The following is a 72,089-nucleotide window of genomic DNA, read 5'->3' as shown; positions in this document are numbered from 1 at the left end:
AAGAAATTTCACTGCACCCTCGGCTCTCAAAGCCTTCTCAACCATCTCTGCATACGTGGTTGCTTCAGTAGTAGTAATAACCAGATCATGCCGGATCTTTGCAGTCAAACCCGCTAAATATTTTTCTTTCTTACTGAAGTCAGTTGGCACAATTCCTGCTGCCAACTTGGCCAATCGATCAAACTTCGTCGTGTATTCAGTGACTGACATTCCCTCAGTCTGAACTAGATTATTGAACTCTTTCCGCTTTGCACTGTGGACTGCTTCGTTGTAATACTTGGAGTTAAATAACTCTTTAAATTCTTCCCAGGTCATCAGCGTGACGTCTCGAGTGAGGGTTATCAACTCCCACCACACGAGAGCATCCTCCTGAAACTGGAAAGTGGCGCAGGTCACCCGGTCATTTCCAACCACTCCCATAAAATTAAGGATGCGTTCAATCACTGAAAGCCACTGCTCGGCCTTCATCACATTAGGGCCTCCCAGAAACACTGGAGGTGCCTGTTTCCAGAATCTTTCATACAACGGCTCCATGCGGTTGCCAACAACAGGTTGTTCTGCTAGCACCGCAGGAACTGCAACGGCTTAAACCACTTGAAGAGGCACGGCAGGAGGACCCTGCTGCCTCAGCCTTTGAATCTCTTCATCTTGCTGGCGGATTCTATCTTGCATCTCAGCAAATCTTTGCTCCCAATCAGGAGGAGCTTGAGGTGGATTTACAGGGCGACCACCCTGAGCTCTGCCACGGCCACGACCCCGACCACGAGGATTTTGAGGATTTCCCTGACCGCCTCCGGTCTCAACCATGCCACCCTGACTTCTTGTATTTCGCGGGGCGTCCATTTAATAGGACTTAGCCTGCGAATCCATAAGCCAGCCAGGTTAGACAGCGATCAAAATTAACACCGCTCTTAATAACTTAAAGGAACACACTTTCTTTTCTTTTTTAAAGAAATATATTTAACTTAAAGTACTAAACAAGTACGGGCTTACTGAACCGTGAACCGAGCTTTCTCTGATGAAGATTGTACATGTCATAGTAAGCTTCGGTAGACAAACCTGGCGGCCCTGATACCAAAATTGTAACGCCCTAATGCTAAGGCACGCTACAGTGCTTTTTCAATCATTGTGCAATCTTTGCTAATCAAAGAAATTTCTTGAAAAACGTGTTAAATTAAAACTTTTGCTTTAAATATTAAACTTTGCAATATAATATAATATTTACAAATTCCGGGATCCCGATTTCAAACTTTGTAAAATTTACTGTTTAAGCTTTACATTTCAAAATACATAATTTTCAGGTCGCACAGCGACTTTCAAAATACATCTCCCAGATGTCCCGAGACCGAACACTCCAGGTCGCGCCGCTTGGCATGTACAATCTCACCCGAGCTCAGGTTCATTGTTGTTCAGCCTTCGCCTTTCCTTTACCTACACATGGAAGCAGAAACTGTGAGTCAACAGACTCAGTAAGAAATGCATATAACATACCATATAATTTCCGACCTGTAAATAGGTGCCCATACACCTATTTACAGAGCTTAACAGATGAGTATGAACATTCAATACCAGGGTACAACCACTATACCACATACACATCGTACCTCACTGTACGAGTGTTGGTAAGGTTTACCCCGATCATTGAGTAACACTGAGTGATGTACCACACACCTTAGCATTTTCCCATGCTTGTGTTGGTATCACTGTATCGTACTCACAATCACTATACCAATGCACTCTATAACTTATTCATACAAGTGTTGGTAGTGCTTAACATAATTCAAGCATGCATATGTAAACACATATACACACATTCAGATAATCACATCATACATTATACACAGTTCTTACATGTTTTCCGAATTCAAGTGTGCTGGCCGACCTGAACGAAATTCACGTGCTAGATGGATGCCCTAATCACAATAATTGCAACACAGATGAGTGACTCGATAAATCACTTTCCGGGACTTAAACTTGAAACTAAAAGTTTCCCTATCGATAAACCTCATGGCAATACCCTAAATATCTCAAAATTGGCCAAAACTAGGGTTCTGGAAATTCCCCCAACAAAGTGCACGGTTCCCAGCCGGCAATCCGGCTTACGGGTCACCAACCGGTCGGCCAGGTTGCCACGGGTCCCCGAACCGGCCGACGGCTCGTTCGGGAACACAAAAATCCATCCCCTTAACTCAATTTCATCCCAAACCTTACCAAACTCTCAAGTACACCTATACAATGCATAAACAATAATATCCAAGCAGTAATTCACAGAACAAAGCAATAAATCCAATTATGCCATTAAAGCTCAAAGCTTTGAACTTTAAACCTAAAATTGCATAAAACCATCAACACCCACTAAAACCAGCAGCTAGGACTTAGAATCAACTCAACTAAACCCTAAAATTCGAACCCTAGGCACTTCAAACCTTAACAGCCCCTAATTTACAATTTCACAAACTTAAATCAAAGAAAAAGCTTAAAAAACACAACAATCAAAGGTCTAGGGTTTTACCTCACTGTACTAGCTTTGAATCCTTGCTTAAATTCAAAGAAATGGAAGGAAAAATCTGGTTTTGGTCCTTGATTTGTCTCAGCCGAAGAGAAAGAGAGAGAGAGTTCAAGAGGAAAGGTATTTTTTCTAATTTCTTTTTTTTTTTCTTTGATTTTCTAAATTGGAAAAAGGATTGATTAACCCTTAGCTGAAAATTAAATTGCTAGGTGTCAACTACTTGGGCAGCCACCTCACTCATCCTTAAACAAAAGACTAAAATGCCCTTAGACTTAAAACTAGGGTATTTCTAAAGCTAGGGGTAAAATGGTCAAAATCCATAACCCCGCTCAATCCCGATAATTTATTTTCTCTAAAATATTTCCCACTATGAAATAGGGTTCTAAACTTACCCATGTGATCAATCTAGCCATCCATCTCATTTTCTGTTGTCACCGAGCAAAAATTACAAAATTAACATATTTCACATATAAGCTAAATAATACCCCTAGAGTTTAATAAAATCTCCGGAATTGAGAAATTATAACTCTAATATTTATTTCTAAATATTGGGGTCCACATTTAAAATTAATTCACAAATAAGAATAAAATAATAAAAATTTAGTGCTAATTGCCTTTACTAATCCACATTACTAGAGCGGTCATTACAGACCTTGACTCTCAACTCAAAACGAAGCAACATCAAATTCTCTTTTCGATCGAATAAAAGGTTGCTAGAATAGTTTCCATTTTAGATGAGTTGACTGCTCTATTAAATGAATGATATCTTTGACTATCGACTCAAAATAAAGCATTGTATCAGTTTGTTGGAAACCTTAGAAATTATTTAAGATGTGTTTATTTTGTATTTTCACATGTCTTTCTTACTTGCTAAATGTTTAATAAGTTCTGAATGTGTATGAATTTATATTGAACAATGTTGATTTTCGTTATTAATGTTGTAGTTTAATTTCAAATCTTCATTGTTGGTGTAACTTAGCTTGTTATTTTTAGTGGGACAAATCCAAAGGATTGTCATCCGTTAGACAAACATAATAGTGTTAGATCTCAATAGATAAATATTTGTAAAAGCAACATCTAGTTGTACATCCAAAGATGACAACTTAGATTAGTGTTTACAATATGAAACAATGAAGAGATTTATAAAATAAGAATGACTTTGACTCTCGCCTAAAAGGGCGATCGTTGGATTCTTATTTGAATCAAAATTATCCTTTAGTTTTTTCGTCTTAGCTTATTCATTTCGAATTTTCTTAGAAAGTATATCATGGATAGGAGGTTTATACATCATTTGCTTATGATGTCATCCTATTTTCTTTTATGAAATTGAATGGAGCAGATGACTATATTCCTGACATTCTATCCTGAAATGATATAATCCTCAATCTTTGAAATCTTCTACTTGTATATGTTTACTATAGGCAACTTAGAGTTAGATTAGTAGTGGTGGTCCAAGAGAGAATAATTACTCATTTATAATTATTAAATTTAAGTCTTTGACTTTAAATTTTATATTCTAAATAGAAATTTTTTTAATTTCTGTTTCCAAGATTACATAGAACATTACAGTACGACTTTCAATAGTTGTTAATATCCATTTTCTGTCAATGGATTCAAATTGTATGTTTATGTATGGATTATGGTTTTGTATTCTGTGACCAGGATCCACTTGAACTATTTTAAGAACTCTTTATTGTAACTAGACCTAAGTCATCAAAAGACCACAACTACATCCTTAAATATCTATGGCATTTGCATCTTGTTCATAGTGGTTTTGACAAGATCATTCTCTACAAAGAGAAAATATGCCTCTATCCACTTGAATGTAAGATCATTAATATTCAAATATGGATGTATATTCAGGGGTGGATATGAGTTATCGTTATATTCTTAATACGAACACTCTAGATTTTACCTTATGCAAAGAACTTTGAAATGTTTGAGAAATTCATGAATTTCTAGCAATGTTGAAATATATTAAGGTAAGTGGTTAAAGATCTTGCAAGGGTGGAGAAATATTTGGATATGCAGTTCAAAGATCCTTAAGCTGATTCTTTGAATTGTATTCAAACTTACCTCCCCAGAAATTCGATTTTCATATTGATGAGATTATAAGGTCTATGATTGGTTACTAGTAATTGCCTTAGTCCTTCTAGGGATATACCCTAGTGATAGAAAAAATTTAGAATGATGGAATGGTTGTGTACTTAGTGTAAACCATTACTAGATTCATGGATGTCCTGATCGTGACCTTAAGAAAGGTAGAACTGTTAACTAATATTTGCATGTTTCTTAGCTATTCTAAGTGATCAGGGGTGGACCATCCTACGGTCATTAAGATAAAAAAAAGTGTGTTTCAGCAGATACTACTTTTCTAAGAAAATGAGTAAGTCTGAAAACATAGTAGCAAAGTAAAGGAGATATTTTTTCTTGATTCCAAAGTGTTTTATCATCTTATTCTATATAAGATGGTCCCACTGCCTCTGATGTCCTGACACAACCGAACAGGATAATACCATTTAGATTCTTAGATAGAAAGTCACGGTACCTTGTCGTAGTGGGAGGTTTTCAAGGAACTCACCCTGTTATGACTTAGAAGACACTTGTGATTAAAATCTATTGTTAGTTTAACAAGTAATGGATTGTCAGAATAAGGAACTAAGAAGTAATGACAAGAGAATTATGGTTAAAATCATTCATATGGAGTAACCAAAAGTTTTCTATTACAGGGACAAAAAAGAAATTTTTGAAAATAAGTCTATTCAATGGACTTAACAAAACTTCATGTTCCTAATATAGTAGGTTTGAGATTATCTAAACCTATGGCTTGTGGTATGCCTGCTAATTTTACTTACTCTAGTGCAAACAACTTACTTTAGTAAGATGTTGATGCATTTTTTTTAGTAGCTAAATCTATAGAAGCTTTTTGACTTCTAGATATATAGATTTCATTTATCTAAGGAAAAATTTCAACTATTCCAGAAAAGATAAAGGCCAAGGAAAGAATTCCTTAGGATCAACAGTGAAAGGTCTCAGATATGCTTTAATATGAATTAGACCAGACACCAGCTGTTGAGTGAGAGTAATGAGAGATTAATCCAAGAAACATTGGAAGAAAATCAAGTAAATCTTAAGATCAAGAAGAGGAACTATATGCTAGTCGATAAGGGTGGTATTTTTTATACTCTTACGCTACACTAAATTGGGTTTCTAGACTTGCGATAAAGCTAGAAAGTCTACTGATGAGATGGTGATTACTCTAGGGGTGGAACAGTGATTTTGGAGAAGTGTAAAAATTGATTTGGAGTCTCTAACTCTACCAGTGAGACTGGATGTTAAGTTACATGAAATATACTTATTCAGTCTATGGAAAGTTCTATATAGTTTTTGGCATTGTACCAATAATTAATTAACTACTAGTGTTACTTCCTGACTAACACAGAATTTGTTGCCAAAAAATAAAGAATCAAGTATCCCTAGAGGAGTAGACATATAGAGATAAATGATTAAGGCCTCATTTCAGTAACTATATTAGTTTACTGATGTATCATTTATAGGTTGCTAAGTGTTTTAAGGATAAAATACATCGAAGGGTAGAATGGTAAATTTGTCCCTATTCAGTGTAGATCATCTATAGAGGATCTTTGACTATTAGGATTGTAACAATGGATAATCATAACGTATCTATATCGTGGTACATATAGATTGTTCTATATAACTGAGAGTGTATTCAATTCTAAATCTATAGTGGCGCAAGGCGAAATTAGTAAGTTGAGAATTTACTTGGTAAATTCTAGATCTACTTATTGAAAGCTCAGTTATATAGGCCCATGGTCCCCTCACTAGTTGAGATAATACTGCTTGCAGACTCAATTAATTAGTTTTAATTAATCTATTATAATTCTAAAATTAGACTATGTCTTATTTATGAATTTTCACTAAGCAAGTACTTAATTTGTAACGCCCTAATGCTAAGGCACGCTACAGTGCTTTTTTAATTCTAGTGAAAACTTTGCTAATCAAAGAATTTTCTTGAAAATCGTGTCAAATTAAAACTTTTATATTAAATATTAAACTTTATATTATATCAGAATATTAACAAAAGCCGAGATCCCGTTTTCAAACTTCTAAACATAATATACCAAAATACATATTATTCAGGTCGCACAGCGACTACAAAATACAATTCCCAGATGTCCCAAGACCGAACACTCCATGTCGCGCTGCTTTGACATGTACAACTCATCCGAGCTCAGGTTCACTCCTGTTCAGCTTTTGCCTTTTCTTTACCTACACATGGAAGCAGAACTGTGAGTCGACAAACTCAGTAAGAAAAGCATATAACATATCATATAATTTCTGACTTGTATCTAGGCGCCCATACACCTATTTACAAGGCTCAACAGATGAGTAAGAATTTTCCATACCAGGGTATAGCCATTATACCACATACACTACGTACCTCTTTGTACGAGTGTTGGTAGGGTTTGTTTCATACCCTGAGTACCTCTGAGTGATGTACCACACACACTCAGTACCTCTCCGTACTTATGCTGGTATCACGATACTCTCAGATAACAATCACTATACCAATACACTCTATACCTTAACCGTATAAGTGTTGGCAGTGCAACTAACATTTTAAGCATGCATATACACATAACATATACATACACTCAGTTATTGATATCACACATTATATTCAGTTCTTACCTTCTTTCCGAATTCAAGTGTGCTGGCCGACCTTAACGGAAAGTCTCGTGCTAGATGGATGCCCTAATCACATTATGAAACTGGGTAAGTTACATGCTCAAAAACCCTAATCCCAGGAAACCCCAACCCACAATCCTAGGTTCTATTATACTCTCTATAGGTTACACAAACTCTGGAATTAGGGAAACACCCAACCACGGCACTGAAATGGACGAAAATCGAGGAAATGAAGTGTTTGGGGGATCCTGAGGTCTGGCAAAATCGGCTAGCCGGTTTGCACCAGTTCACCCCAAACCCTTCACCTCTTGCTCAGTTTTCCACCAAACTTTCCAGAGTACCTAAACAATGCATAGACAATATTTTTCAACCAGTATTTCACAGAAAAACCCAATGAATCAAATTATGCCATTAAAGATTAAAGCTTTGAACTCAAAGCTTAAACTTGCACAAAACTAAATCCAAACATTAAAACCAGCTGCTCAATGCTATATTCAACTCAAATAAACCTAGAAAATCAAACCTTAAACAAACCTAACCCTAAAAGCCCCCATTTCACAAAATTCACACATTCAACCTAAAGAAAAAGCTTCAAAAACATGCTCAAGGGTTCTAGGGTTTTACCTTCGCTTGAATCCTCCTCCAACCTTGCTGAAATTACCAATTTCAACAACAAATTCCCCTGGTTTGCTGCAGTCGAAAGAGAGAAAGAGAGAAAGAGGTTGTTTCCTTGAATTTTGACTTTTTCCCCTTATTTCTCTATTTTCTTCAAATGAAAAGAGATAACCCCAATTAATTACTTGTTGAGTAAAATGGACAGGTGTCCACACCCTAGGCAGCCACCAAATCACCTATTAGCAAATTACAAAAATACCCTTAAGCCTACAACTTAGGCATTTCCAAAACTAGGGGTAAAATGGTCAAATTCCATAACCCCATCTAATCACGGTATTTTATTTTCTCTCAAATATTTCCCACTAAGAAATAAGGTTCTAAACTCACCCATGTGATCAAACTAGCCATCCATCGCATTTTCCGTTGTCGCCGAGCAAAAATTACAAAAATAACATATTTCACATATAAGATAAACAATACCCCTAGAGTTTAATAAAATCTCCGGAATTGAGAAATTATAACTCTAATATTCATTTCAAAATATTGGGTTCACAAATAATTAAGTTCATAAATAATTATAAAAATAACATAAATTTGTGCTAATTGCCTTTACTAATTCAAATTACTAAACCGGTCATTACATAATTGTGAACAAAAGAGCGTTCTATATAACTGAGAGTGTATTCAATTCTAAATCTATAGTGGCGCAATGCAGAATAAGTAAGTTGAGAATTTACTTGGTAAATTCTATATCTACTTATTGAAAGCTTAGTTATATAGGCCCATGGTCCCCTCACTAGTTGAGATAATACTACTTGCAGGCTCAGTTATTTAGTTTTAATTAATCAATTATAATTCTAAAATTAGACTATGTCTTATTTATGAATTTTCACTAAGTAAGGACTTAATTGTGAAGAAAAGAGGTTTTGGGGTCAATTTGTTAATTAAGAGACTTTGCATGGTCTAATTAATAAATTACATAAATGGCAATTTTATTTAGTAACTAATTATAATTATTAAATAAATAGTTTTAGAATTTATAGGATTGAATTAAATAATATGGTATTATTGAAAAGAAGAATAAGTGGTTGAAATAAAGTGGCAAAAATCTAACTAGATATTGGTCTTATTAGTGTACGACCATAAGTGGATTTTTGCCCAATATTTTATTATTTTTTAATCCATATAATTCAGCCATAAGCCCTAGTTGAAACACTATAAAAGAAATATGATGCTCTCGCTCATCCAACTATTATCAATTTAACTATTGCCTTCAACTTAGATGAGAGAGTTCCTTCCTTAGTGATTTCAAACCTCCTTCATTGTTCTTCCATATTTGAAACCTTGAGTGAATGAGTGCCATGCCCACACATACCAAGTCAAGTACTCAGTCATAGTGAGTAAGACGGTGGTAACCAAACCTAAAGGAGAGAAAGAGATCCAAGTTCAGATCTTGATAATGCTCAGCTACAAAAAGGAATCAAGGGCTAGAGATCTTGAACGGAAGGAGTCATTATATTTCGTTGCAATCAATGTAAGGTTTTCTTAAACCCTTATGTGTTTATTTCATTGTGTTAGAGAATTTATATTTAGAATGTTAATTCAACATACTTGTTAGTAAATCTAGATCTTGGTAAAATATTCCCAACAAGACTGTCTTCTCCAAGATCGATCTTCAATCTGGTTATCACTAGTTGAGGATTCGGGAAGAGGATATTCCCAAGATAGCTTTTTGGACCCAGTATGGACACTATGAATTTTTAGTAATGTCCTTTGGATTGACAAATGCGCCGAAAGCATTTATGGATTTGATGAACCGAGTGTTCAAGGTTTTTCTGGATGCTTTTGTTATTGTATTTATTGATGATATTCTAATTTATTCAGACACATGAAAGACATCTTCGGATGGTGTTGCAACGCCTCAGGGAGCATAAGTTGTATGTCAAGTTTTCAAAATGTGAATTCTGGTTGCCTCAGGTGAGTTTCTTGGGGCATGTGGTGAATAAAGTTAGCATTTTAGTGGATCCGGTGAAGATTGAGGCGGTATGGGACTGGCCTCGACCCAAGTCAGCAACTGAGGTTTAAAGTTTCCTGGGATTGGTAGGGTATTATAGAAGATTTGTTGAGGGATTTACTAAGATTTCTACGCCCTTAATAGAATTGACTCGGAAGAACTGCAAATTTGTGTGGACTGATAGGTGTGAGAGTAGTTTTCAGGAACTGAAGCAAAGATTAATTACCGCTCCTGTGTTAACTTTACCAGTCGATGATGAAAAGTTTGTAATTTATTGTGATGCATCCAAACAGGGGTTAGGTTGTGTTCTTATGCATTATGGGAAAGTTATTGCTTATGCATCCAGGCAACTGAAAGAGTATGAGCAGCGGTATCCTACTCATGATATTGAACTGGCAGCAGTTGTTTTTGCATTGAAAGTTTGGCGTCATTATCTATATGGAAAAAAGTTTGAGATCTACACTAATTACAAGAGCCTCAAGTACTTTTCACTCAAGAAGATTTAAATATGAGGCCACGACAATGTTTAGAACTAGTCAAAGATTATGACTGCGAGATTCTCTATCACCTTGGAAAAGAAAATGTGGTAGCAGATGCTCTAAGTCGAAAAGGTCCAGGGCAAGTTTATGAATTAAAGAAGATTCTAGCAGAATCGGCTAAAGATATGACTAGAGCGGGAATTGAGTTTGTGGTCGGAAAACTTGCTAACATCACCCTACAGTCTGATTTGTTAGAAAGAATTAGAACGACCAGCAAAATGATTCGGAGCTACAGGGGTACAAAGAGAAGTTAGAAACTAGATCAGCAAAAGATTTTTTGCTTTCATCTGATGGGTTATTACGATACACGAACAATATTTGTGTACCGGCCGACAAAAATATCAGACAGGAGATTCTTGATGAGTCTCATACTACACCTTACTCTTTACATCCAGGAACAACTAAAATGTATCATGATGTGAAGGCCCTATACTGGTGGCCGGGTATGAAAGGTGACATTGTTGAGTACGTGTCAAGATGCTTAACTTGTCAACAAATTAAAGCAGAGCATCAGAGACTACCGGGTTTGCTCCAACCTCTAAAGATTCTTGAGTGCAAGTGGGAAGACATCACCATGGATTTTGTGGTGGGTTTGCCAAAAACGATAGGGTACTATGTCTCTATTTGGGTGATTGTGGATCGATATACAAAGTCAGCACACTTTTTACTAGTGCGGATAACGTATACAGTGGATTAGTATGCTAATTTATACGTCAAGGAGATAGTTTAGCTTCATGGTGCCCCAAAGCCGATAGTTTCAGATCGAGATCCAAAGTTTATGTCCAAGTTCTGGGAAAGCTTACAATGGGCAATGGGTACTAAGGTGAAGTTCAATACAACTTTCCAGGTTTTGTCCCCTGTCTGCGTGCGCAGATCCTCCTTGTCTGGAGGGTCTGTGCGTGCGATTGAGCCTGTGCATCCAGAATTTTCAAAACTCCATAACTTTGTCAATTTTTATCAGAATTGAGTTCCGTAAAAACCAAAATTGCTTAATTTTTCACAAGAAATCTAAATAAAATATTTTCAGAACGAAAATAAAATTATTTTTATGGAAAAAATTCGTAATACACATTCAATCATCAAATAATCACATAAACCAACATGAACACATCCAAATCAACATGCAAACAATATTCATCGTTTTAAATCCATATTTCATGGAAGTAAATCATTACCATGACTCTGAGGCCAGTTCTTGGGTAAATTTTACCAGGATCTAGATTTACTAACAAGTATGTTGATTAACATTCTAAATATGAATTCTCTAAAACAATTAAATAAACACATAAGAGTTTAAGAAAACCTTACATTGGTTGCAGCAGAATAATATGACTCCTTCCGTTCAAGATCTCTAGCTCTTGATTCCTTTCTGTAGCAGAGTATTATCAAGATCTGAACTTGGATCTCTTTCTCTCCTTCGGGTTTGGTTACCACCGTCTTACTCACTATGATTGAGTACTTGACTTGCTATTTATGGGCATGGCACTCATCACTCAAGGTTTTGAATATGGTGAAGAACAATGAAGGAGGTGAAACTTCTATAGAAGGAACTCTCTCATCTAAGTTTGGTTTAATAGTCAAGATGACAAAAAGTGGATGAGTGAGAGTATCATGTTCCTTTTATAGTGTTTCAACTAGGGCTTAGGGATGAAATATATGGATTAAAAAAGAATAAAATATTGGGCAAAAAAACACTTGTGGGCGTACACAATAGGGGACCACTTTCTAGCTAGATTTTTGCCACTTTATTTCAACCACTTATTCTTCTTTTCAATAATACCATATTTTCCAATTCAACCTTATAAATGCCAAAACTATTTATTTAATAATTATAATTAATTACTAAATAAAATTATTATTTATGTAATTTATTAATTAGACCATACAAAGTCTCTTATTTAACAAATTGACCCCAAAACCTATTTTCTTCACAATTAAGCCCTTGCTTAGTGAAAATTCATAAATAAGACATAGTCTAATTTAAGAATTATAATTAATTAATTAAAATCAATTAACTGAGTCTGGAAGCAGTATTATCTCAACTAGTGAGGGGACCATGGGCCTATATAACCGATCTTTAATTCACCAAGTAAATTCTCAACTCATTAATTCCTCATTGAACCACTATAGAACTTGGAATTGCACTCTCAGTTATATAGAACGCTCTATATGTACCACGATATAGATCAGTTATGATTATCCATTGTTACAATCCTAATAGTCAAGGATCCTCTATAGATGATCTACACTGAATAGGGTTAAATTTACCGTCCTACCCTTCAATGTATCTTATCCTTAGAACACTTAGCTACCTATAAATGATATTTCAGTAAACTAACATAATTACTGAAATGAGATCTTAATCATTTATCTCTATTCAGCCAAGCTCGAAGGAAATCATCGTTTTACTTCTATGTCAAGATAGAAGCTATAGATTCCATATCTATGATTAGTACTCCCACTCAATTGTACTATCATATTCCCAAAATGTACATATCACCCAGACCAAAATGTAGGCTTAACTAACAAATCAAAGAACACAAATAAAACTCTTGAGATCGAACCTAACCATGTCAGGATTAAGTTCCATAGACCTAAGATCAACCATTGATATTGACTTAGAAAGATATAACGGTAAGTTTAGGATACCTTATCTAAGATCAATATCGATCCCTTCCATGTATACTCCATACATCCGATACTGGTAACTTTGCCAATGCCCTTGAAAGGACATAACACTTATCCAAGGTGTAAGTATACCTATCGCTGATTATCATGCCAGTCTAAATCCAGTGAACTGACAAATCATGGAAATTAAACTTTTGAACACGTAATCATGATTATATTCCATTGTGCTGACGACACTATAATCATGAATAAATAAATATGTTCTGGACTTAATAGATTTTATACATTAAACAATCATGAAATAAATCATTTGAACCATGCAACATAAAATATAATTTCTGATCTTTATTAATTAGTAAATCTGATTATATTGAAATGAATTTTATTTAGGGCACAAAACCCAACAATACCCACATATTTCAAATAAATTTTTGTAATTAATAAATTACGCTTATTTATCTACTTATGGCAAAATTCATAATTTACGCTAAATTTAGATTAGTAAGATCATAATCTTACTGATTATTAATTGATCAACCATAATATATAATAAATCCTAATTATTCATAATTAGGTTTTCCGAGATATTACAATCATTCCCTCCTTTTAGAAATTTCGTACTCAAAATTTACCTGAACAACTCGAGATACTACTCCCGCATCTGCGACTCTAACTCCCAAGTTGCTTCCTCAACCTTGTTGTTTCTCCATAATATTTTAACCAATGGAATGGTCTTATTTCGAAGTACATTTTTCTTCTGGTCCAAAACCTGTATAGGTGTTTCCTCATATGATAAGTTTGTTTGAAGCTCAATGTCATTATAGCACAAAATATGTATCGGATCTGACACGTACTTTCTCAGGATAGAGATATGAAACACATTATGCACTCTGGACAACGCAGGAGGTAAAGCTAGCTGATAGGCTACCTGACCTACTCGTTCCAGTATTTTAAAAGGATCAATGAATCTAGGGCTTAGTTTCTCTTTCTTCCAAAATTTACGTATCTCTTTCATAGGTGATACTCGAAGAAATACAGAATCTCTCACTTGGAACTCAATATCCCTACGCTTCGGATCAACGTAGCTTTTTTGTCTACTTTGTGAAGCAAAGCATACGAGATCAAATATGTTCAATGGCTTCACTAGTCCTTTGAACCGCTTCAAGTCCAAGGTGTCGTCTCTCACCAGTCTCATCCCAGTGAATACGTAATCGACATTTTCTACCATACAACATCTCGTAAGGTGTCATAGTTATGGTACTTTGGTAACTGTTATTGTACAAGAACTCGATCAAAAGTAGAAATTTATTCCTGAAACCCTCAAAATCTATCACACATGATCGCAATATGTCTTCTAGTATTTGAATAGTCCTCTCAGACTGACCATCCGTCTGAAATGAAAGGATGTACTGAACTTCAACTTGGTTCCCATGGCTTTCTGTAAACTTTTCCAAAATTAGAAATAAATTTAGGAGCACGTCTATATTTTAGTAATTTTATTTTATAAGTTTTAGGTATTTATGAATTATCCCTTAAAATTATTTTGTATAAAAAAAAATACACTACGCATTTCTAAGTAAGCATATACATATACTAGCAAAAAGTTACGTGCGAGGCATGTATACTAAAATTTATGCTAAGTATTTTTTACTTTATTTAAAAATAATATAATTAAAAATTAAAGAAAAAAATATTATTAGTTATTAGGTGAGATTATTATTATGTATATCTAAATAATATAATTTATAATTTTAACAATTAAAAAAAAATACCAGATGCAATATATTAGTATTTTTGAAAACTTGATAATTTAAATACGTTCTTAAGTTAATCCAAAAATAAACTAAAAATTGATGTACTATAATACTTAAGGAAACACAACTTAATTGTTGTGTGTGAGATAAAAAAGAAAATTAAAAATCAATCTCTAAATTTTTGATAATTGAAGATAACATCTGTCTAAAAATTATAGATAAGAAAAATAATGATACTCACGGGTAGATTTTAATCTTCCTTTGCTTCGACTGAGACAATAGTGTAATTTTTATATTTTACACTTTTCATTCTAGTCAAGTCCGCATACAATTGAGTTGTCCATTTTTTCGTTGATAAATTGAATATGGTAGTGTCGAGTCACGTAAATATTAGTTTTATTTAAGTTTCAGTGAATTTTTCATTTTAGGCTAATTTTGAATTATTATTTGAACGACTTGATAAGTATACCATGTGTATATAAACCTATGATATGCACATTGTTATTAATAATAAATAGTAAGCTAATCTTAATATATTCATACTCATATAGTAAGTTAATCTCAATTTAAAAACATGTGTATGATAACATAAGATGAACATTATTTAACTGAAACTATTATAGGAAAGATGTATCTATCTTTCTTATCACTTTTAGACACAAATAAAAAGAATAAAATGTAATACCTTACCAATTTTGTGTTGTTATAAGGATGTCTAAAAATACAATTAAAACTTTTAACTTTTTATAGAATGACAAAAGTAATTAAAATCCATGAGACAATCAGCTTGTTTTGGAATAATTTAGTGCTCGAATAATTTAGAACTATAAACTGATGAAGTTAGAGCAGTCAGTATTATTAAATACAGAAATACTCATCGTTCTTTGAAGAGCTTTGCGAGGTGAAAAGACAAGTAGGTGTTTATGTCTAATATATTATATACAGAAATTATTATTCATTTTTAAAAAAGAGATATAGAAAAATAAAGCAAAAAAAATTATATCTTAAGGATTATAAGATGTTCAAAACCTTCATTATCTCATTTCTTCCAAACACAACCTTGACTTTCTTGTTCTTTGTTTATTTTTTTTCAATGAAATAAAGAAAAGTGGAATGTATGAACATGCGTATTCCTTTTGCATCATACATGGGTAGTTAGATTAAAATATATAAATTATGAGACCCAAAGGCCAACACTCTTAAAAATAACATATAACTCTAAACTAACTGCAAATATCAAAATTTGAAAATACATTTTTATTATTATAATAAAATATCTTAGAATAAAATTATTTTTTATTAAAATAAAATAAAAAATTACCCAATAATCTATATATAAAAAAGAGAAGTATGAGGCGGTGATGTGTTACTCTAAATTTACTTTAAAGCTATTTTTCTCTTCTCTCCTTAATTCTCTTATTTTTTTAATTTTTAATTCTATAAAAAATACAAAAATATCTCCATAAAACTCAAATTATATTAATAATAATATAATATTAACCCCAAACCTATATATCTATCTATATATATTCTAGAAACAAATATGATCTCAAAACACTACCTAGAAAGAAGCCAGCAGAAAATACAAACAATAGACAATGTTGTCACGACCTTATGATATCTTTATATATTAAAAGTGCTTATCTAACGGCAATTCTTGGTTTAACAGAATACACTTAAAGAATATTATGTTAAATTTAACGATATTAGTAGGTTTGATCCTCCCGTTAACTTTCTAAAATATATAAATAAAACTAAACCCACAAAACCCTAACTCATTTACATCGTGCGACACTTCACTCTTCCCTTCCATTCTCACTCCCCAATTTATTTTTTTCTATAATTTCCTTTTTCCAAATCTCAAACACATTTTATAGCATACGACAAAACAACATACAAAGAGCCACCGCTCTTCATATCTTTACCCTTTTTCTCCTCCTCTTCACTCTACAGTCTCAACTTCCAATTATATATGGTATTGGAATGGAAACTGTTGTTTGTTCCTCCGAAGCTTAATCGATTTCGTTTGCAATCACATGGAGATGTATTAAAGCGTTCCCAAACTCCAATCTGAATGCAAAATCTCAAATCTGAAAATTATAGTGTATATAGTTTCGGTACCCACAAAGTCTACATCATTTTTATTTTCAGTGTGTAATCTTCAATCGAATTGATTTTCAATCGATAACGATGAGTCGACGATAGGTGAACGATTTCGGATGAACGAGACCAGCATATTCACCCAAATTAAAGCTTCAATCGACTTGATTTTCAATTGTTAACGATGGGTCGACTTAATTTTCTGCTCTAATTGAGGCAAGTGTTGCCCAAAGGTAATTATTTTCCACATATTCATTCAATTTTGATTAGGGATGTTGTGTTTATGATGGTAAAATTTTGATTTTTAATTTATTTTTGGGGGGTTTCGCATGTATGATTCTTCCTTTCTGAGCCATTCCTTATTCTGCAATTTCTATTTTGTTAATTCAAACATTTGATCGATTTGTTTGGTTAGAACTGTATTATTGGTATACGATTGAAACCTACCTCTGCTGCAATTTTTCTTCTCTTCATCTGCTTTCTATCTACAAAGTAATGAATAAAATCTCAATGTGTTATGGGGTTCTTGACTGCAGCAATGACAACATCTCTCTCTTTTGTCCATCTATCACCATTAACGTCCCTAACCAAAGCCACGACATTTAGTCTCTCATTGCCGTGCAAAAGGAAATTTTTTTATCGAAATGGTCGATGCAGTGATTAGGGGAGTTCTTGATTCATTAATGAGTGGGTCGGAGCTTCACAGTTCAAGGATGTGGGGAGTTGTAATGACCGCTCTAGTAATTTTGATTAGTAAAGGCAATTAGCACTAATTTTTATTATTTTATTATTATTTGTGATTTAATTTAATTATGGACCCTAATATTTAGAAATAAATATTAGAATTATAATTTCTCAATTCCGGAGATTTTATTAAACTCTAGGGGTATTATTTAGCTTATATGTGAAATATGTTATTTTTGTAATTTTTGTTCGGCGACAACGGAAAATGCGATGGATGACTAGATTGATCACATGGGTAAGTTTAGAACCTTATTTCATGGTGGGAAATATTTTAGAGAAAATAAATTATCGGGATTGAGCGGGGTTATGAAATTGACCATTTTACCCCTAGTTTTAGAAATACCCTAAGTTTGAGTCAAAGGGCAATTTGGACTTTTTATTTTAAGTCATGGATAGGTGGCTTTTTGGTTAGTTGACACCTAGCCAAGTTATATTCAGCAAGGAAAAAGGATTTTCCTAACCTTTAATTCATTTTGAGAAAATAGAAAAAACATAGAAAATCATCTCAACCATTTCCTCTCTCTCTCTCTCTTGCTTTCGGCTGGGGTAAATCAAAGGCAAAACCAGATTTTTGCTTTCATTTCTTTGGATTTTCAGCAAGGTTTCAAGGGGGAAACTCAACCTAAGGTAAGCCCTAATGGTTCCTTCTCTATTTTTTTCAAGTTTTGAAGTAGTTAAAGTAGTGAAATGGTGTTATAGGAGCTGTTAGAGTTTGATGTTGGTTTGGTTCGAATTCTAGGGTTAGGTTGAGTTGAATTTAGCCCATAGCAGCTGGTTTTAAGGTTATTGGTTGGTTTTATGCAACTTTGAACATTGAGTTCAAAGCTTTGAGCTTTAATGGCAAATTGATTTTGGATGATTTGTTCTGTGAAATACTGCCTGGATTTTGTTGCTTATGCATTGTATAGGAGCTCTGGAAGGTTTCATGGCAATTGGTGGAGAGTTGAGCAACAAATGAAAAACTTTGGGGAAACTGGTGCAAACCGGCTAGCCGGTTTGCAGAGCCACAAAAACCGGCTAGCCGGTTTTGGCAGGCTTCCCCGGGCCTTTCATTTTCTCAATTTTTGCCATTTCGATGCCTCGGTTGGGTGTTTCCCCATTTCCAGAGTTAGAATAACCCTTTAAGAGCATAGCAGAACCTAGGGTTTTGGTTTTGGATTTCCCGAGATTAGGGTTTTAATCATGTGACTTACCCGGTTTCAATATGTGATTAGGGCATCCATCTAGCACGAGAATTCCGTTCAGGTTGGCCAACACACTTGAATTCGGAAAACAGGTAAGAACTGTGTATAATGTATGATGTGATTATCTGAATGTATGTATGTGTTAATATGTATACATGCTTATTTGTTGTGATTCATACACTACCAACACTTGTACGGTTGCGGTACGGAGTGCATTGGTAAGGTGTATGATGTTTGAAAGTACGTCATGGTGTTACCAGCACTTGTACGGGAAGGTACAAGGTGTCTGTGGCACAACACTAGATAGTACTCAAGGTGCGGTCATACCCTACCTACACTAGTACGAAGGTATACTGAGTGCATGTGGTACATGGGACATGGTCGTTTCCTAGTTAGAACGTTCATACTCATCTGTTAAGCTCTGTAAATAGGTGTATGGGCGCCTATTTACAGGTCGGAAATTATATGATATGTTATATGCATTTCTTACTGAGTCTGTTGACTCACAGTTTCTGCTTCCTTGTGTAGGTAAAGGAAAGGCGAAGGCTGAACAGGAGTGAACCTGAGCTCGGGTGAGATTGTACATGTCAAGCAGCGCGACCTGGAGTGTTCGGTCTCGGGACATCTGGGAGTTGTATTTTGGAAGTCGCTGTGCGACCTATTAATCTGTGTATTTTGGAATGTATATTTTGAACAGTAAATTTTATAAAGTTTAAAAAAATGGGATCCCGGAACTTGTAAATATTTTATTATATTACAAAGTTTAGTATTTAATGCAAAAGTTTTAATTTGACACGTTTTTCGAGAAATTTCTTTGATTAGCAAAGATTGCACAATAATTGAAAAGGCACTGTAGCGTGCCTTAGCATTAGGGCGTTACAAGAGTTCTCCTATTCCATACTTATTATCGTCGAAGAGGCAAAAATCATTGAAGGGGAGTTCTTGATTCATCAATTAGTGGGACGGAGATGGCAAAGATGTCAGGCCGTGCACCTAACCTCCATTTCCCCAATTTGATTTTATTTCTTACCTTTCAAGTTTTTGGATACAAAGCGCGCCCACTCTCCTCTTACAATCGCAAAGTTGTGGGTGGTAGTTGGTCATGCTTGCTATTTGATTGTTCATGATCCCCAAGTAACCTGTGTTTTTCCCAAGTTACCTTGATTGTTTGGTCCACTAAACAGTTTAAATGATTGCATTTGTGTGTCTTGTTTTATTGGTGTAATGCTATTTTTTTTCTATTGATCTAATCCATTTGTAACATAGGTGCTTGATTAGATGTTGGGCAAGGGCCACACTGTCTTTTTAAGGAGAGCAGAGCTCAAGACCTTTGTGAATTTCCGTGGGAATGAGGTATTAAGAGTTCCATTGGAATGATGTGTTTCCCTGATTCACTCTTTTTTGTTCAAAAATTTATCTGCTTGTAATTTGTTTACATCAGTGGGGACATTTACCTCTGACCACCTTATTCATTTTCATTGATGAAATATAATTTGTGTATGACGATGTTATTTAGGTTGGGAAAGGTGGAGATTTAACGCATGACGAGACTACAATTATCACTGGGGCACTTGAATTGACTGAAAAACTGTAAAAGATGCCATGACTCCAATATCAAATGCTTTTTCCCTTGATTTGGATGCAAATCTTAATTTGTAATAACTGATATATATTATCTTGGTTGTTTAAGTAGACTAGGGATTCAACAGAGACAAAAAGAAGAAGAGAAAAAAAAAAAAAAAGTAGACTAGGGGGCATGTCTATATACATTTCATTCCTTCTGACTTATCTCTGCATTATAGGGAGACATTGAATTCAATAATGACCATGGGTTACAGTAGAGTTCCAATTTATGCTGGCAATCCCAGAAATATGATTAGACTTATTTTGGTAATTTCATTTCTTTTGTATTTAAAGACCATTTTTTCTTGAATTTGATTTTTAAGGTCATCAGATTTTTATGTTTCCTTCTACTTTGATTATGTCTGTCTACTTTATTTATCTTTACTCTCAGTTTCGATTTCATAATCTTTCTTGTATCATTGAAGGGAAGAACATGTATATGTCTACTTATGATTTCAGACTATCTTTCCAAAAGTACAAAGGTATATATAACTATGTTTTTCTTATTACTCTTTTTTAATACAAAATATTGTTCACTTAAATTAGTGAAATTATTAATGTAGAATAGAATTTAAGCTCTTAGTAGATTGAAGCATAAAATTGAGCTCATGTAAACAATGGTTACATGAGAATGGTAGTGGTCCCTCATTTTATTGAAGTCATTTCTCATATTTTCTAGCTATGGCTTATAATTTTAACTCTTGGCTCTTGCAGGGCTATAGCTCAAGGAGTTGTTTTAAATTCGTATGAGGCCTTTAAACATGGATCACACGTTTAAGGAAAAGAATTCAAAAGGAGGTGTCTTATTTATTTGTAATTGTTTAAGGCACACAATTAAAAATTCTTAAATATCTTATTTATTTGTTATTCTTCAAGCCACAAAATTAAAAATTCTTATATATATATATAATTTAAAAAACTTTCTTAACATTAGTAGTCTTCTCTTTCAGATTTCCTTTTACTTTTTGTTGCATTTCTTATGATAAAAAAGAAGCCCCACTTTATCTCTTTTTGTCTTGTTTTGTTGATTTGTTTTGTTTAGTTGAGGAATCATTTTTTTTAATTATCAAAATAATCTATTTTGAACTAATTTTGTACTTATTTTTTTTAATGTAAAAAAACTTAAGTCATTGATTTAGCTTTAATTTCATATAAAGTCATTTTGCTTTTATTATATCTAAACTAATTTAATTTTTATTTCTTTTAAACTTTACACCATCTAAATTAATTTCTTTAAATTTTACACACTTTTTTTAAAAAAAAATTACTACAATTTTCTATTATTATCACTTTATATTGAATGTTATTTATTTTAAATTTACATATAATATTTTTTTGGTATATATAATCTTAATAGAACTTAGTATACGTGACTTGTCACGTAACTTCTATCTAGTAATATATCTATATACATATACACATTACCATAGTCATGTTTTCTCGTCTTTATTTCCTAAAAATTATGCATATACATTACACACACTTTCTCTGTTTTTATTTATCATGCAATTACTCTCTCTCTCTATATATATAAATATATATATATTTCACTATATCTCATTAAAAATTATATCCCGAGTAGTGATAGATTATAACTTTTGTGGAAATTTTAAATTTTTAGAAGAACTTATTTATACAACTATAATATTATAGTATTTATTTTCTTTTATTGAGAAAAGTAATTATTTTCTTCATTATCTAATCTAACTCTATGGATATATGCTTTGTGCTAATATTATAGTATTTATAAATTATGCCAATTCTATTTTGCGTTTTTTAGAATATATATTTTTTGTGCTAATTATGAAATGGCAATACATATATATAAGCTTATATATTTTTCATATTCTCTCTCAGTGGCATATGTAAGATAGATTTTATATTCACTAATTGTTATAACTACCCAGTTTTATTTCTTTGTATTTTTTTATCTTATTAAAGTAACTATGATACGTTTAAGTTACATCACTAATTAGTGATAAAATAAGTCCACCTTAATCTTTGAAATTTATCAGGAATTATGGTTGATCTCTAACGTTCCTACTAAAATTATAGTGAAATATATATTTTACTTGTAAGACTTTGTGTAGAAACTCAAATGTATCTTGATTTTAGACAAATAATAGATAAAAAATTTTGAGCACAAAGCTCAATATAATTTATGTACAATCTTGCTTTTCAAGTTTAGCAATAAACTTCAAAAATGAAGAGAAAAAAAAATTTGAGTATAGATTTAGTAAAGTTGTGAAAAATCAAAATTTATGTTGTTAAGATATTTTTAAAAACAGTATCATTGTTCTTTTTCAAATTAAAACAATAATTAAAATAAAAAATTTTGATAAATAAAAATCAAATTATATTTATATTTAAATTTAAACTATATAAGATATTTTTCAAATATATATAATATTATATATTTTTTTTCTCAAACTATTCTAACAACTTTAAGATATATATATATTTTTACATTATATGTATAAATATATTTTTAATTAGTTATGCTTTTAATATTTTTTTTTTTTTAAATACGTATGCTATTTTCTTATACAAAAGAATAATAATATAGTTTATAAATATATTTCAAATAATGATGTAAGTCCTTTGAATAACAAATATAAATGCTTAAAAAATTAATTATTTAAATTTTCAAGGTAAGTAATTAATTAATTTTATAAAGTAATTATAAAAACTCAATTAATTAGTTAGCTAGGTATATAAATCAATAAGTTATACATTTTTCAAAAATCAAACTTAAATAATTAAAGGTGGCAAAATTTGAAATATTATTTCAACAATCACTATCAAATTGAAACATAATTAACAAAAGTATATTTTCAAAATATAAATATTAATTAGTTATATACATGATATATATTATTTTCAAAATTGTACATGAAGATTTTATAGTTAATTAATATTTATAAAAATTTAATATAATAAAAAATAAAAAAGTTTAATATTATAAATTTAAATTCAGTTTAAAATAAATGTATATAAAAAAAATAATTTCAACAATCACTATCAAATTGAAACATAAAAAATGTATATTTTCAAAATATAAATATTAGTTAGTTATATACATGGTATAGATATTATTTTTAGAATTATACATCAAATTTTTTTTTAATTAATTAATATTTATGAAAATTTAATATAATAAAAAAAAGTTTAATATTATAAATTTAAATTTAGTTTAAGATAAATGATACACATGTTTTTAAACTATAGATATTTTATAGAATAAAATATTATTTATATGAAAATTCAAACCTAAATAACTATGCTAAAAAACAATAGAAATATGTTTTTTATTTATATATTTAGTTTTTTATAATTAAATAATTATTATTTAATTTTTTTTTAAGTTTTGAAATTATTTAATAAAAATTTTATTGACAATGTTATCAATTAACACGTGTTAGTTTAGTCAAATATAATAAGATTGGAAACATCAACAACACTGTATCCAACATTCAAAGAATAGAAAAATGAAGTTCAAAAAACTTTCAATTGAATGGACAACATATTGTTCATTAACGGTATTAATATAAAAATACCGAAAAATAACCATAATTCAAAAATCATTATCAATATTTTTTTGGATAGATATCATTAATATAATATAATTAAAGAATAATCATAATATATAAATAATAATTTTTTCTTTTCTTATATTTACATTTTAATATTAAATTATTGTTTTCAAATATATATGAAATACCTTACTTAAAAAATATCATTAACAATATTCATATAACATAATTCAAAAATAACTATAATAAAATAATAATATATATATATATATTTTTTTTTCATTTCTCAACTATTTTTAATAATATAATATTAAAAATTATTATTTTAATCTATTATTTTACCCAACATTCTACAATATTTACCGACATGATAAAATTCTAGAGATAAATTATTATTTTATTTTCTAAAAGATAAACATAATAAGTTACGGTGAATAAAGTATTTTTTAGATATTATTTTCTGTACAAATCTATCTTTAATTTATCTACAATGTGTACAATAATTATAACAACGTTGAATGATCAAGATAAAAATGATCCTTATGAAGAAGAGCATTTCATATCAAATTTATTTATATAGATTTAAATTTAATTAGATAATTAATACTTAAATAACCTTCCATAAACCATACCATATTTTTATATTAACAATTTAAAGTGTTATATTAGATTATCATATAAATTTAAACATATTAATTAATAATAACATCACAAGCTAATAAATTTTCTCCAATGTTTTAAAAATATTAAAAAAAATATATTTAAAATTCGAGATGAAATCTAAGATTAAGATATAGATTTGGAAAAGACAGTGGTAACGACTACAATAAGCGAGTTACGTTGATGACAAGGAATGAGATACGGTGATTACTACGGGTGAGATACGGTGATAAAAATAGATGACATACAATGAGACAATAGATGAGATACAATAATGACAACGATTTAAATGATTAAGATATAAAAATAATACATTATGGGAACACCCTAATTTTTTCCTACACTACCCTATTTATTTATTTTTATAACAACAAGTTTTTTTAACAAAATAATTTAAAAGACTACATATAATAACTTTTAAACATCTTAAGAAATAACTCTAAATAATAATTAATAAAATTGAATTTATTTTTTAATAAACAAAATTATTAATAATAATATGAAATTAGATAATGTATTTTTAATTTTATTATATATAAGAATTATATTTTTAAGTAATTATTTATTAAATTAATAAATAATAATTTTTTAATATAATACCAAAAGAAATTAAATTAGTCGCGCGAAGAGCGGCTATATTGCTTAATTTTTCATAAACCAAAAATTCTATTATATAGACACATTTTATATCGAATAGAAATTTAATTTCGTACTCACAGCCACATACAATAGTGTGAAATAATAATTCATATGAAAATAAATAGATGTTGTAAATTACACTCCTTTATAGAGTAGATCAAATTCTTATTAACAATGCGATATTTTACTTACTACACTCACCAATGTGCGCTACTCAAAAACACAATTTTTATTTTTTGAGCAAAAATGAACATTCACAAACAACTACTTTACTAAATATACACATTAAATAAATAAATAAAATAAAATAAAAAGTACAAGGGAACATGTAACATTGCTGGTAGCAAATTTTCGCCAAATTGATTACTCCTACTACTACTTGTAAAAATCTCAACCCATACATTTAGTCAACACAAAAAGGTAATACTAAATCAATAGCCACCAAATACTAGAGGTGTTTAATCCCTCAAAAAGTGAATGAGGGATTAAATAATGGCTAATTATTTAATCCATCACATTCCTTATGAGGTGTGACATCCCTCAACACAATTACAATTATTAAATTAATTTTTAAAGTCAAACTATAATATCCTATTACTAAAATGAATTGAAGGGTAAAATTTGTGAAAAAAAGGGCAACCAACTTACGTTGTATTTAATTGGTAATTTTTTAATATATATATATTATGATATATTTATTGTAAAGTATTGTATAAGAGAAATCTATGTGGTATTTTATATATTTTGTTCTATGACACATTTTTTTATTTTACTTAAAAAATAATTTATAGGTACAAACTAAAAGTTCTACATCGTTTAGAAAGCTTTTAGGCACTATCTATTTAGGTCATAAATAATAATTTAGTTATATTTCTTTTCTTAATCTAAGAATTTTTTATTTTTTATGGGTGATTAATTAATGTCTTACCTATTAGAGTTTAGGATTTTGAAGACCTGTCTCTTCTATAAAAAACTAAAGACATACTATTTTTATAGTAGTATTAGTTCATATATGTTGTGTACATGTGAACAATTTTTATTAGCGTTTAACAATAATAACTAACGAGCGACACTTTAAATTTACTAATGCAAATATAGATTGTGAGGTATTTGTATTTTTTTTAAGAAAAAATTAAGGTTAACTTTTACAAAATGTAAAAAAAAAAATAAAAATTTAGCCACTAATAACTCTTAATTTTTTTTAATATTTTTTAACTATTTTTATAATATTAAATTTATTTTAATTTATGAATTGTGCAAGTGCTACTAGCAACATTTATTTTTCTTTTTTTAAAAAAATAAAAAAAATTACATCCTAAACATAGAAATAATTTTTAATTTTTATTTAATTATCCATAACTTATTGTTAGCACTACTCTAATTCACATTTTATGTTATGACATAGGATTTTTTTTATTCAAAAAAAAAAAAGAAAAAAAATAATAATATAGTGTTAGTAGGAAAAAAAAAGTACAAATGTCTCAAAAGGAAAAACATTTGATGATAATATTGATACATCTGAATAAAAATATCCATTTACATTACTACCCCTAAAATTCTTATCTTATATGAGGTGTGTGAAACCTCAAATGAAAGTGAGGGACTTCATAAGTCCCCTTAAATAATTGGATAATATATATTATATAATGTTCCAATTATGAATAAGAGGATAGTGACTTATAATATGGTGATGAACTGATGATCATTGATCATGTATTGTAATCCATGGAACATGGTTTATGTGGAATGATTGAGATAGGTTAGTTGAGCTTACTCTCTAGTAGGGTTTACGCATATCACATGTATTTTCATTGCTTTTTTTTTTGTTATTATTATTTGGCTGTGGGGTCTCTTTCCTTCTTTTGTGCTAGTATATATATGGTATTTAATTATGAATGTAATTATCATAACTGTTATTATTACTGGGTAGCTATATTTTATATTTCATAATAATAGTACTCTATATTTAGCCAAAATTATTTAGTTTTATTAAATAATAAATTTAATACTTTAATTATTTTTTTTTTACAAAACAAATTCAAAATTAATTTTTAATATGAAAAGATATAAATATAAATATAACTAATCTGATCATAAAATATAAAGTACGAACTCATATTAATGTATACGGGACTATAGCCCCCACTTGAAAAAATTCATTTAATAAAAAATAAACAATAAATCTTTTTAATTTAATAATTATCTACCACAATAGTATATAAGCCCCAATAAAAGTTTTTTATAACAATTAAATCCCTACAACAATAATAAATTTATTAAAATTGACTTTAATTTTTGTTTAAAATAAATATAAATACTTGTTTCTAATAATTAAGTCTCCACATTGTAAAATTTTTAAATCCGTCACTACCTCCACATTAAGTTATTATTACATATGATTTTGATGAAAAATTACTTTAAGATATTATTCTATGTTATTTGGAAAAGTATATCATTTAAATTATCATTTAATAAAATAAAAAATCTAATAAATAACTTTTTTTTTTTTTTCTTTTGAACAAAAGGATAATTTTATTCAAAAGAACAGAACAATACACAACAAAGGCCGGAAGGGAAACCAACCGCCAGCAAAGAGAAAAAGAAAAGGCTACCAACTATTGAGTAACCTCAACACATATTGATCTTTCTTCCTTTGACTAGTACAATAAAGCCCAAGAACTCTAACCTTAACAACACTCTTAATCTCTTTGCTAAGTGAAGCAACTGAATTACAAACCATATTAAACAAGCAGTCATTTCTATTCTTCCACAGTAAATACAAGGCAGCAGCAGTAATGGCATTCATGATTTTAGAAGCTAAGTTAGCTTTAGCTGGAAGAACCCGGTCATGAAGTTCTGAGATATTTTTCGGCCAATGCATATGCCCAGCCCATTTTTCCACAAACACAATGAGATTCCTTGTGAAGATGCATTCAAAGAATAGATGATTATGGGATTCCGGAGCATTATCACAGACCAAACACAACCCTGAATGAATGGGAAAAAATCTGCTCAAGTGATCACGGGTCAGCAGGTTTTCATTTATGATTTGCCAAAACATGAACCTGTGATTAGGAACAATATATTTATGCCAAACAGTAGCAGTATAGGGAGTTCTAACAGCTTCAATCAACTCATTATAAAACTTGTTCACTTTGAATTTATTACCTTTCACCGCCTGGTTCACCATGTTTGCATTCGTCACATTTCTAATCTTCAAAAGCTTCTTGAAGTACCGATTCAGGTCCGGTTTTATCGGGCAAGACCACACGTCCTGATTCTTTAAGTAAATAGAGTTGATCCATTTCACCCAAAGATTATCTTGCTTGCTCGAAATCGCCCACAAGTGTTTGGCAACCATCGCCATGTTCCATTTCTTCCCCTCTCTGAAACCAATACCACCGAACTGTTTAGGGAGACAAACTTTTTCCCATGACGGCATATGCAGCTTACTCCTATTACCATTCACACCCCAGAGAAAGTCACGGCATTTTTTATCCACGGCTGCCACAATTTTTTGGGGTAGAATAAAGAGGCTCATCCAAAAGTTCCGGATCCCAAGCAAAACCGAATGAATTAATTGCGCACGGCCAGCAAAGGATAAATTCCTACTAGCCCACCCATTTAATTTCAAGCTAAGCTTATCCAAAATGACACCACAATCTTCGTCTCTCCACTTTGTTGGTCTAAGTTTCACACCCAAATAATTGAGCGGGAAAGACCTCTCTTCCATTTGAGTTATTTCCAAGATTGCATTCTTGATCTCCTCCTTGACCCCCCCCCCCCCCCCAAAAAAAAAGATGTGGGACTTCTTTTTATTAGCAACTAACCCAGTCGCTTGGCTGAAATCTTGAAAAGCTTCATTGACTAACTCCACAGAATTCATATTTCCCTTACAAAAAATAATGAGATCGTCTGCAAAGCAAAGGTTCGTTAATCTCAAGTTCTTACAAAGAGGATGGAAGCCAAATCCTTTTTTGTTCGAATAATGTGATAACAACCTAGACAAGTATTCCATAATCAAGACAAACACCAGGGGAGACAAAGGGTCCCCTTGGCGGAGACCTTTCTCACCTTTAAAGGAACCTTGAATTCTACCATTAAGCAAAAGGAAGTAAGTAGTACCTCTAAGACAAACAAGCAACCAATGAATGAATCTCGAGGGAAAGCATAAGCTGTTAAGGAGGTCTTCCACAAATTGTCAGTCGACAGTATTGTAGGCCTTACTCAAATCAATCTTCATTATGCACCAAGCAGAAATGTTTTTCCTTGTGTATCCTTTAAGGAGATCTTGGAAAATCATAATGTTGTGGGCAAGCAAACGATTTTTGACGAAAGCTCCCTGGTTATCATTCACAAGACTAGGAAGAACTTCTGTCAATCTAGAACAAATCATCTTGGAAATACATTTATACACAGTATTACAGCAAGCAATAGGCCTATAGTCACTAGCATCCTTTGGCTCTTGGGTCTTCGGGATAAGAGTGATGACTGCATCCTTCAGTGAGGTTGGCATAATTCCCTCCTCAAAGAAATTAAGAATAGCCGTAGAAACATCATGTCCAATATCCTTCCAAAGACTTTTAAAAAATCCAGAACCAAATCCATCTAGGCCAGGGCTTTTCGTTGAGTGAATTCCAAACATTGCCTTCTTCACATCTTTCTCTTTCAATGGTCTTATCAGTCTAAGTTGTTGCTCCATAGAAAGGACCGGCCCCTGATTAATACAATGTTTATCCAGCCTTTAGTTGCAGAACTTTTCTTTCCCATAAAATTTCTGAAATGGTTAAGAAAATGCTCTACAACTTGGTTATAATCATCAACAATCAACCCATTCCTCTCAACGGTAGTGATTCTATTCTCTAATCTTCTTTTCTTCAAAAAGGAGTGAAAATACCTGGTATTATCATCACCATTCTGTAACCAAGACACTTTACTCTGTGCCGAAGAAAAACAGAGTATTGTTTCAAGGCTGCAACATACTCAAGACTTTTCACTTTCTCTTCTTGAAGCAGGTAATAAATAACTTTTACCACAGTCAGAATTGCAAATAATATTTAATCAATATTATTTGTATTTAACTTAATAATATAAGTACTTTATTCAGAAATAATAATAATAATAATAATAATAATAATAATAATAATAATAATCTGTACCATAACAACTTGCTAAAGTAAATTAACATGGACAAGAATTAAAACATAAAGGACCATTATCCTTTTCTTTTTTGATAAAGATTATACTAATATATGTATACAAAATATAGAAATATATAACAAAAATTTTAAATTTAAATTGGGCAAACATTTATTTTTTACATATACTTGTAATAATCATTTTAAAAAAAGGTAAATATTATTTTAAACTTTGTATTTTGTAAAAATTGCTGATCGGACATTCTATTTTATTAAATAACTGATCAAATCTTGTATGTTTCAAAATATTATAAAATAGTACCCTGAATTCTTTCGTCAATTTTTTTAACATAACCAAATAAAGCTAATTTCTTGCACAAACAAATACAAAAAATGTAATCAGTCTCGTCATAGACACTTTTATGTCATATTATTATTAAGTTTTAATTTGATAAAAAATGAGTTTTGGATACTGTTTTGTATCATTACAAAAAATACAGCATTCAACTTATTATTCAACAAAATAAAGAATTCAATTAATAATTTTTACAAAATACAAAATTCAACACGATATTTCTTTTTAAAATATATTATGCAAGAATGTAGAATAAAAATTTAGGGAGTTCACGACGCACGACATTCAACTATGTCATTGCCCAATAATTTGTAATTTTTGTTTTGTTTAAATGATTTTACTACAATTAGATTTTAGGAGAGAAAAATTAAATGTGCTTCCAAACATTTCTCAACTATTTCCTCCATAGATGATGTAAAAGTTTCTTTATTATAAATAATTCTTATTTCCTTAGCTACATGTAGCTACAAATTTAAAAGAGTTTTAAAAATATTTTATTGTATTTTTATTACTTTTTTCTTCTATCCCTTCATATAGTTAATATTTTATTATTTTTTAATATTATTTTAACTAATACAGTTGTTAAAAGATATAATATTAAAATTATGTAGAAAAATATAGAAAATTTAATGTTTAGTGTTGTTATCCTAATTTTTGTTCATCTGATGTGGCATGTCTACGTGGCCATCAGTATAAGCACCACATAGTAGAATAGCTCACCAATAAGAAGGTCAAGTCATCTACTCAGCACTTCAACCAATAGGGAGTCTCGGCACTTAAACAGGATGATGAGTGACAAACCAACCACCTCAAGGAGGCTGGTTGGCCATAGGGCCGACCAGCTTCTGTACAGCACAAGGCTGGCCAGCCTGCATCCTGCATATGCATGGCCATCTAGAACTTGGCCTAGCAGGACTTTGGCGCACATGGACAACAAGCTAGACTACAAATCAGGCCTTAACAGCCCACAAAAGTAGATGAAAAATATCTATTTTAAGGGGCATTTTAGTCATTTGTATTTTATTAATTTAATATGTAAATGTTATTTGCATTTTTGCAAGCATGAGATATGGATATTATTTAAGGAAGAATAAGGAGTCACTAAGCCGCCCGAGTACCTCACTTAGCGCCTCGGGAGGATGAAGGCCTTAACCTCACAAGAAATGGCCTTTGTGAAAGACATCTCCCTAAGTGTTGGCCACACGAAAGGTGTCTGTGAGCCAATGTCTCATTCCACTCTGGGAGACAAGGCCATTTGCTCCCGTGGAGAGTGCAGATCTTCTCAAACCAGAATACACTAGTTTAGGGTACGCCTTTGACCCGCAAAAGCTCGGCTCACGTGTGTCAGGCTACAAACCTAGGGACTAGGCATTTTTGTGTACAATGTCAGAGGTTGCCTCCCACGCACGCTATTGTGCAAAGCATGCATGTCCTTGTGTACTGAGCTAAACAATGCAACTGTTAGGGATGACGAAAATTCAAATAGGAATGGCCCTGAAGTGACACGCATTTGAAGTCTAGCCCGTACAGCCGATACAATCTGAAACCCATAAAAGCGACATGGGAAATATGCCACCTACCAATCTAACGGTGGAATTTCATCCCTGCGAAGATCCACCTAAGACAGCCCATGCGATGAAGTTGGCTTATAAATGTTGGAAATATTTTACCAAGATCTAGATTTACTACCATGTATGTTTCATTAACATCCTAATATGAATTCTAAAACAATGAAATAAACACATATAAAGTTTAGGAAACCTTACATTGGGTGCAGCGGAATATAATGACTCCTTCTGTTCAGATCTCTAGCCCTTGATTTCTTTCTGTAGTAGAACATAATCAAGATCTGAACCTGGATCTCTTTCTCTCCTTTCTTTGATGCTGATTGTAAAGACCGCTTAGTTTAATTTAGAAATTAGCAGTTAATTATGTTTAATTATGGAAAATTATTTATAGCTATTTAAATAATTATTTATACTGTTATTATTGAATTCTGAAATGCATTTTTATGTCATATAGTGATTTTCATAAGTTTGCATTTCTGGTGCCCGGTAACATGGAACTCGGTGTTTGGCTCAGTAAAATCACAACTTAGTATGTTAGTATTGTGGGACGGTTTATTAGACTTTGGGAATGTCGGGATTGGCCGGGAATTTAGAATTTCCCAAAATACCCCTTTAGTGTATTTTATGTTATTTTAGCATGGAGGGGAAAATTGGTCATTTTGCCCCATTGTTATTTTATCCTTTAGTGGACTTAATAATTGGAAACTATGTGTTTTATTATGTTAATTGTTGGCTGAAGAAAAAGGTGGTAATTGCATTTTTACTCTCATTATTCAAAGAGTTCAAACTTAGAAAATTTAGAAATTTCAAAAGCTCTCTCTCTCTCTCTCTTTTCGGCCAAGCTTGGGAGCTGCTAGGGCTGGGTTTTCTTGCTTGATTCAAGTGATTTTCAGCAAGTTCATAGTAATTCTAGTAAAGGTAATCCTTGTCTAGCTTCTCTTCTTATAGTTTCTTTAATTTTGATGAAAATATGATGTTTGCATGCTTACTTTAGGTTGTTGTTGTTGCTGTGATTTTGTTGTTGTTTGCAGAGGTTTAAGCATGATTATTTGAGTGGAATTGAGCTGCTAGTAATGCATGATTAGTGGTATTGTTTAAAGTTGTCGATTTTCTATTCAAAAGTTTAAGTTTTCAAAGAGAAATTTTGAAATTGGTTGCTGTGATTGTTGCATGAGTTTGTGTATGTTTTCTGCAGTTTCTAAATGCATGTTTAGGTAGTTTTAATAAAGGTTTGATGCTTGTAGGTGAGCTTTAGCCAAGTTTGAGTTTGAAACTCAAAGCGTGGAGCTCACATGGCATTTTTAGTATCTGTGCATTATGGGTTGTTTTAGTGCTTTGGATTTGTTCTATAGGGTATTTAGAACAGGTCTGGAAGGTTTGGGGTGAATTGGATTTGATTTGAGCAATGTGTGAATTTTTGAAAGTTTCCTGCGAGGAACCGGAATTCCAGTTGTGCATCCGAAATTTCGGATGGGGTTCAGGAATTTACAAAACCGGAATTCCGGTTGGGAAATTTTCAGGAACCCTAGATTTTCTCGTTTTTATGTTATTTGGGGTATTGCCATGCTTTTTATCGATAGGGAAACTTTTAGTTCCTAGTTTAAGTCCCCGGGAAGTGATTTAGCATATCACTTATAGTGTTGTGATTGTTATGGTTTAAGAGCCTGTAAACCACCGCGCAGTTCGTTCCAGTCAGGTTGACCGGCACACCTGAATTCGGAATTGAGGTAAGATTAGTATAACAGTATGCATATATATTACATGTTTAGCGTGAATGTAGGAAGCCTGTTAGATTACATTAGATATGTATGTTGGCTTTGAACCATCCGACTGTGTCACATCGGTACAGGCTAGAGTATGACTAGTAACTGGAGTATGACCAGTGTACCGAGTATAGGCTGACACTGTATCACATTGGCACAGGCTAGAGTATGACTAGCAGCTGGAGTATGACCAGTGTGCCGAGTATAGGTTGATACTCGGGTTGGTGGTTCTGTACTATTTGACGTATCACATCAGTACAGGCTAGAGTATGACTAGCAGCTGGAGTATGACCAGTGTACTGAGTATAGGCTGATACTGTAACACATCGGTACATGCTAGAGTATGACTAGCAGCTGGAGTATGACCAGTGTACCGATTATAGGCTGTTACTTGTCAATAGTACCATCTTATGAACGTTTAGGACTCAGTATCGTGTGGGACACGACAGTTAGGGTTATGGTCAGGGGTATGGGCGTCTGATCACAACCCGAGATTTATGTATGATATTTGATTATGCTTTTCTTACTGAGTCTATCGACTCACAATGCTATGTTTATGTGTAGGTAAGGGCAAGGCTAAGGCTGAAGGACCGTGAGAGCGAGCCGGTGAAGATTGTACATGTCGGGGCGGTTAGGCCTGGAGCGTACGATCCTCGAGACAGCAAGGCTATTTTTGTAATTAGTCGCTAGGCGATAAGTATTTTGTATAGACAGTGAACTTTTGTAAAATGTTTTATAATCGGGATCCCGAGTATTTTGTATAAATATTTTATAAGTTTTATTAAAAAGCAAAACTTTTAATTAATCACGATTTCCATAAACCTCGTTGATTAGCAACGAGCTGGACAGTATGTTTAAAAATCACGTAATACGCCTATCCTAGTTAGGGTGTTACAATTTGGTATCAGAGCCAGGTTGTCTTCCGAAGATCGTCACAACATGTACGATCATCATCAGCAGTTAGCTCGTTCTACGGTTCAGTAAGCTTTTATTGCTTTAGTAGCTTATTATTTATTATGAAATAAGAAAAGCCTAATAGGAAGCATGTTAGTAGCCTGATAGTAGAATAGGCGCATGTTTTGTTTTTAATTTCCAAATTAAGCGGCATTAGTAAGCTCTCTTTGATCTTGACCTGATGTGCCAACTCTTGGTTTCGCAGGCGGTTCCTACTAGATGGACGCCAGGAGGAATACCAGGAGCCAGGGCAACTCAGTAGGGTCGAATCAGGGTTAGGGAGCCCAGTTTCCCCCGCATGTTAGGGGCCGTGGTAGAGGTCCCAGGGGCAGGGCTCGTGGTCGGGGTGATGAGAACCCGCCACAGGCTGCCCAGGCTGCCCAAGCCGATCAGGAAGCCCGGAATCGGGAGACTAGGTTTGCTGAAATGCAAGCCAGGATAGAGGAGCAAGATTTAGAGATTCAGAGATTGAGGCAGCAGGGGGCTCCTGCAGTGCCTCTGCCAGAAGTTCCTGTGGCACCGGCCCCTGCTGCTCAGGCCGAGATAGTGGTAGCGGCAAACAGAATGGAACCCTTGTATGAAAGGTTCCGGAAGCAAGCACCTCCGGTTTTTCTGGGAGGCCCAGATGTCATGAAAGCCGAACAGTGGCTAACGGTGATTACCAAGATACTGAATTTTATGGGTGTCACCGAGAATGACGGGGTGGTGTGTGCCACTTTCCAGTTCCAAGAAGACGCTCTAGTTTGGTGGGACATGGTGTCTCAGATTCAGGACGTCACCACCATGACCTGGGAAAGGTTCCAGGAACTCTTCAACGCAAAATATTATAACGAGGCAGTCAGAAGTGCCAAGAGGAAAGAGTTCACCCACCTGACCCAGCGGGAAAATATGAGCGTAACTGAGTATACTACCCAGTTCGACCGGTTGGTGAGGTTAGCCTCGGGAATAGTGCCAATCGGTTTCAGCAAAAACGAGAAGTATCTAGACGGGTTAAATGTGAATATCAAACATGACCTGATGATCACCACTGACGACAAGACCACCTATGCTGAGATGGTGGACAAGGCACTGCGAGCTGAGGGCGCAGTTGGATGTATGTCGGAGTCGGCTAGTACTCCAGCGAGTGGCAGGGCTCCTACCCCTCCTGCATCAGGCTTTAGCAGGGGAGGTAGTGGTTCGGCCATGGACCAGAAGAGGAGAACATCCACTGCATCCGGTGGCTCGAGTCAGAACAAGAGGTTCCGAGGGAACCAGAGTAGAGGCAGCCGTCAGGGTGGTGCAGAGACCCGGTTTTCTTATCCTGAGTGCCCTAGTTGCAAAAGGCACCATCAGGGTGAGTGCAAAGGTCAGGGATGCTTTCAGTGCGGCATGCCCGGACACTACAAGAGGGATTGTCCCCAGCTCCGATCAGAGGCACCGAGGGCTCCGGCGAGACCCACTCCAGCTAGGGTGTTCGCCAACACTCAGGCTGATGCAGATGCCAGCCCCTCAGTTGTAACAGGTCAGCTTTCGGTTAATAACTCGTATTACTCAGTGCTGTTTGATTCTGGGGCCACACATTCTTATGTGGCAGCCAGAATCTTTAGTAAGTTGGATAGACAGTATGATAGTTATGAATCGGGGTTTGGAACCCTATTACCTGGCGGAGAGTTCGTTATCTCCAAAAGGTGGATTAGGTCTATGCCGATCAGAATAGATGGTAGAGAGTTAAGCGCTGACTTGATAGAGATGAGCCTAGTAGATTTTGATATTATTTTAGGAATGGATTTCCTATCGAAATACTCAGCCAGTATTGATTGCAAGAGGAAGATGGTGATCTTCCAACCGGAAAGTGTAAAACCTTTTGTGTTTATTGGTTCGGTTCGGGGATCTCGGATCCCGGTGATTTCGGCCATGTCAGCTAAAGAGTTATTGCATGGCGGTTGTTTAGGGTTTCTGGCCGTGGTGATGGACACCACTCGGCCAGATACCATTCGGTCAGAGGACATCAAGGTGGTTCGGGAATTTCTAGATGTTTTTCGCGAAGAACTTCCAGGGTTACCACCTCAACGGGAGATTGATTTCGTTATAGATTTGGCACCAGGGGTGGAACCAGTTTCCAAGGCTCCAGTTGAACTTAAGGAATTAAAGATTCAGCTCCAGGGGTTGCTTGACATCGGGTTTATTCGGCCTAGTGGGTCACCCTGGGGAGCTCCGGTTCTGTTCGTCAAGAAGAAAGATGGAACTATGAGGATGTGCATCGACTATCGGGAGTTAAACAAGCTAACAGTGAAGAATAAATATCCACTACTTAGGATCGATGATCTGTTCGATCAACTTCAGGGGAAGACGGTCTTTTCCAAGATTGATCTCCGATCGGGTTATCATCAGTTGAGAATCCGAGAGGAGGACATTCCGAAGACGGCTTTCCGTACTAGGTATGGACATTACGAATTCTTGGTTATGTCGTTTGGACTAACCAATGCTCCTGCAGCATTCATGGATTTAATGAATAGAGTATTCAAGGATTTCCTCGATATCTGTGTGATTGTGTTTATCGACGACATCCTTGTGTACTCTCAGTCAGAAGAGGAGCATGAGTTACATCTTCAGATGGTTTTGCAGCGGCTTCGGGAACATAAGATTTATGCCAAATTCAAGAAATGTGAATTCTAGCTATCTCAGGTGTCCTTCTTAGGGCACATTGTTAGCAAAGATGGGATCAAGGTGGATTCCGGGAAGATAGAATCCGTTAGGGATAGTGACAGAAATTAGAAGCTTCTTGGGTTTAGCCGGGTATTATCGTAGGTTCGTGGAAGGGTTTTCTAAAATTTCAACACCCTTAACCGAACTTACAAAGAAGAATCAGCAGTTTGTCTGGTCAGACAAGTGCGAAGCTAGTTTTCAGGAGCTGAAACAGAGATTGATTACCGCTCCAGTGCTAGCTTTGCCTTCAGACAACGAAAAATTTGTAGTTTATTGCGATGCATCCAGACAGGGTCTGGGGTGTGTGCTGATGCAAGCCGATCGGGTTATCGCTTATGCCTCCCGTCAGTTAAAGGATTACAAACAGCGATACCCGACTCATGATCTAGAGTTGGTCGCGGTGGTTTTTGCATTGAAGATCTGGCGGGATTACCTTTACGGAGAAAGGTGTGAAATCTATACCGACCATAAAAGTCTCAAGTATTTCTTTACTCATAAAGATTTGAATATGAGACAGAGGTGTTGGTTGGAATTAGTGAAAGATTACGACTGTGAGATTCTCTATCACCCTGGGAAGGCCAATGTAGTGGCCGATGCCCTGAGCAGGAAGGGTCCCGGGCAAGTGGCTAGCATGGTTCAGATCTCACCTCAGTTAGCAGAGGACATGGTTAGATCCAGCATTGAGTTTGTGGTAGGTCAGCTTCACAACTTGACGCTACAATCTGATCTGTTGGAAAGAATTAAAGCCGCTCAGATGACTGATCCAGAGTTAGTGAAAATAAGAGATGAGGTTTTGGCTGGTCAAGCCAGGGATTTCTCAGTGTCAGACAACGGGATGCTTCTGTATAAAGCTAGGGTTTGTGTTCCAATAGTGTGGAACTCAGGAATGAGATCTTTGAGGCGGCTCATTCTACCCCTTATTCTCTGCATCCCGGCACCACTAAGATGTACCAAGATCTTAAACTGTACTTCTGGTGGAGCGGTATGAAGAAGAATTTGGTAGAATTTGTATCGAGATGCCTCACTTGTCAGCAGATTAAGGTTGAACATCAAAGACCAGCAGGGTTGTTGCAGCCTTTAACCCTACCTAAATGGAAGTGGGAAGATATCACGATGGATTTCATGGTTGGGTTACCTAGAACCACGGGCTTATTTGATTCCATCTGGGTAGTGGTGGATCGATTCACGAAATCTGCTCATTTTCTGCCTGTTAGAACAACCTTTACAGTGGATCAGTTGGCAAAATTGTATGTTAGAGAGATTGTAAGACTTCACGGGGTACTGAAGTCTATAGTTTCGGATAGAGATCCGAAGTTCACCTCCAAGTTTTGGCAGAGTTTGCAACGAGCAATGGGTACAAAACTGAAATTTAGTACAGCATTCCATCCTCAGACAGATGGTCAGTCCAATAGGACAATTCAGATATTGGAGGACATGTTACGAGCCTGTGTTATTGATTTTGAAGGCTCTTGGAATAAATATCTACCGTTGATAGAATTTTCTTACAACAACAGTTATCAGAGTACGATAGGGATGGCTCCCTATGAACTGTTATACGGTAGGAAGTGTAGATCTCCCATCCACTGGGATGAGACAGGGTAGAGGAAATACCTTTGTCCGGAGTCAGTGCAGCGGACCAATGAGGCAATAGAGAAAATAAAAGCTAGAATGCTTGCCTCACAGAGTAGACAGAAAAGTTATGCAGATCCGAAATGCAGAGATGTTGAGTTTCGAGTAGGGGACCATGTGTTTTTACGGGAATATCCAATGAAGGGGATCAAACGTTTCGGGAAAAGAGGCAAGTTATGCCCTAGATTTACAGGACCTTTCAAGATTCTCGAGAAGATAGGTCAAGTGGCATACCAGTTAGCATTGCCTCCAGCTTTATCAGCAGTTCACAACGTATTCCATGTCTCTATGTTGAGAAAGTACGTTTCAGATCCCTCTCATATACTCAGTTATGAGAGCCTAGAACTGCAGCCAGATATGTCCTACGAAGAACAGCCAGTGCAGATCCTGGATAGAAAGGATAAAGTCCTTCGGAATAAGACCATAGCATTGGTCAAAGTTCTCTGGAGAAACAGCAAGGTGGAGGAAGCCACCTGGGAGCTAGAGTCAGATATGAGAGCTCAATATCCAGAGTTATTCAGGTTAGATTTCGGGGATGAATTCCTTTTAAAGGGGGAATAGTTGTAAAGACCGCTTAGTTTAATTTGGAAATTAGCAGTTAATTATGTTTAATTATGGAAAATTATTTATAGCTATTTAAATAATTATTTATACTGTTATTATTGAATTCTGAAATGCATTTTATGTCATATAGTGATTTTCATAAGTTTGCATTTCCGGTGCCCGGTAACATGGAACTCGGTGTTTGGCTCAGTAAAATCACAACTTAGTATGTTAGTATTGTGGGACGGTTTATTAGACTTTGGGAATGTCGGGATTGGCCGGGAATTTAGAATTTCCCAAAATACCCCTTTAGTGTTATTTATGTTATTTTAGCATGGAGGGGAAAATTGGTCATTTTGCTCCATTTTTATTTTGTCCTTTAGTGGACTTAATAATTGGAAAATATGTGTTTTATTATGTTAATTGTTGGCTAAAGAAAAACGTGGTAATTGCATTTTCACTCTCATTATTCAAAGAGTTCAAACTTAGAAAATTTAGAAATTTCAAAAGCTCTCTCTCTCTCTTTTCGGCCAAGCTTGGGAGCTGCTAGGGCTGGGTTTTCTTGCTTGATTGAAGTGATTTTCAGCAAGTTCATAGTAATTCTAGTAGAGGTAATCCTTGTCTAGCTTCTCTTCTTTTAGTTTCTTTAATTTTGATGAAAAGATGATGTTTGCATGCTTAGTTTAGGTTGTTGTTGTTGCTGTGATTTTGTTGTTGTTTATAGAGGTTTAAGCATGATTATTTGAGTGGAATTGAGCTGCTAGTAATGCATGATTAGTGGTATTGTTTAAAGTTGTGGATTTTCTATTCAAAAGTTTAAGTTTTCAAAGAGAAATTTTGAAATTGGTTGCTGTGATTGTTGCATGAGTTTGTGTATGTTTTCTGCAGTTTCTAAATGCATGTTTAGGTAGTTTTAATCAAGGTTTGATGCTTGTAGGTGAGCTTTAGCCAAGTTTGAGTTTGAAACTCAAAGCTTGGAGCTCACATGGCAGTTTTAGTATCTGTGCATTCTGGGCTGTTTTAGTTCTTTGGATTTGTTCTATAGGGTATTTAGAACAGGTCTGGAAGGTTTGGGGTGAATTGGATTTGATTTGAGCAATGTGTGAATTTTTGAAAGTTTCCTGCGAAGAACCGGAATTCCGGATGGGGTTTAGGAATTTCCAGAACCGGAATTCCGGTTGTGCAACTGGTCTGCCGGTTGGGAAATTTTCAGGAACCCTAGATTTTCTCGTTTTTATGTTATTTGGGGTATTGCCATGCTTTTTATCGATAGGGAAACTTTTAGTTCCTAGTTTAAGTCCCCGGGAAGTGATTTAGCGTATCACTTATAGTGTTGTGATTGTTATGGTTTAGGAGCCTGTAAACCGCCGCGCAGTTCGTTCCAGTCAGATTGACCAGCACACCTGAATTCAGAATTGAGGTAAGATTAGTATAACAGTATGCATATATATTACATGTTTAGCGTGCATGTAGGAAGCCTGTTAGATTACATTAGATATGTATGTTGGCTTCGAACCATCTGACTGTGTCACATCGGTACAGGCTAGAGTATGACTAGCAATTGGAGTATGACCAGTGTACCGAGTATAGGCTGACACTATATCACATCGGCACAGGCTAGAGTATGACTAGCAGCTGGAGTATGGCCAGTGTGCCGAGTACAGGCTGATACTCGGGTTGGTGGTTCTATACTATTTGACGTATCACATCAGTACAGGCTAGAGTATGACTAGCGGTGAGTATGACCGGTGTGCGAGTATAGGTCGATGCGTAACACATCGGTACAGGCTAGAGTATGACTAGCAGCTGGAGTATGACCACTGTACCGAGTATAGGCTGTTACTTGTCAATAGTACCGTCTTATGAACGTTCAGGACTTAGTATCGTGTGGGACACGGCAGTTAGGGTTATGGTCAGGGGTATGGGCGTCTGATCATAACCCGGGAATTATGTATGATATTTGATTATGCTTTTCTTACTGAGTATGTCGACTCACAGTTCCATGTTTATGTGTAGGTAAGGGCAAGGCTAAGGCTGAAGGACCGTGAGAGCGAGCCGGTGAAGATTGTACATGTCGGGGCGGTTAGGCCTGGAGCGTACGATCCTCGGGATAGCAAGGCTATTTTTGTAACTAGTCGCTAGGCGAAAAGTATTTTGTATAGACAGTGAACTTTTGTAAAATGTTTTGTAATCGGGATCCCGAGTATTTTGTATAAATATTTTATAAGTTTAATTAAAAAGCAAAAATTTTAATCAATCACGATTTCCATAAACCTCGTTGATTAGCAACGAGCTGCACAATATGTTTAAAAATCACGTAATACGCCTATGCTTGTTAGGGTGTTACACTGATTCTCCTTCATGATTGGATTCTACACAATCTTCCACACTATGATTGAGATACCACTTGATGTGTGTGGGCACTACTCTATCACTAGGGTATTTCGAAATTGAAGAGAAGAAAAGAGAAGAGAGAGTGGCGGCTAGGAGGCTTAGGTTTCTCTCTGAAAAAGAATAAGATGCATTGCATTGGTTCCTGAAGCCATCACTTTCTATTTATAGAATGCCATCTAGGTTTAGGTTAGAATTGTATGGCATTAAAATAATGAAAAATATAAATGGTAAACCCTATACAAAGTGGCCGACCATATATGGATAATGGGCCTCACTTTGCAATTTTGCCATTTTGTCATTTCTCAATCCCATTTTCTCAAAAATGCCAATTTTCCAATTTAACCATTTAAATGCCAATTCTAATTACTTAATAACTAAAAATTAATTATTAAATAATATTGTCATTTAATATATTTATTAATTTAGACATATAAAGTCTGTTAATTAATAAATAAACCTAGAATCTCTTTTCTTTACAATTTCGCCCTTGCTTAGTGAAAATTCATAAACTAGACATAGTATAACTTTAGAATTATAATTGATTAATTAAAATTAATTAACTGAGTCTTACAAGCATTATGGTCTCAACTAGTATGGGGACCATGGGCCTGTATAACCGAGCTTCCAATAAGTCAAACCATATTTACCAAGTAAATTCCCTAACTTATTAATTCCTTATTGAATCCACACTTAGAACTTGGAATTTCACTCTTAGTCATATAGAACGCTCTATATGTTCCACGATATAGATACACTATTAATTATCCATTGTTATAATCCTTATTTGATCAATGACCCTCTAATAGATGATCTACACTGAATAGGAACTAAATTACCGTTACACCTTCAATGTATTATCCTTAAAACACTTAGCTCCGTATAAATGATATTTCAGCGAAGTGAAATGAGATCTCCACCATTTATCTCTGTTTAGCCAAGCTCGAAGGATATTATCGTTTCACTTCTAAATTCCTATAGAAGTTATAGACTCCATAATTATGTTAGCGCTCCCACTCAATTATACTATCATGTTCCCAAAATGTACGTATCACCCTGACCCAAAAGTAGGCTTAACTAACAAATCAAATAGCATGTATAATACTCTTGAGATCGAACCTAACCATATCAGGATTAAGATCATTTGATCTAGGATCAACAAGTGATATTGAATTGAATAGATATTACGGTAAATTTTAACAAATCTAATCAAAGTTCAATATCGGTCCCTTCCGATGTATACTCCATACATCCGATACTGGTAAACTTTGCCAATGCCCTAGAAAGGACATAACACTTATCCAAGGTGTAAGAATACCTATCGGTGATTATCATGCCAGTCTAAATCTAGTGAACTGACAAATCAGGGAATAAACTTTCGAACATATAATTAAGATTATATTCCACTGTGCTGACAACACTATAATCATTAACAAATTCATATGTTCTGGACTTAAATAGAATTCATACATTATATATATAATCATGAAATAAATCATGTGAACCATGCAACATAAAATGTTATTTCTGATCTTTATTAATAAGTAAATCTGATTATATTGAAATGGATTTTATTTAGGGCACAAAACCCAACAAACTCCTACTTGCACTAATATAAAACAAAATGTGCATTTCAAATAATCTCAACACCTTGATATACAAATCAAGTGTAGTAGTAGTATACTCCTCGTAATAGGATCTGACAGGTTGAATTAAACCCAACCTTCTCTTCACCATTACTCTTCCTTAATCACAAAATCCTTAGTATTGTGAAATTCATCTCTATATGTCTACTCTCTTGGGATACTGGATTCTATACTTTTGGCAACTACTTTTTGGTTAATCAGGAAATAACACTAGTAGTTAAGACAAGTTGGAATGGTGCCACAAATGTATAGAACTTTACTTAGACTGAATAAGTACCTTTCCTGCAACTTTAACATTCAGTCTCTCTCTGGTAGACTAAGAGACTTCAGATAGGTTTTTACACTTCTCCAAAATCACTACCCCCAGAGTAATCACCATCTTATCAGCAGACTTTCTAGCACAAAGGCAAGTCTCGAAATCTGATGTGGTGTAGTCTAAGAGTTTTAAACACACCATTATCGACTAACATATAGTTCCTCTTCTTAATCTTAAGATTTACTTGATTGTCTTCCAATGTTCCTCTCCTGGATTAATCTGATACCTACTCATTACTCCCACTCAACAGCAGGTGTCTGGTCTAACGCATACTAAAGCATATCTGAGACCTCTCACTATTGATTTAAGAAATTCTTTCATGGCTTTATCTTTTCTGGAATAGTTGAGACTTTTCCTTAGATAAATAAAATCTATCCCTAGAAGTCGAGAAGCTTCTATAGATTGCCATTAGAAAGAAAATGCTTCATCATCTTACTGAAGTAAGCTGCTTGCATTAGAGTAAGTAATTAACCAGGTATACCATGAGCAATAGGTTTAGATAAACTCAAACCTATAATACTAGGAACAGGAAGTTTTGTTAAGTCCATTGAATAGACCTATTAACGAAAATTTCCTTTCATGTCCTTGTAATAGAAAAACTTTTAGGTTACTCCATGTGAATGGATTAAACCATAGTTCTCTTGGCTTTTCTTCTTAGTTTCTTATTTTGAAAATCCATTACTTGTTTAAACTGACAATAGATTTTAATCACTAGTGTCTTCCAAGTCATAAGAAGAGTGAGTTCCTTGAAACCCTCCCACTATGACAAGGTTGTTGGGTTTTGTGCCCTAAATAAAACCCATTTCAATATAATCAGATTTACTTATTAATAAAGATCAGAAATAACATTTTATGTTGCATGGTTCGCATGATTTATTTCATGATTATATATATAATGTATGAATGCCATTTAAGTCCAGAACATATGAATTTGTTAATGATTATAGTGTTGTCAGCACAGTGGAATATAATCTTAATTATATGTTCGAAAGTTTATTCCCTAATTTGACAGAACATTGGATTTAGACTGACATGGTATAATTTGCGATAGGTATTCTTACACCTTGGAAAAGTGTTATGTCCTTTCCAGGACATTGGCAAAGTTTACCAGTATCGGATGTATGAGTATACATCGGAAGGGACCGATATTGAACTTTGATTAGATATATTAGAATTTACCGTAATATCTATTCATTTCAATATCACCTGTTGATCCTAGATCAAATGATAATCCTGATATGATTAGGTTCAATCTCAAGAGTGTTACTCGTGTTCTTTGATTTGTTAGTTAAGCGTACTTTTGGGTCAGGGTGATACTGTTGGAATTTATTTTACCAGGATCTTAGATCTACTTACAAGTATGTTATTTAACACCCTAAATATGAACTTTCTAAAACGATAACATATAAAGTTAAGAAAACCTTACATTGGTTGCAACGGAATAATGTCTCCTTCCACTCAGATCTCTAACCCTTGTATCCTTTCTGTTACAGAGTATTATCAAGATCTGAGCCCGAATGTCCTTCTCTTTGTGTGTGATCCTTCACAGTCTTCCAATCTATGATTGAGGTACCACTTGCTGTATCTGGGCACTACTCTATCACTAAGGGTCGAAATTATGAAGAGGAAAAGAGAGAGGTATAGGGTCGGCTATAGAGAGAGAAGTGGAAGGCTTAGTTTTTCTGAAAAAAACAATTTTCTTACAGAAGGCTTGAAAAACTTGTTAAACTTATTATTTGACTGAGCCATCACTTTCCATTTATAGGCAACTACTAGGTTTAGGTTAGTAATTATTTGGCATTAAAATAATGAAAATACCAATTGGAAAAAGCTGCTTAAGTGGCCGGCCATAGGTGTTAATGGGCCTCACTTGGATTTTGCAGTTTTCACAATTTTTATTTCTATTTTCTCAAAAACGCCAATTTTCCAATTCTAACCATTTAAATGCCAAAACTAATTATTTAATAACTAAAATAGATTATTAAATAATATTGTCATTTAATTTAATTATTAATTAGACATATAGAGTCTCTTAATTAATAAATAAACCTAGAATCTCTTTTCTTTACAATTTCACCCCTGCTTAGTGAAAATTTACAAATTAGACATAGTCTAACTTTAGAATTATAATTGATTAATCACAAATCAATTATTGAGTCTTACAAGCAGTATAGTCTCAACTAGAATGGGGACCATGGATCTATATGCTGAGCTTCCAATAAGTGAACCGAATTTACTAAGTAAATCCCTACTTATTAATTCCTAGTTGAATCCACTCTTAGAACTTAGAATTGCACTCTCAGACTTATATAGAGCATATTATATGTTCCACGATATAGATATGCTATCTCATTTAACCATTGTTATAATCTTATTGTGATCAAAGATCCTCTATATAGATGATTTACATCGAGATGGGATAATTTTACGGTTCTCACCCGTCAACGTATTTTGCCCCTTAAAACACTTAGCTACCTATAAATGATGTTTAGTGATCTAAGTATTAGTCACTTAAACAAGAGCTCATCCATTTTACTTATATTTAGCTAAGCTCTAAGGGAATCATCACTTGACTTCTATACACCAGTAGAAGCTATAGATTCCATATTTATGTTCAGCACTCCCACTCAATCATACTATCATGTTCCCAAAATATACGTATCACCCTGACCCAAAAGTAGGCTTAACTAATAAATCAAAGAACATGAATAACACTCTTGAGTTGAGCCTAAGCATATCAGCATTTAGATTCTTTTAATCTTAAGATCAACTACTGATATTGACTTGGAAAGATACAACAGTAAGTTTATAATATCTTAACTAAGTTCAATATCGATCCAGTCCAATGTATACTGCATACATTCGAAACTAGTATACTTTATCAATGTCCTGGAAAGAACATAACACTTACTCCAAGTGTAAGTACACATCATCGCTGATTATCACATCAGTATAAATCCAAAACACTGATGAAAGAGGGACTTAGTCTTTTGAATCATATAATCACAATCACATTCCACTGTGTTGACAATACTGTAATTGTGAATAAACATATGATCTGGACTTAACTGATTTTGTGTATAAATATAATAAACATATTAAACCATAAGCATGTAAAATTCATGCAAACATAAATCACTTCAAATTTCTTATATTGATAACTAATCAGATTGTAAAGGGTTTTATTTAGGGCACAAAACCCAACAGATACGTACATTTTGGGAACACGGTATTGCAATTGAGTGGGAGCGCTAACATAAATATGGAATCTATAGCTTTTATCTGGCGAATAGAAAGTAAAGGATGATTTCCTTCGAGCTTAACCAAACGAAAATAAATGGTGGAGTACTCATTTCACTTAGCTGAAATATCATTTATACAGGGTTAAGTGTTTTAAGGATAAAATACATTGTAGGGTGTTACGGTAATTTAATCCCTTTACAGTGTAAATCATCTATAGAGGATCATTGATCAAATTAGGATTATAACAATGGATAACTAATGACGTATCTATATCGTGGAACATATAGAGCGTTCTATATGACTGAGAGTGCAATTCCAAGTTTTAAGAGTGGATTCAATAAGGAATTAATAAGTTAGGGAATTTACTTGGTAAGTTTGGTTCGACTTATTGGAAGCTCGGTTATATAGACCCATGGTCCCCATACTAGTTGAGACCATATTGCTTGTAAGACTCAGATAATTGATTTTAATTAATCAATTATAATTCTAAAAGTTAGACTATGTCTACTTTATGAATTTTCACTAAGCAAGGGCGAAATTGTAAAGAAAAGAGATTCTAGGTTTATTTATTAATTAAGATACTTTATATGTCTAAATTAATAAATATATTAAATGAAAATATTATTTAATAATTATTTTTAAGTTATTAAATAATTAGAATTGGCATTTAAAAGGTTAAATTGAAAAATTGGCATTTTTGAGAAAACGGGAATGAAAAATAACAAAATGAGAAAGTTGCAAAGTGAGGCCCAATTTCCTTATATGGGCCGCCCACTATGCAAGAGGTTTACCATTTTATTTTTCCATTATTTTAATGCCACACAATTGTAACCTAAACCTATAGAGCATTCTATAAATAGAAAGTGTTGGCTTCATGAAACTCATAACTTTGCACATTGTTTCCTTCAGAGAAAAGCCAAGCCGCCCCTTCTCTCTCTTTTCTTCTCTTCTAATTTCGAAATTCCCTTGAGTGATAGAGTAGTGCCCACACACATCAAGTGGTACCTCAATCATAGTATGTAAGACTATGGAAAATCAGCATCAAAGAAGGAGTCAAGGGCTAGAGATCTGAATGGAAGGAGTCATTATATTCTGCTGCACCCAATGTAAGGTTTCCTAAACTTTATATGTGTTTATTTCATTGTTTTAGAATTCATATTAGGATGTTAATCAAACATACTTGATAGTAAATCTAGACCCTGGTAAAATATTTCCAACAAAGGTACCGTGAATTATATCTAAGAAAACTACATGGTATTGACCTCTTCGGTTGTGTCCAAACAGCAGAGGCAGTGGGATCATCTTATAAAGAATAAGATGATAGAACACTTTTGGAATCAAGAAAAAATATCTCATTTATTTGCTACTTTATTTTCAGACTTAGTCATTTTCTTATAAAAGTAGTATTTGTTTAAACAAACACTTTCTTATCTAATGACTATGGGATGGTCCACCCCTAATCACTTAGAATAGCTAACAAACATACAAACAGTTCTAGCTTTTCTTAAGATTTCGATTAGGTCATCCATGAATCTAGTAATGATTTACATTAAGTATACAACCATTGCGTCATTCAGAAATTGTATTACCATAGAAGGATTTAGGCAACGACTAGTAACTAATCATCAATATGCAAATCGAATTTTTGAGGAGGTAAGTTTGGATATAATTCAAAAATCAACTTAATGATCTTTGAACTGCATATCTACTAACTATTTCTCCACCACTATCAGTTCGCAAGATCTTTAACCACTTACCTTAATGGTTTATCACCATTGCTAGAAATTCATGAAATTTTTCAAACATTTCAAATTTCTTTTGCATAAGGTAAAATCTAGAGTGATCGTTTTAAGAATACAACGAAAAACTTGTTGGAAATTATTTTACCAGGATCTTAGATCTACTCACAAGTATGTTGATTAACACCCTAAATATGAACTTCTAAAACGATTATAAAATAAACACATATAAAGTATAAGCAACCTTACATTGGGTGCAGCAGAATATTATGTCTCCTTCCGTTCAGATCTCTAACCCTTGTATCCTTTCTGTCGTAGCGTATTATCAAGATCTGAACCTGGATCTCTTTCTCTCCTTCTTTAGTGTTGAAACTCCTTCTTATTGAATGTCTTTCTTCACGATCTTCCTCACTATGATTGAGGTATCACTTGCTGTGTGTGGGCACTTACTCTATCACTAAGAGGTTCGAAATTCAAGAGAGAAGAAGAGAGTATAGGTGGCGGCTAGGGTTTAGAAAGAGAAGGCTTTGATTTTCTCTGAAGGAAATCAGAAGTAAAAGTGTAAATTTCCTGAAGCCTTCACTATCTATTTATAGCATTCCACTAGGGTTAGGTTTGAATTATTTGGCATTAAAATAATGAAAATATCAGATGACAAACCCTATAAAAGTGGTCGGCCATGGCTATATGGATTTGGGCCTCACTTTTTGCACTTTTGCAGTTTTATCATTTCTGCATCTCATTTTCTCAAAAATGCCAATTTTCAAATTCAACCATTTAAATGCCAATTCTAACTATTTAATAACTATAAATAATTATTAAATAATATTGTCATTTATCATATTTATTAATTGAACCATACAAAGTATCATAATTAACAAATATGCCCTAAGAACTCTTTCTTTACAATTTCGCCCTTACTTAGTGAAAAAATTCACAAATAGACATAGTCTAGTTTGAGAATTATAATTGATTAATCAAAACAAATTGTATGAGTCTTACAAGTAATATTATCTCAACTAGTGGGGGGACCATGGGTCTATATAACCGAGCTTCCAATAAGCAGATCAAGAATTTATAACCTAAATTCACTGACTTATTAATTCTACGTTGAATCCACGCATAGAACTTAGAATTGCACTCTCAGTATATAGAATGCTCTTGTTGTTTCACCATATAGACACATCATTAGTTATCCATTGTTATAATCCTAATTTGATCAATGATGCTCTATATCAATGATCAACACTGTAAAGGGATTAGATTACCGTTACACCCTACAATGTATTTTATCCTTAAAACACTTAACCCCGTATAAATGATATTTCAGCTATGTGAAATGAGCACTCCACCATTTATTTTCATTTGGTCAAGCTCGAAGGAGATCATCCTTTACTTACTATTCGCCAGATAGAAGCTATAGATTCCATGTTTATGTTAGCGCTCCCACTCAATTGCACTACCGTGTTCCCAAAATGTACGTATCACCCTGACCCAAAAATAGGCTTAACTAACAAATCAAAGAACACAAATAACACTCTTAAGATTGAGCATAATCATAACAGGATTAAGATCATTTGATCTAGGATCAACTAGGCGATATTGACTTGAATAGATATTATGGTAAGTTTAATAAATCTAAGTCAAAGTTCAATATCGGTCCCTTCCGATGCATACTCCATGCACCCAACCTGAGCTTTACTTTAACCAATGCTCTGGAAAGAACATAGCATTTATCCAAATGCAAGTAAACTCTGTTGTAGATTATCATATCAGTAAAACCCTGTGTCTGATAAATCTAGGAATCTTTATTCACATAATCATGTTTACTTTCCAATGTGTTGACAACACAATAAACAGGATCAAGTATGTGAAAAGGGTTTCAGATGAATTTATAAATCAAATAGACAAGCAACTGATAAGATGAACCAAAACATAGACAAATGAATGAAAAATACTTCTGTTTCTTTATTGATGTTGAATAAAATGGATTACATTGAAATGGAGTTTTATTTAGGGCATAAAACCCAACAAATTCCCACTTGCACAAATATAAAACTAATCAGTACATATCAATTAATCCTAAATTCTGACGGTGCTTTTCAAATGCAGTCACGGCCAAGACTTTGGTGAATGGATCAGCTAAGTTGTCTTCTGTGTCCACTTTCTCAACTAGTACATCCCCTATTGCCACATATTCTCTGATGATGTGATACTTTCTTTCTATGTGTTTGCTTCTCTTGTGGCTTCGAGGTTCCTTAGTATTGGCTATTGCTCCATTATTATCACAAAGTAGGACCAGAGGCTTTTCCATTCCAGGCACGACACCGATACTGGTGGAGAACTTTCTTAACCAGACAAGCTCTTTAGCAGCTTCTCCTGCAGCTATGTATTCAGCTTCCATCGTTGAGTCTGATATCGCGGTTTGATTTGCACTTCTCCAAACCACTGCTCCACCCCCAAGAGTAAACACCATCCAAGATGTAGATTTCCTGTCTTCAAGACATGCCTGGAAATCTGAATCAGTATAGCCTATGGGATTTAAAGCACCACCCTTATAGACTAATACAAGATTCCTTGTACTCTTTAAGTATTTCAGAATATACTTAACTGTTGGGTTTTATGCTTTAAATAAAACTCATTTCATATAATCTGATTTACTTATTAATAAAGATCAGAAATAACATTTTATGTTGCATGGTTCACATGATTTATTTCATGATTATATATGTATATAATGTATGAATTCTTTTTAAGTCCAGAACATATGAGTTGGTTAAAGATTATAGTGTTGTCAGCACAGTGGAATATAATCTTTATTATATGTTCAAAAGTTGATTCCCTGATTTGTCAGAACACTGGATTTAGACTGACATGGTATAATCAGCGATAGGTATTCTTACACCTTGGAAAAGTGTTATGTCCTTTCCAGGACATTGGCAAAGTTTACCAGTATCGGATGCATGGAGTATGCATGGGAATGGACCGATATTGAACTTTGAATTAGATTTTGAAACTTACCGTAAATATCTATTCAATTCAATATCATAAGTTGATCCTAGATCACATGATCAAAATCCTGATATGGTTAGGCTCAATTTCAAGAGTATTATTCGTGTTCTTTGATTTGTTAGTTAAGCCTAGTTTTGTATCAGGGTGATACGTACATTTTGGGAACACGGTAATACAATTGAGTGGGGGAGCGCTAACATAAATATGGAATCTATAGCTTCTATTTGGCAAATAGAAGTAAAGGATGATTTCCTTCGAGCTTAACCAAACGAAGATAAATGGTGGAGATCTCATTTCACTTAGGTGAAATATCATTTATACAGGGTTAAGTGTTTTAAGGATAAAATACATTGTAGGGTGTGACGGTACAGTGTAAATCATCCATATAGAGGATCATTGATCACATTAGGGTTATAACAATGGATAACTGATGACGTGTCTATATCGTGGAACATATAGAGCGTTTCTATATGACTGAGAGTGCAATTCCAAGTTCTAAGTGTGGATTCAATGAGGAATTAATAAGTTAGGGAATTTACTTGGTAAATTCGGTTCGACTTATTGGAAGCTCGGTTATATAGACCCATGGTCCCCATACTAGTTGAGGCCATACTGCTTGTAAGACTCAGTTAATTGATTTTAATTAATCAATTATAATTCTAAAAGTTAGACTATGTCTACTTTATGAATTCTCACAGTTTAAGGATGAAATCGTAAAGAAAAGGGTTTCTTAGTTTAATTATTAATTAAGAGACTTTGTATGTCTAATTAATAATTATTTTAAATGACAATATTATTTAATAATCTATTTTAGTTATTAAATAATTATTTTTGGCATTTAAATGATTAGAATTGGAAAAATAGCATTTTTGGAGAAATTGAAATAAAATTGAGGAAACAGCAAAATCCAAGTGAGGCCCATTTCCCTCTATGGGCCGAGCACTCCCTTTGTGTTTCCCAATTATTATTTGTATTTTTTAATTGTCATGTAATTGCTAATCAAAGCCTAGCTATAATAGGAAAGTGGTGAATCACACTAAATAAGGCAGTTAATCAATTACACAGTAAAAGAGGAAACTGTTTATTTGGAAAGTTGTGCTCTCCCTTTTCCCTATATAAAGCAACCTTGCTCTCTTCTCTTGCATGGATGAAAAGCCACGAAATTAAGAGAGAAAAGAGAGAGAATTTTCGAAATCCTTGTGAGATGAGTAGTGCCCACACACATCAAGTGGTATCTCAATCATAGTATGGAAGACTATGGAAATTCTACATCAAAGAAGGAGAAAAGAAGATCCAGGTTCAGATCTTGGTGATGCTCTGCTACAGAAAGGAATCAAGGGCTAGAGATCTGAACGGAAGGAGTCATATTATTTGTTTGCACCTTTGTAAGGTTTTCTAACTTTATATGTGTTTATTTTCATTGTTTTAGAATTCATATTAGGTTGTTAATCCAACATACTTGTTAGTAAATCTAGATCCTGGTAAAATAATTTCCAACATTAACTGCATTCGAATGTTGTTGTCCTGGATTTCACTGATACCTGCTCACGATTCCAACTACATAGCAGATGTCAGGTTTAGTGCATAACATTGCATACATTAGACTTCCAACTGCAGAAGCATAAGGAATTTTTGCCATGTCCTCTATCTCTTGAGGATCAGTAGGAGATTGTTCCTTAGATAGACGAATACCATATCTAGAAGGCATGTTTGCCCCATTGGTGTTGTTCATAGAGAATCTCTCTAAAACTTTGTCAATATAGGTTGTTTGAGAGAGAGCAAGAGATCTGTTCTTCTGGTTTCTGATAGTCTGAATACCAAGAACATAGGCTGCTTCACCCAAATCTTTCATATCGAATTGAGTGTTAAGCCATTACTTGATGTGAGTCATTTTCTTGATATTGTTTCCAATAATCAAAATGTCGTCAACATAAAGGACCAGGAATACTACTACTTGGTCTTCCTTGAGTTGGTAAACACAAGGTTCATCTTCATTCTGAAGAAAGCCGTACGTCTTGATGATTTCATCAAACCTTTTATTCCATGAGCGAGAAGCTTGCTTAAGTCCATAGATAGACCTATTTAATTTGCAAACTTTCTTTTCCTGCCCTGGAAGAACATAGCCTTCTGGTTGCTCCATATAGATGGTTTCTTCAAGTACCCCATCAAGGAAGGCAGTCTTGACATCCATTTGCCAGATTTCATAATCGAAAGCAACAGCTATGGAGAGAAGAATTCGGATGGATTTGAGCATGGCAACAGGACTAAAGTTTCCTCATAGTCCACACTTCTTTTTGGGTATAACCCTTGGCTACAAGTCTAGCTTTAAACGTTTCGACTTCGCCTCCAGCTCCTCTTTTCTTCTTGTAAACCCACCTACATCCGATTGGATGATAGTCATCAGGTGCGTCTACATATTCCCAGACTTTGTTCTTTTTCATGGAATCCATTTCTGAATCCATGTCGGCTGACCATCGTTTCCGTTGCGGACTAGCCATTGCCTGTTTATAGGTTAATGGGTCGTCATCAATACCGTCACCAACGACCCTATTGATTTCACCATCCAAGCCATAACGAGCTGGTTTTGTTGAAACCCTCCCACTACGACGAGGAACAGTGATCTTCTGAACAGGAACTTTAGTAGTAGTTTCCTCAGTTGGTTCAACTGAGGGAGTGGGATTGTCCTCTTCTCGAGTGGAAGAGGACGGAACATTGGAAGGACTTATATATGAAAGCATTTCCTCCAACACTACTTTACTTTGTGGTTTGAAATTCTTAATATAGTCATCTTCAAGGAAAGTGGCGTTTGTGGAAACAAACACTTTATCATCCTTGCGACTATAAAATAGTCCACCCCTAGTCTCTTTAGAATTTCCGACAAATATGCAAACTTCAGTTCGTGACTCAAGTTTGCCGTCTTTCTTTCTTAAGACATGAGCAGGGCACCCCCAGATTCTGTAATGGCGTAAACTAGGTGTACGATCATTCCATAGTTCTAAAGGTGTCTTAGGGATTGATTTGGATGGAACAACATTTAAAATGTCAGTTGCCATCTGAATTGCATATCCTCAGAAGGACGTAGGTAGAGTTGAGTAACTAAGCATGGACCTAACCATTTCCAAAAGCGTGCGATTCCGTCTTTCTGCAACTCCATTTTGCTGTGGAGTGCTAGGGGCGGTGAATTGGGATTCAATTCCAAGTTCAATTAAATGATCTTTGAACTGCATATCCATATATTCTCCACCCCTATCAGTTCGCAAGATCTTTAATGTTTTACCTAATTGGTTTTGAGCCAAAGCATGAAATTCTTGAAACTTTTCAAACGTTTCAGATTTCTTATGCATAAGGTAAATATGTCCATATCTAGAGTAATCATCAATGAAAGTGACAAAGTACTCATAACCACCTCGGGCTTTTACATTCAAAGGTCCGCAAACATCAGAATGCACTAACCTTAGGGGTTGTTTGGCACGCTCTCCCCTTGCAGAGAAAGAACGTTTGGTCTGTTGGGTTTTATGCCCTAAATAAAACTCATTTCAATATAATCAGATTTACTTATTAATATAGATCAGAAATAACATTTAATGTTCCATGGTTCACATGATTTATTTCATGATTATATGTACATAATGTATAAATTCATCTGAAACTCTTTTCACATACTTGATCCTGTTTATTGTGCCGTCAACACATTGGAAAGTAAACATGACTATGTGAATAAAGTTTCCTAGATTTATCAGACATAGGGTTTTACTGATATGATAATCTACAACAGAGTTTACTTGCATTTGGAGAAGTGCTATGTTCTTTCCAGAGCATTGGTTAAAGTAAAGCTCAGGTTGGATGCATGGAGTATGCATCGGAAGGGACCGATATTGAACTTTGACTTAGATTTATTAAACTTACCGTAATATCTATTCAAGTCAATATCGCCTAGTTGATCCTAGATCAAATGTTCTTAATCTTGTTATGATTAGGCTCAATCTTGAAAGGCTATTCGTGTTCTTTGATTTGTTAGTTAAGCCTACTTTTAGGTCAGGGTGATACGTACATTTTGGGAACACGGTAGTGCAATTGAGTGGGAGCGCTAGCATAAACATGGAATCTATAGCTTCTATCTGGCGAATAGTAAGCAAAGGATGATCTCCTTCGAGCTTGACCAAACGAACATAAATGGTTGAGTACTCATTTCACATAAGCTGAAATATCATTTATACGGGGTCAAGTGTTTTAAGGAATAAATACATTGCAGGGTGTAACGGTAATTTAATCCCTTTACAGTGTAGATCATTCATATAGAGGATCAGTGATAAAATTAGGATTATAACAATGGATAACTAATGATGTGTCTATATGGTGGAACATATAGAGCATTCTATATAACTGAGAGTGCAATTCTAAGTTCTATGCGTGGATTCAACGAAGAATTAATAAGTTAGTGAATTTTAGTAATAAATTCTTGATCTACTTATTGGAAGCTCAGTTATATAGACCCATGGTCCCCGCACTAGTTGAGATAATATTGCTTGAAAGACTCATATAATTGGTTTTGATTAATCAATTATAATTCTCAAATTAGACTATGTCTATTTGTGAATTTTTCACTAAGTAAGGGCGAAATTGTAAAGAAAGAGTTAATAGGGGCATATTTGTTAATTATGATACTTTGTATGGTTCAATTAATAAATATGATAAATGACAATATTATTTAATAATTATTTATAGTTATTAAATAGTTAGAATTGGCATTTAAATGGTTGAATTAGAAAATTGGCGATTTTGAGAAAATCAGATGCAGAAAAGGTAAAACTGCAAAATTGCAAAAAGTGAGGCCCAAATCCACATGTATAGGGTCGACCACTTTTATAGGAATTTACCTCTGATATTTTCATTATTTTAATGGCAAATAATTCAAACCTAACCCTAGTGGAATGCTATAAATAGATAGTGAAGGCTTCAGGAAAATTACACTTTTCTTCTGACACTTCTGATTCAGAAAAAACTGAGCCTCTCTCTCTCCCTATCTTTGGCCGAACCCACTCTCTCTTTCTTCTTCCTTAAATTTTGAAATTCTTAGTGTATGAGTAGTGCCCACACACAGCAAGTGATACCTCAACCATAGTGAGGAAGATCGTGAAGAAAGACTTTCAGCAAGGAGTTTCAGCATCAAAGATTCAGAGAAAGAGATCCAGGTTCAGATATTGATAATGCTCTGCTACAGAAAGGAATCAAGGGCTAGATATCTGAACGGAAGGAGTCATATTATTACGCTGCACCCAATGTAAGGTTTCCTAAACTTTATATGTCTTTATTACATCGTTTTAGAAAGTTCATATTTAGGGTGTTAATCAACATACTTGTGAGTAGATCTAAGATCCTGGTAAAATAATTTCCAACATGGTCATCTTTCCTTCCCGGCAAGACTCGCAAACAGGTAATTCACCTATGATGACATTTTTCAATGGACCGTCTTTGGTTAGCCTATTTAGTCTGTCATAGCCTATGTGACCCAAACGTAAATGCCATAGATATGTTTCATTATCATCATCGATGTTTTGCTTTTTGTGGTTTCTAGGTTTAGCTACTTTAAAAAGTTCGTTATTTAGGGCAAATGGTGTTTCTGGTCTAAGAACATAAAGCCCCTGTTCCATGGATGCAACACAAATATGAATATCATTTCGAGAAATGGTGGAACCATAACTCGAAAAATCTAATTTGTATTGTTGCAATTGTAAGCATGAAACAGAAACCAAGTTTCTACTGAAATGAATGTATAAGACATTGTCTAATTCCAAAATTCTGTTTTGAAACTTGAGTTTGGCTTTTTCTCTAGCTCTAACCGAAACCATTTCGCCATTACCAACCTTAAGTTTCAACTCCCCGGATTTCAAATAATTCCAATTCTCAAGCAATTGCAATGAACAACTTACATGGTTTGTAGACCCAGAATCAAGAATCCAAATGGATTTATCATTCTCTAAAACACATGATTCGAAGACTAAAGCATCACTGCTTATTCGTTTGTGATTTGTTGTTCTTGCTGGTTCATTTTGTTGTGAAGTATAACTTGAGGAAGTGGAATCACTTTCTCTTATCTTCTCAACTAAGCTTGAAATAGTAGGATTTATGGAGTTATGAACTATTTGCTCTTCAGAGTGAACAATTCCCAGCTTATTTGCTTTCTGGAATTTCATGTTCATCATGAGCATATGTGAAGCATTACTCTGACAAGGAGTTTATAACTTCAAGTTCATTTGCTAAGATATTAACTAGGAGTGGAATGGGATGAGGGTTATTGGCACTACAACACATCAATAAAACAGAAGTAAGTTTCTGGTTCATAAATTCATACACATGTTCAGAAAATAACAAATAATCACATATGTTATAAAAATACTAAATCTAACATAGTTTATTTTCCAAGGTATCCAACATAATGAAATACAGTGTCCCGGTAGGCGAGAGTCAAAGATAACATTAGTTGAATAGAGTAGTCAGCTCATCTAAAATAAAACCATTTAAGCAACCTTTTATTCGATCAAAATGAGAATCCAACGTTGTCCCGGTAGGCGAGAGTCAAGGTTATTCTCATTTTATGAGCTTCCACCATTGTTTCATGTTTTATGAGTTTATCTCTAAGTAGTCACCGTAGGGGAGAGTCTAATAGAGACGAAAACTCACAAAACACTTATCAATTGAGATCTTACGGTGTTAAAGGTTTTCAACGAATAACCATCCATAGGGGGACGAAGTCTAGCATCTCGAGGTTATATTGAAAAAATTTAACTATTGTAAGACCAACAATGGAGATCGAATATCATTTGATTAAAGCTCATTATTTAAAAAAAAAAAATATATATGCATTTTATTTAATCATCAGTTCCATATTTTAATAATGAAAAATTACAAATTAAAGTTGGTTTCAATAAAAAATCAACTTTAATTAAATTTCAATTATTATTTAAATTCGAAAAATAAATTCAAAAATAATGGAACAAATTTGAAAATATCTTGTTTAAGTTGTTTAGAAGAATCTAAAAAATCAACTTAAATATCTTTCAAACTAGATTTAATTAAATATAAAATTAAGTTGTAACCACTTAATTTGAAAATATTCCATTTTAAGTTAATATTTGAAAAAATATCAACTTAAAAAATATCTAAAGAATCTTAATAACCAATTCCTAAAATTCCTCAACTTAATTTTGAAATTTGAAATTCAAAAGATATTCTGATTTAAGTTGATTAGTTAGAGATAACTAATTTCAACTTAAATAGGAATATTTAATGAAAAATTTAAATTAAGCTTCAGAAAGAATCTAGTTTGTTATAATTCTATATTTAATTAAATACAAGAAAATACATATAGTTTAGCTTAGAATATAATTCATTAAACTATGTTTTTCTTAAATTAATTTCAAAATAAATGAAATTAATTATGTTGTTAATCAATTTTATTAGGTTAAACTAATTTAATTAACCTAGTACAGTTATTCAAATCAGGCAAATGGGCCTTCACAATTGGGGTAGTTCATGTGAGGGGGGGGCTGGGTTCAGTATGTCGTACCCACTACTATGGCTCCCAACTCTCACACAAGGCCCAAAAGAGAGGAATTTAACCTTAAAATGAACGACTGTTATTAATTGAATAGGCCCAAAAACTAAATGGGCCTAAATAAAATCTATCAAAAACTATGATATTTTATTTAGCAACAACAACCTATATGCATCTATAATAAAATTAAACATATAGGCTCACACAGGCACACATTTGGATGGATCCTATCATGTTGCTAGGTCATACACAGATGAAAGAAGATTGTAAAATTTACCTGTTACAAATTATTTACTTGACCAATTGAACCATGGGTTAAAATCAGATCATTGGATCTGTCAACAAGTTAACCATGGCTATTTGCAATCAAGCACTAATAGGTTTTATAAAACTTACATACAAGCTAAAACACATACTCCTGCAACAAGATGAATTGGATGGTTGGATGTAGGATTTATTTAATTTTAAATAATTATTTCGAAAATATTTAAATAAAAAAATATTTCGGTTTTAAAAATAAAATAATAATAATAAAAATTTAAAATTAAACCTACAATTTTTGAAAAATTAGGTTTCAACTAATTTAAATATCATTTCAAAAATAATTGCTAACTACCTTTTAAATTTTTAAAATTATTTTATAAATTAAATATAAAATAAAAAAAAATAAATATTTTTCAGATTTTATAATTTAATTTAAATAAAATAACAAAAATTTAAAAAATTAGCAAAATATCTTACTTCTATTTAAAATTACATGATTATAATAATCTTATTTTAAATTTAAATAAGGTCAAATATTTAAAAAATATATTTAATTTAAAAAAATATTTAATATCTGACCTTTAAATTTAAAAATAAGATAAAATAATCAAATTTAAAAATAAGATATAAAATCAAGCAAAAAGATACATATTTACTTGTTTTCAAATTCAAATTACACTAATATCTAAAATTAAATTTAAAAAATTCAAATTAATTTCTTTCTGATACTAGATTTGAAAATTGAAAAGTAAAAATCAAAATACAAAACTACACAAAAAATCAGAAGTTAAATCCATGAAATAGCATGAAAAATCGAAGAAAAACGAAAAAATTGCGAGTTGTACGGACAGTATGCATTGCATACTGTCTGCGCGAGCGCATCGGGGTGCATGACCGAGAAACCTCGGCGCAGAAGGCTGCAGGCAGCCTCTCCGCGCGCACGAGGCTCGGTTTTCAGACAAAATCTTGTCTGTGCGCGTGCTGTCCGAGGGTTGCCCCTCATCCGTGCGCGTGGGTTGATGCACGACCCCTGATATTTTTCGAAACTTCAAAAAATCATAACTAATTCAAATTAAATCGAAATTGAGTTCTGTAAAAAAATAAATTGCTTAATTTTTTTCATACTATCTAATAAAAATAATTCCAGAAACAGATATTCAATTATTTTTTACGAAAATTCACAAACATCAATCAATCATCATACAACACTCAAAACAACATGATACCATCCAAAACACAAACAAATCGTTTTAAGTCCAAATTTCTTGCAAGAAAATCAATTACCATGGCTCTGAGGCCAGTTGTTGGAAGTTATTTTACCAGGATCTTAGATCTACTCACAAGTATGTTGATTAACACCCTAAATATGAACTTCTAAAACGATTATAAAATAAACACATATAAAGTATAAGAAACCTTACATTGGGTGCAGTGGAATATTATGTCTCCTTTCGTTCAGATCTCTAACCCTTGTATCCTTTCTGTCGCAGAGTATTATCAAGATCTGAACCTGGATCTCTTTCTCTCCTTCTTTAGTGTTGAAACTCCTTCTTGTTGAATGTCTTTCTTCACGATCTTCCTTACTATGATTGAGGTATCACTTGCTGTGTGTGGGTACTTACTCTATCACTAAGAGGTTCAAAATTCAAGAGAGAAGAAGAGAGTATAGGTGGCGGCTAGGGTTTAGAAAGAGAAGGCTCAGGTTTTCTCTGAAGGAAATCAGAAGTAAAAGTGTAAATTTCCTGAAGCCTTCACTATCTATTTATAGCATTCCACTAGGGTTAGGTTTGAATTATTTGGCATTGAAATATTGAAAATATCAGATGATAAACCCTATAAAAGTGGCCGGCCATGGCTATATGGATTTGGGCCTCACTTTTTACAATTTTACAGTTTTATCATTTCTGCATCTCATTTTCTCAAAAACGCCAATTTTCAAATTCAACCATTTAAATGCCAATTCTAACTATTTAATAACTATAAATAATTATTAAATAATATTTTCATTTATCATATTTATTAATTGAACCATACAAAGTATCATAATTAACAAATATGCCCTAAAAACTCTTTCTTTACAATTTCGCCCTTACTTAGTAAAAAAATTCACAAATAGACATAGTCTAGTTTAAGAATTATGATTGATTAATCAAAACCAATTATGTGAGTCTTACAAGTAATATTATCTCAACTAGTGGGGGGACCATGGGTCTATATAACCGAGCTTCCAATAAGCAGCTCAAGAATTTATAACCTAAATTCACTGACTTATTAATTCTTCGTTGAATCCACGCATAGAACTTAGAATTGCACTCTCAGTATATAGAATGCTCTATATGTTCCACCATATAGACACATCATTAGTTATCCATTGTTATAATCCTAATTTGATCAATGATCCTCTATATGAATGATCTACACTGTAAAGGGATTAGATTACCATTACACCCTACAATGTATTTTATCCTTAAAACACTTAACCCCGTATAAATGATATTTCAGCTATGTGAAATGAGTACTCCACCATTTATTTTCGTTTGGTCAAGCTCGAAGGGGATCATCCCTTACTTACTATTCGCCAGATAGAAGCTATAGATTTTATGTTTATGTTAGCGCTCCCACTCAATTGCACTACCGTTTTCTCAAAATGTACGTATCACCCTGACTCAAAAGTAGGCTTAACTAACAAATCAAAGAACACGAATAACACTCTTGAGATTGAGCCTAATCATAACAAGATTAATGTAAAGCCCGCTTAGTTAATTTGGATATTAGCTGTTGTTTATGTTTAATTATGAAATTATTTATAGCTATTTAAATAATTTATTACTGTTATTTACGGAATTCAGAAATACATGATTATGTCATCAGTAGTCTTTATATTTCGCATTTCCGGTGTCCTGTATTTTGGAACTCGGCGTTTGGCTCAGTGGAAATCACAACTTAGTATGTTAGTATTTTGGGGACGGGTTTTAGACATTGGGAATGTCGGGAATGGCCGGGAATTTAGAATTTCCCAAAAATACCCCTTTAGTATGATTTATGTGATTTTATGATGGAGGGGCAAAATGGTCTTTTTGCCCCAATGACTTTTTGTCTTTTAGTGACTTTTATTTGGAAATTAAATGTTTAATTATTTAATTGTTTTTGGCTGAAATGGATGTAATAAATGGTTATGTTAAGTGGGTTTATACTATTTCTTTCATTTTTACAAAAAAACACTTAGAAAAGAAAATAGAATTTTCCAAAAACTCTCTCTTTTCCTCTCCACTTTCGGCTGGGTATTTGGGGTGCAAAAGCTGGGTTTTTCTTCAATTTTCAAAGCTAAATTCAACCTAATTGTGAACTCTAGGTTGTGGTATGTAATCTCTAACTCTTTCCCTTTATTTTCTTGAATATTAATGGTGAAAATATGTGTAAATGCATGCTTATTTGAGGTGTTGTTGCTGCTGTGTTTGTGATATGATTTCTGAGGTTTAAATCTTGTTCAATTGAGTAGAATAGAGCTGGTTATGATGCATGCTAGTTGTGTTGTTCAAAGTTTTGATTTTTAGCTCAAAAATATGGTTTTCAAAGAGAAATGTCTATGTTCTGTTGCTGTGATATTGTTGATGTTTTTGAATGTTTTCAGAGGCTTAGTTAAGCTTGTTTAAGTAAGTTTAGATGGATTTGATTGCATGCTAGCTAGGTTTGCTCAAGTTTGAGTTTAGATGTAACACCCTAACTATCTTAGGCGTATTACGTGATTTTTAAACGTACTGTGCAACTCGTTGCTAATCAACGAGGTTTATGGAAAAACGTGATTAATTAAAATTTTGCTTTTTAATTAAACTTATAAACCATATTATAAAAGTCTCGGGATCCCGATTTATAAAAATATTTACAAACGTTTTAACTGTTTAACTTTTACACCAAAAAGAAAGTCGTCTAACGACAGTTACAAAAATCCCAGCCTTGCTGTCCCGAGGATCGTACGCTCCAGGCCTAACCGCCCCGACATGTACAATCTCATAAGCTCGCTCACGGTCCATCAGCTATAGCCTTGCCTTTACCTACACATGAACATAAACTGTGAGTCGACAGACTCAGTAAGAAAAGCATAATAATAACATACATAACTAACTGCCGTGTCCAACACGATACTGAGTCCCGCTACTGCCATGTCCAACATGGTGCGAGCCCTACCGCCATGTCCAACATGGTACTGAGTTTTGAACGTTCAGGGGACGGTACTATTGACAAGTATCCTCCTGATCGGTCGAACCGGTCATACTCCGGCTGCTGGTCATACTCCAGCCTGTACCGACGGGATAGGTCAATAGCACTGAACCACCAACCAAGTGTCAGCCTGATCGGTCAAACCGGTCATACTCCGGCTGCTGGTCATACTCCAGCCTGTACCGACGTGACAGGGTTGGATGGTTCGAAGCTTAAATACATATCTAATGTAATCTAGCAGGCTTCCTACATGCACGCTAAACATGTAATCTACATATGCATACTGTTATACTAATCTTACCTGGATTCCGATTTCAGGTGTCTTGGTCAACCCGAGGCCGAAGCTGAGCGGCGGATTACTGGCTCCTAAACCATAAAAATCACAACGCTATAAGTGATACGCTAAATCACTTCCCGGGGACTAAAACTTGGAACTAAAAGTTTCCCTATCGATAAAAAGCATGGCAATACCCCTAAAAACATAAAAACGAGGAAAACTAGGGTTCGGAAAAATTCCCCAACCGGTAGACCGGTTGCCCAACCGGAATTCCGGTTCTGGGAATTACTGGACACCCATCCGGAATTCCGGTTGCACAACCGGAATTCCGGTTCCTCGCAGGAATTTTTCAAAAAATTCATAACTCGATCAAATCTAACCCAAATCATGCAAAACCTTCCAGACCTGATCTACATGCCCCAAATAACCATTTAAAGGCAACAAATTCACCCAGAACTCACAGAATCACAAAATGCCATTAAAGACCAAGCTTTGAGTTCCAAAACTCAAGCTTGATTAAAATCCACTAACATGCAATCAAGCTAGATCAAACCTACTTAAATATGCATAACTAAGCCTCTGAAAATGAAAATGATCAACCACAGCCAGTAATTTACAGATTCACATACATTTTCAAAAATCATGCTCTTGAACTAAAAACTCCCAAAACATAACTCCAAGTAATCAACATGCATACACTAGCTTTAAATTACTTAAAAAAATAGCAAGATAAACTTTAGAAAACAACAACACATCACAGCAGCAAGAACTTCAATTTAACATGCATTTTCTCAACTTTTTCATCAAACAAACTCAAGAAAACAAGGTAGAAAAATTATATAAAGAAATACCTCAACAAAGGGTTACTAGAGCTTGCAATCCAAGCTTGAATCACCACCAAAAATCCCAGCTTTTGAACCCCAAGTTTCAGCCGAAAATGAGAGGAAAAGAGAGAGAGATTTCTATTTTTGAAATTTCTAATTTTTTTGCTAAGTGTTGAAATTTGTGGAAAAAGGAATATAAAACACATTACTCATTTTATTTCAGCCATGTAATAATAAAATAAACATTTATTTTTCCATTTAATAAATCACATAAGACAAAACACTAATGGGGCAAAAAGACCATTTTGCCCTTCCACCATAAAACCATGAAAATCATACTAAAGGGGGTATTTTTGGGACATTCAAGATTCCCGGCCATTCCCGACATTCCCAATGTCTAAACCCGTCCCCAAAATACTAACATACTAAGTTGTGATTTCTACTGAGCCAAACGCCGAGTTCCAAAATACCGGACACCGGAAATACGAAATATAAAAACTACTGATGACATAATCATGCATTTCTGAATTCCGTAAATAACAGCAATAAATTATTTAAATAGCTATAAATAATTTCATGATTAAACATAAACAACTGCTAATTTCCAAATTAACTAAGCGGGCTTTACATTAGAACTCAAAGCTTGAGCTTTAATGGTGATTTTTGAATTCGTGCAATCTGGGTGGTTTTGTTGCCTTAGAAATGTTCTAGGGGAGGTATAGAACAGGTCTGGAAGGTTTCATGTGATTTGGGGTTGAATTGTGCAAGTTATGAATTTTTATGTTTGCTGCCTGCGAGGAACCGGAATTCCAGTTGTGCATCCGGAATTCCGGATGGGTGTCCAGTAATTCCCAGAACCGGAATTCCGGTTGGGCAACCGGTCTACCGGTTGGGGAATTTTTCCGAACCCTAGTTTTCCTCGTTTTTATGTTTTTAGGGGTCTGAAACGTATTTTCTCAACATTGAGACATGGAATACGTTGTGCACTGCTGATAAGGCTGGAGGCAATGCTAACCGATATGCCACTTGACCTATCTTCTCGAGAATCTCGAAAGGTCCTGTAAATCTAGGGCATAACTTGCCTCTTTTCCCGAAACGTTTAATCCCCTTCATCGGAGATACTCGCAAAAACACATGGTCCCCTACTCGGAACTCAACATCTCTACGTTTCGGATCTGCGTAACTCTTGCATGCGCTCTGTGAGGCAAGCATTCTAGCTTTTATCTTTTCTATTGCCTCATTGGTCCGCTGAACTGACTCTGGACCTAGGTATTTCCTCTCCCCTGTCTCATCCCAGTGGATAGGGGATCTGCACTTCCTACCGTACAACAGTTCATAGGGAGCCATCCCTATCGTACTCTGATAACTGTTGTTGTAAGAGAACTCTATCAACGGTAGATACTTACTCCATGAGCCTTCAAAGTCCATAACACAGGCTCTAAACATATCCTCCAATATCTGAATTGTCCTTTCGGACTGACCATCTGTCTGAGGATGGAATGCTGTACTGAATTTTAGCTTCGTACCCATTGCCCGTTGCAAACTTTGCCAAAATTTGGAGGTGAATTTCGGATCCCTGTCCGAAACTATAGACTTCGGTACCCCGTGAAGTCTCACTATCTCCCTGACATATAACTCTGCCAACTGATCCACTGTAAATGTTGTTCTAACCGGCAGAAAATGAGCAGATTTCGTAAATCGGTCCACCACTACCCAGATGGAATCATACATACCAGTGGTCCTAGGTAACCCGACCACAAAATCCATCGTAATATCCTCCCATTTCCATTCTGGTAGGGTTAGAGGCTGCAACAACCCTGCTGGTCTCTGATGTTCAGCCTTGATTTGCTGACAAGTGAGGCATCTCGATACGAATTCTACCAAATTCTTCTTCATACCGTTCCACCAGAAGTACGGTTTCAAATCTTGGTACATCTTGGTGGTGCCGGGATGCAGAGAATACGGGGTAGAATGAGCCTCCTCGAAGATCTCGTTTCTCAATTCCACACTGTTCGGAACACAAACCCTGGCTTTATACAAAAGCATCCCACTACCTGACATCAAAAAGTCTTTGGCTTGACCAGCCAATACCTCATCTCGGATCTTCACTAACTCCGGATCTGTCATCTGAGCGACCTTTATTCTTTCCAACAGATCATATTGCAGCGTTAAGTTGTGAAGCTGACCTACCACAAACTCAATGCTGGATCTAACCATATCCTCAGCTAGGCAGGGTGAGATACGAACCATGCTAGCTACTTGCCCGGGACCCTTTCTGCTCAGGGCATCGGCCACTACATTGGCTTTTCCGGGATGATAGAGGATCTCGCAATCGTAGTCCTTCACTAATTCCAACCAACGCCTTTGTCTCATGTTCAAATCTTTCTGAGTAAAGAAATACTTGAGACTTTTATGGTCAGTGTAGATCTCGCACTTCTCCCCATACAGGTAATGCCGCCAAATCTTCAGCGCAAAAACCACTGCGGCCAATTCTAAATCATGAGTCGGGTATCGCTGTTCATAATCCTTTAACTGACGGGAGGCATAAGCGATAACCCGATCGGCTTGCATCAATACGCACCCCAAACCCTGTTTGGATGCGTCACGATGAACTACGAACTTCTCCTTGTCCGAAGGCAAAGCTAGTACCGGAGCAGTAATCAACCTCTGTTTCAGCTCCTGAAAACTAGCTTCGCATTTATCTGACCAGATAAATCGCTGATTCTTCTTTGTAAGCTCGGTTAGGGGCATTGAAATTTTGGAGAACCCCTCCACGAACCTACGGTAATACCCAGCTAATCCCTAGAAGCTTCTGATCTCTGTCACTGTCTTCGGTCTCGGCCAATCCCTGACGGATTCAATCTTCCCGGGATCCACCTTGATCCCATCTTTACTCACAATGTGCCCTAGGAAGGGCACCTGAGACAACCAGAACTCACATTTCTAGAACTTGGCGTAGAGCTTATGTTCTCGAAGTCGTTGCAGTACCATCTGAAGATGTAACTCATGCTCCTCTTCTGATTGAGAGTACACGAGGATGTCGTCGATAAACACAATCACACAGATATCGAGGAAATCCTTGAATACTCTATTCATCAGGTCCATGAATGCTGCAGGAGCATTGGTTAATCCGAATGAGATAACCAGAAACTCGTAGTGTCCATACCTAGTGCGGAAAGCCGTCTTTGGAATGTCCTCCTCTCGGATCCTCAACTGATGATAACCCAAACGAAGATCAATCTTAGAAAAGACCGTCTTCCCCTGAAGCTGATCGAACAAGTCATCGATCCTAGGTAATGGATATTTATTCTTCACCGTCAACTTGTTCAACTCTCTGTAGTCGATGCACATCCTCATAGATCCATCCTTCTTCTTGACGAACAAAACCGGGGCTCCACAAGGTGACACACTGGGCCGAATGAACCCTATGTCAAGCAACCCTTGGAGCTGAATCTTCAGTTCCTTAAGTTTAGCTGGAGCCATCCTATACGGGGCTTTGGAAACCAGATCCACCCCTGGTGCCAAATCAATCACGAAGTCGATCTCCCGCTGAGGTGGTAACCCTGGAAGTTCTTCGGGAAAAACGTCCAAAAATTCCCGAACCACTCTGATGTCCTCTGGCCGAATGGTGTCTGGCCGAGTGGTGTCCACCACCACGGCCAGAAACCCTAAGCACCCGCCGTGCAATAATTCTCTCGCTGACATAGCCGAGATCACTGGGATCTGAGATCCCTGAACCGAACCCACAAATACAAACGGTTCTTCGCTTTCCGGTTGGAAGACCACCATCTTCCTCTTACAGTCAATGCTCGCCGAATATTTAGATAGGAAATCCATTCCTAAAATAATATCAAATTCGACTAAGCTCATCTCTATCAGATCAGCGCTTAACTCTCTACCATCTATCCTGATCGGCATAGACCTAATCCACCTATTGGAGATAACCAATTCTCCGCCAGGTAACAGGGTTCCAAACCCTGATTCATATCTATCAAAGGGTCTACCCAACTTACTAAAGACTCTGGCCGCCACATAAGAATGTGTAGCCCCAAAATCAAACAGCACTGAATAAAGCGAGTTGTTAATAAAAAGGCGACTCGTAACAGGCGATGGGCTGGCATCCGCATCGGCTGCGTGATAGCGAACACCACAGGCCGGAGTGGGTATCGCTGGAGCTCTCGGTGCCTACGAGTCGGAGCTGGGGACATTCCCTCTTGAAGTGTCCGGGCATGCCACAATGAAAGCATCACGACCTTTGCACTCACCCCGATGGTGCCTCTTGCAGCTAGGGCACTCGGGATAGGAGAATCGGGTCTCATTACCACCGGGACGACTCCTCGTTGCGGTTCCCCCAGAACCTCTTGTTCTGACTCGAGCCGCCGGAAGCAGTGGGTGCCCTCTTCCTCTGATCAATGGCCGAACCACTACTCCCCCTGCTATAGCCTGATGCAGGAGGGGTAGGAGCTCCGCCACTAACCGGAGTACTCGCTGATTCTGACATGCACCCCACTGCGCCCTCAGCTCGCAGTGCCTTCTCCACCATCTGAGCGTAGGTGGTGCTGTCGTCTGTGGTAATCATCAGGTCATGCCTGATTTTGGGATTCAACCCGTCCAAGTACTTCTCCTTCTTGCTGAAGTCGGTCGGCACAATTCCCGAGGCTAACCTCGCCAACCGATCAAACTGAGTAGTATACTCAGTGACGCTCATGTTCTCCCGCTGGGTCAGGTGAACGAACTCTTTCCTCTTGGCGCTTCTGACCGCCTCATTGTAATATTTCGCGTTGAAGAGTTCCTGAAACCTTTCCCAGGTCATGGTGGTGACGTCATGGATCTGAGACACCATGTCCCACCATACCAAGGCGTCCTCCTGGAACTGAAACGTGGCGCACACCACTCTGTCATTACCGGTGACACCCATGAAGTCGGGATTACGGTAATCACCGTCGGCCCTTTGCTCGGCTTTCATTACATCTGGACCTCCCAGGAATACCAGAGGTGCTTGCTTCCGGAACCGCTCATACAAGGGTTCCAATCTATGGGCCGCCACCACTATCTCGGCACAGGCGGCGAGGGCGGGTGCCCGCGGTACTACGGGCACGAGGCTGCGGGAGCACCTGCTGTCTCAACCTGCGGATCTCGAGGTCTTGTTCTTCGATCCGGGCTTGCATCTCCGCAAACCCCAACTCCCAATTCGGGGCTCCACGATCGGGCAGGGGAGCACAGGCAGCTGTGGCGGGTTCTCATCACCCGGCCACGAGCCCCGCCTCGAAGACCTCTCGCCTCGGCCCCTCGCGGTGGGGAAGCGGGCTCCCCGTCCCCGATTCGACCCTACGGAGTTGCCACGACTCTGGTAGTCCGCCTGGCGTCCATCTAGTTAGAACCGCCTGCGAAACCAAGAGTTGGCATATCAGGTCGTATTCAAGGCGAGCTTACTAATGCCGCTTAATTTGGAAATTAGAAATGAAACATGCGCCTATTCTACTATCAGGCTACTAACATGCTTCCTAACAGGCTTTTCTTTTTCATAACTGAATAAAATAAACTACTAAAGCAATAAAGGCTTACTGAACCGTGAACCGAGCTAGCTGGCGATGATGATTGTACATGTCGTGACGATCTTCGGAAGACAACACAGCGGCCACGATACCAAATTGTAACACCCTAACTATCTTAGGCGTATTACGTGATTTTTAAACGTACTGTGCAGCTCGTTGCTAATCAACGAGGTTTATGGAAAAACGTGATTAATTAAAATTTTGCTTTTTAATTAAACTTATAAACCATATTATAAAAGTCTCGGGATCCCGATTTATAAAAATATTTACAAACGTTTTAACTGTTTAACTTTTACATCAAAAAGAAAGTCGTCTAACAACAGTTACAAAAATCCCAGCCTTGCTGTCCCGAGGATCGTACGCTCCGGAGCCTAGCAGCCCCGACATGTACAATCTCATAAGCTCGCTCACGGTCCATCGGCTATAGCCTTGCCTTTACCTACACATGAACATAAGCGTGAGTCGACGGACTCGGTAAGAAAAGCATAATAATAACATACATAACTAGCTGCCGTGTCCAACACGATGCGAGTCCCGCTACTTGCCATGTCCAACATGGTGCGAGCCACTTCTTGCCATGTCCAACATGGTGCGAGTTTTGAACGTTCGGGGGACGGTACTATTGACAAGTATCCTCTGATCGGTCGAGCCGGTCATACTCCGACTTGGTCATACTCCGGCTGTCTGCAGACGGGATAGGTCAATAGCCGAACCACCAACCAAGTGTCGGCTGATCGGTCAAACCGGTCATACTGCGAGCTGCTGGTCATACTCCGGCTGTCTCAGACGTGACAGGGTTGGATGGTTCGAAGCTTAAATACATATCTAATGTAATCTAGCAGGCTTCCTACATGCACGCTAAACATGTAATCTACATATGCATCTTGTTATACTAATCTTACACGGATTCGATTTCGGGTGTGCGGTCAACCTGACTGGAACTGAAGCTGAGCGGCGGATTACTGGCTCCTAAACCATAAAAATCACAACGCTATAAGTGATACGCTAAATCACTTCCCGGGGACTAAAACTTGGAACTAAATGTTTCCCTATCGATAAAAAGCATGGCAATACCCCTAAAAACATAAAAACGAGGAAAACTAGGGTTCGGAAAAATTCCCCAACCGGTAGGCCAGGTTGCCCAACCGAATTCCGGTTCTGG

The 72,089-nt window shown here is 35.0% G+C and overlaps 1 protein-coding gene and 1 long non-coding RNA gene across 5 annotated transcripts; one reads left to right on the top strand and one right to left on the bottom strand.

Annotated features, from left to right (window-relative positions):
• Nucleotides 1-13,664: 13,664 nt before the first annotated feature.
• On the bottom strand, nucleotides 13,665-14,243 carry LOC133036252 (uncharacterized). Its single transcript, XM_061112777.1, has one exon. It carries the CDS (start codon nucleotides 14,241-14,243, stop codon nucleotides 13,665-13,667), a length of 579 nt encoding a protein of 192 aa, XP_060968760.1.
• A 2,306-nt stretch (nucleotides 14,244-16,549) lies between these two features.
• LOC115724536 (uncharacterized) lies at nucleotides 16,550-21,311 on the top strand. 4 transcript variants are annotated; one of them, XR_004013216.2, is made up of 4 exons: nucleotides 16,550-17,102; nucleotides 20,064-20,150; nucleotides 20,314-20,902; nucleotides 21,135-21,311. It is a non-coding gene; the product is annotated as an uncharacterized LOC115724536 (long non-coding RNA). The 4 variants fall into 4 exon arrangements; XR_004013217.2 differs by having other exon boundaries at nucleotides 16,552-17,102; nucleotides 20,314-20,687; nucleotides 20,846-21,311; XR_004013215.2 differs by having other exon boundaries at nucleotides 16,557-17,102; nucleotides 20,314-21,311.
• Nucleotides 21,312-72,089: the final 50,778 nt, after the last annotated feature.

Source organism: Cannabis sativa, chromosome 3, assembly GCF_029168945.1.
Source record: "Cannabis sativa cultivar Pink pepper isolate KNU-18-1 chromosome 3, ASM2916894v1, whole genome shotgun sequence".
Classification (NCBI taxonomy): domain Eukaryota; kingdom Viridiplantae; phylum Streptophyta; class Magnoliopsida; order Rosales; family Cannabaceae; genus Cannabis; species Cannabis sativa.
Note: the sequence above shows the minus strand (reverse complement) of the source record. Positions and strands in the feature narration are given on the sequence as shown.

What these genes read in the sequence shown, in the direction of transcription:
- LOC133036252 (XM_061112777.1), bottom strand. Translation starts at nt 14,243, where the DNA reads ATGGTAGAAAATGTCGATTACGTATTCACTGGGATGAGACTGGTGAGA.